We start from the raw sequence: 72089 nt of genomic DNA, 5'->3' as shown, positions 1-72089 counted from the left end.
GGAGCCGAGCTTCAACTTGTCGAACCCATTCTTCAAGTTCTTCAAGGTTAGTGTTCCAAATCACTTTTTCTTGCAGATTTGTGTCTAGATTGTTTCCTTTACTCTCTTGAAGCTTTCTATTTTAAAAATCATTGAGATTTGGGGTTTGGATTTTGAAAAATCTGTTTTGATTAAACCCACTTCTCAATCCTTTGCAACTTCCTATTTTCTTGAAATCCTTGTTGCAAATGGCTTCTAGAGGTAGAAAAATTACTTCCCGTGGTCCTTCTTCTTCCTCCAGATCGACCGCTATCTCTAAACGTCATCTTCTTGTTCCCAATGATGATCCATCATATGTTAGGGACATTAGATCACGTAATATTATTGTTGAGCATCCTGTTGATGTTAATCATATTGCACCTTTTGACATCCTTCCTATACTTGAAGTTGTAGGTTGGGTTAACTTATTGCATTGGGGTGGGCCTGGATAACGGTCCATTGCCCAATCCATGTTTACATGTATTAGTGCTTTCTCATAGGATAATTTAACTTTCCAAATATCTACTAGAGAAGGGCCTTTTGACGTTGATCGTCATTTAATTTCAGCCCTTATGGACATTCCTGTGAATGATGAGGGTATTCCAATTCATAACTTAACTGATAAACCCTCAATGTCTGAAAAACGCATGCTCACTAGAGACTTGTGCAACATGGATGTTCAATGGACTCAAAAAGGGAATGCGCTCCCCGCAAGGTATTTGTTACCCAAATACAGAATTCTCCACAGAATCTTTGTGTCTAATCTGTATCCTCGTTCGGGTAATAAATCTAACTTGACTTCGTTTATGGTTCGTGTTATCCATGCTATTTCCAATGGTACTCAGATTTGTTTGCCATCCTTAATCTGTCATTTCATTCTTCAGTTTCGACTCCATCCTGGTCATAGTGTCATTCCTTTTGCCTATTTTATGACCGTATTGGCTACTCATATGTTAGTCGATATGCCGTTGATGAAGCACCAATCCATCATCCGATTTTCAACAATACTAATATCAATAAGATGAAGTTGGATCTGCTTCCTGAACAAGGTGGTGGTGGTGGTGGTGGTCCTGAAGAAGCTGGTGTTGACATTAATATGGATAACATTTTTGAGGAACTGGATTCTGACTCAGCAAATGATCCAGATTTTGTACCATCTGATGTTGATGCACGTCTGAGTGCATTAGAGGGTAAAGTTGAGAATATAAATGTAAAGTTAGAAAACATGTCTGTTGCTCATGATTTGCAATTCAAGTACATGCGCAAATATCTTAGGAGCTTGAACAAAGGCATGCACCAACTTGATCCCTCTATTCCTGCTCCGTCATCTAGTTCTAGTTCTGAGTAGTTTTTATGAGACTTCTGGTCTGTAATAACTTTATAACTTAGCACTTGGTTGATTTAGAGTTGGATTCTATTTATGTTTTATGCTGAATATTTATTCTATGTGATGCTATCACTCTTTTGCTATACTCATGTTTTATGCTTACCTCCTCATGTTTACTCTCATTTATTCCTTTATTTAGTTCTCCTTTGTCATATTGTGACAAAAAGGGGGAGAATGGTTTGTTCTTAATGTGATTGTGAGAGGAGTAGCAATGGTTATGTTACTCAGGGGGAGTGGGGGAGTCAGGGGGAGTATATGTTTATCTTGTTGAATGAAACTGGTTGAATGTTGAAATTGGTTGAATGTTGAATATTGAATATTGAATATTGATTTGCAGATATTATCCAGTTGTTTTACTTTTGTTTATCTTGGTTATGTGTTTTGTCACTAATTTGACAAAGGGGGAGATTGTAAGTGCTATAGTTTATATCCCTGTCTGTTGTCAAATTTGTGGTGCCAAAATCACTGTTATGTTATATATAACTTGCATAAGTGAAGCTCTCTCAAGGATCAACATTCATGAACAAGCTAAGCTCACAAGACAAGACTCAAGCTGAAGAGTACAAGGCAGTTGGTAAAGAACTCAAGACTCTTTCAAGATTGATCTACATCAAGACTTCAAGACTCATTCTTTAAAGTCACTTGTTCCTAATGTTTTCAATGTCTATACTTCATGATTGAGGTTTGATTGACCATAGGTTGACCTTAGAAGTAGGTCATTTTGGATACATAAACCGAATGTTTATTTTACATGAGTTTGGTCTGTTTTTCGACTAGTCCTAGAACTTCTTCGACTAGTCCTAGACTTGCTTCGACCAGTCTAAGAAATTCCTCGATCAGTCGTGAGTTTGTTACAAATTTTGGATGAAATCTGTTAGGCTTCGACTAGTCCAGGAATCTGTTCGACCAGTCGTAGGAACAGTGTCGACTGTATCTTCGACCAGTCGAACATCTTCGACTCGAATTCCAGCGAAGCTTTCACCTACGACCAGTCGTAGGTGACCTACGACCAGTCGTAGGAGACCTTTGACCAGTTGTAGAACGGTCAGAGCATATCCCGCCGGATTTTTCAAATATCTGTTATTGCTTCGACTAGTCGAACAGCTCCCTAGACCAGTCGAAGACCCGATCTTCTCACTTATAAATAGTACACGAATCTTAGAAGAAATCATCGAATTAATTAATCCATTCAAGCCAATCTTCGTTGAACTTCTAAGAGATAATTCTGTGCTCCATCTAAGCTAAGTGTGCTTATTTAATATTTTCTTTTCTTAGCTTTATTTTAATTGATTTTGTTCCTGCTATTCCAATCTGATTTGATAAGAGGAATTATTATTCCCTTTCTTTGGAATCAAAATCAATTAAGGCAAGCCCTATTAGGTTTAATTTAAAATCTATTAGAATTAGAACCATTGTAATTGAGTACTGGACATTGAACTTGGACATTCAATCATCTACTCTGATTTGGTTCTACTGGGCTGCTACAACGAAGGAGATAATCAGGTATTTTACATTTTATTGTAAATTCCTTTTGTTTTGGTTTCTTTCAAGATTTGCCAGAAAAATCTTGTTGTATTGGTTATCTGAGGAGAGCCAGGAAAACTCAGAAGTGGGGTTTTTTAATTGTGTAAGCCCACATACAAAGACACAATTGTAAAGGTTTTGGGTGAACCTGGGAAAACCTATTTTTAGTGAACGCTAATATCCCCTGTGTGAGGATATTAGGAGTGGAGTAGCATTTTGTGTGGCTGTTGTTTAACAGTTGGTGAACACACAGGCGAACCACTATAAACCCCTGTGTTGTCGTTGATTGATTTATTCTTCTAATCTTTAATTAATTTTTGTGGGATGTATGTCTGGTGGTGAATGTTGTAATCATTTAATTCAAGCATTGTGAGAATGTTGTAATAGTTCAGAATTTATTTTCTGCTGTTTCTTTATCGCTTGATATTCTATTTCTTTTGAAAGTTGTTCCAGCAAAGTTGCCCTGCCATTTTTATGGTGTATGGCTGTCCCTAGAACAATACATTTTTTATTACAATTTATTTCAATTCAGTTTGTATTTATTTTTGTATTCCTCTTCGATTTGAGATTTGATACAAAGATCTTTCTAGAAATAAGGTTGTCCTACCATAAACTCTGGTTTTTGGTGTAAGGTTGTCCTTAGAACAACGTTTGTATCAACCTCTCAAGATCTGAATTTTGAGGTTATTTTAATTTAATGCATTGTGATTTACTTTGGCTATCATATTCTTTTTAAATTCTGCTGTTATAAGTTTTATTTGGCATTGTCCTATTCACCCCGATGGATGGTAGAGATACAAACATATATCACGGTGGACTCCACTCATCTAGGTTGCTGAATGGACGGCGTGGATACAATACGTGCATCATGGTGGGGCCATACCCTGCATGCTAGGTAGGTGGACGGTAGGGATACAACACATGCATCATGGTGAGGCCGGTCACCAAATGAATGGGCGGTCTGGATATCACGCCTGCTGCACCGTCCAGCAACTGAACGGTGCAGATGCAACCATACATCATGGTGCGGTCCACGTAGTGGCCCACTATAACATATATAATATAATATAATATAATATATTATAATATAACATGACATAAAAAAAAGCCATCGTCCAGAGACCCCTGGATGCTCTGGATGGTGCTGATCTAACGCACGAGATCATGGTGGGTCCACACGTGTGGCCCACCTCTCATACATATACACTGTATAATATATTATATTAATATATATATATATATATATGTATATATATATATATATATTATCAATATATATATTATACTTCTTTTTTTTAAAGTTAGTTGGTTAGTACACTCCAGCGTCAGTTCACACTACATTGTTAGCCCCACCCCATTGCTGGCCACCTCTAGCGTCCTTGGACACTGGACGGTATGGATTCAATACAGGCATCAGGGTGGGTACTGCATGCACATGGCCCACCTGTTGGATTGATCTGATATTTATATTTTTCCTTTCCGTCCAGGGCTGGTAACAGGCTGAATGGTGTAGATCTAACACATCCATCAGGTGGGTTCCACAAAGGTGGATGGCATGGATAAGATACATACTTCATGGTGGGCCACACACACACACCATCCATACAAGAGAGAGGAAGAGAGAGAGAGAGAGAAAGAGAGAGAAACGATGAGATAGAGGGACCCCGCCACTATGGGCCCCTCTCTACATTGCATACATCAATGTGGGTCCCACAACAAGTGGGCCTTAGAATTAAAATCAACGGTGAATTACCCACTTATCAGCCTCATTCTTTAGCTCTTTGGACTCCTATGCTCCTTCCCTTCAATTTTGATGGAGGTTGATGGAGATTGGAAGGTTGAGATGGGAGATGAGAGAGTGGGAAAGTGGGCCACTCTTGGATTTGGGAGAGAGAACTTGGACGTTGGGTGTTACTTAGGAGGTTGGAGAGTAAAGAAAGAAATGAGAGAGAGAGAGAGAGAGAGAAATAATGGATGAAAGGGATAGATGGAGTGGTTGTTGTAAGGAGAGGATGGTTAGGGTATGGGTTAGGTTGAAATTTGGGTGAAAGAGGGATGGGTGGAGAGAGAGAGAGTTGACTTTTGGGAAAGGGAAAGGAATGGGTTGCTTGTACTTATGGTATGAAGTGTACTTGATTGATTGATTGATTGATGGGACATGTTGTAGAGATTCTCTCAGAATACGCAACTCGCAGCGTTTCTTTAGAATAAACGCGGGCCCACATCTCCTGACTTGGGTATCGGATCGGTGCCCGAGTTGCAGCGTTGGAACCGCGGTGATGGCGCTGTTGCAGGGGTACAAGTTTTGAGTCGAGTCGACTCTAATATGCAGGACTCGGCTTAAGATCGCGCGCAAACGTCGGATACAGGTCGAGGGTTGCAGGAATTTGACCGGAAGAACCGTGGAAGCCTATGGAACGTATGGACTATGATACGGGCCTTATACGTAGAGTGTAATAGACCCCGGTGATGATCCCAGATATGTACAGTACTGATATGTAAAATTATTGAGAAAGAGTTGTATACTAAGCATTTTACTCATTCATTCATTCATTCACTCTCCACTTGGGCTGTTGGTGCACAACTAATTATTATGTGTACCTTTGCAATGGCTAGGATTTTGGTTGGGGCGCACGACCAACCTGAGATCAAGAATTTACCACATTGAGTCTATCTATCCAAATTTTGGTATGAGACTGGTTTGGATAGAAGTCTCTTGTGATGGACGCCATAGCCTGCGATACTACGTACTGTCATCCCGACTTCGCACTCCAGCTTGGTCATTTCATTCGCACCGCATATTACATTGCATCCTCAGCACATAGCATTTGGTTTGCTATGCTTCTATATTGTATCGCCTAGATGAGGTTGATGGCATTCGTTGACTCGTCGGGATTTGTATATTTCATTGCTTCCTTAATATATGATATTAGCTTATTATGTTTTTACATCGCATAGCCTGGATAAGGCTGTCGGTATTTGTGGACTTATCAGCATGTTTCCACACTACTCTGATATTGTACGATTTATGGATTACTAGTATTTCTGCTTACTTTGATATCTATATGCTTGGCATGTGCATCGCACACACTTACACCACCCTCTAAGCTTTCTATAAGCTTATGCACGATAGATGAGTGCAGGTGACGTTAGGTTACAGTAGCAAAGACCATTTTGCATAAGCCCTATTGGCTCTAAATACTCGAGAGTCTAAACTGTGGTTGCTCTAAATACTCAAGAGCCTAAACTGTGTTTGCTTCAAATACTTAAGAGCCTAAATCCTGGTTGCTTCAAATATTCAAGGGCCTAAACTGTTTATGGCGCCTTAAAAATACTAATTGAACTTTGGGTAGTTCCACCCATTAAGGAGAATACTGCATAGTGCATGCTAACAAGCAAGAATTATATTTTTGCCATGCCATGTTTCCAGTTATGAAAGTATGCAATTGAAGCACGAATTGATAGGAAGAAAAATCTTCATTCATGATCATATGATCGCTCATCATATTACATCTCCAGTTTTAAGAACATGTAATTGAAACATGAGTTCATAAGAAACAAGCATTTATGACTATGTAATGAAATATATAAACAAACCATGCCACTCATATTCAAAATTACTTTAAGACATTGCTAAAATTATATATGTATATATATATATATATATATATATATATATATATATATATATATATATATATATATATATATGTATATATATATATATGAAAATGTTGATACATAGCAAACTGCCTTAATATTACATTTATTCTGAAATGCCCAAAGCAAGCATAAACTTTTGCCGATCTTGTTTAAACTGGACTTGGGTTGTGGCAGTGTTAAGCTTGGCTTTAATGATAAGTTTGGCCTGATCAAGAGCGTTAGTAAGCTCCTGTTCCAAAGAAACAATAGTCGCCTTATCTTTTGATAGTTCCGATTTCTAAAGTTCAGCTATGCTGGTGTTCTCAGCAATATCGGCCTTGATCTTACTCACCTTCAGCTCCTCTGCTTGCTTTTGAGCTTCAAGAGTGGCTATATGCTCATTAATGGATGTTAAAGTTTGTTCGGAAGTCTTCAATTGTTCCTAGAGAGAATTCCTCTCCTGGCCGTATTTGAAAATAATAGCAGAAGTACTAGATATTTTGTCTTTAAGGAGCAGTAATTCCTTTTGGCGATGGAGTACCTCTAGAGCTATAACTATAATGCGAGCCAACTCCAGTTGTCACAAAGAAGCACAAAACTACATCAAGGAATCATGAAGTGCTAAGATATTATTCTTAGCCAGCCTCGCGGAGTTATCCAGAATTGTTAGGGCATCACCAAGGAAAGGCCATTGCTCTTGATCCTGAAACATGCAAGCTACGGCAAAATGGGCATGCTTACCAAGATAAGCTTGTATGGAGGAATCTTCTCTAAAAAGATTCGACACTATGGCTGTTGAATTAGAGACTGAAGAGCCACTTGAGGATGGAACAATTACAAAGAAGATAAATGAAAATAATATTATAAGAAGAGTGAAACAAGAAAGCGCTATTTGCAAGAAAAATGTCATTGGACATGAAAATCTAAAGGTTATACCTGCTACGGGAGTTGAGAATGAAAGAGGTGATGAAATCGAGGCCCTCATCTTGACAGGAATAGATGAAGGGGCAGGCATCTCCATGGCAACAATTGCAATATTGAAAGATGGCACCCTGACTCCGGTGCTTGAGTCAAACGTCATGGGAGTCGCTACCCCAGTAGGTTTTGTTGAGAAATGGATCTCACAAGCCACAATAGTTGGGTAGTAGGAGGTGTGATCGCGGTTTCATTCGTCTGAGCATGATCGGTGCTAATGACCGCTCCCTAGTGGTTTGTGGAAAGATCATCATATCCTGGTCCACCTCCACACTGTGTGGAGAAATTAATGCCTCCACCGCTTTATGCATCACCAGTGTTGAAAATCCTGCTTCACTCGATGAAGAGACTTCCATGATGCCGGGAAGGATCTGAGGGTCAGGCGGTGGAATGTTGATCAGTGGGATGGGTGGTGTATCATGATGAAGAGGCAAATAGTTGGTGTTAAATGACATAAACATGTTGGCCACCAATGAATACCTGAACTCCCCATAAATGATAGGCTCTTCATCCACAGGAATAGTCACTTGGCCAGTTGGAGTGGATATGTTTTGTAGTCTCTTGGTTGGCTGTGACGGCCTCCTCAGTGATCTGGTTCTCCTTGCTAATATCTACCTCTCCCACCTCTTCCAAGTCATCACTCTCAGAAGAGCTGCTCCTCTCAGCAGAACTGCTGCTAGTAGGTGATTCTTCATTCTCACTCCCCTTGGATGAAGTTTCTTTAGAAATTTCTTCCATCGTCACTTGCTTGCTTTTATCTGAGGGACCCGCCTCGCTCACTAGTGCCCGCACTTCCACGGAGATAGAGGAGATACCCTGTTGACTTTGTAGTGCTTGAGGGGAATGGGATTGGGTCTAAGAGTGGGTCATCGAAGATGAAAAGCTCTGACGTGCTGACTTTAGCGGAGGTGATGTGGCAGAAGAAGCGACTCTGTTCTCAGCATCTATCACCACTTCCTACAAAGGTTCCATTGGTGAGCATTGAATCCCCATTATTTCCTTTGGTGTGGCCTGCTTAAGTCTTGGATCCACCTCTTTTTTGGAGTTATACCCTAACATGATATTTCAAGATGGATGGATGAAGTCGCATGGTCATTATGATGGGGGCCACGATGCTATTGGTAGGGGTTATAGGAAAGTTGCATCCATTAGCTTCTCCAATATTTGTTGAGCCATTGAACTGTTGAGATATGGAGCCACATCTGGGGGCCGCTCAACCAGTCGAGTGCCTTGCTCGACCGATTGAGTGGCTGGCTCGACCAGTTGTGGACTGGCTCGATTCCTTTTCAGCGAGTTGGAATTTTGGATTTTCGAGGTGCTCGACCAGTCGTGGGATGTGCTCAACCGGTCGAGGGTGCCGTTCGACTGGTCGAAGACTCCGCACGACCAGTCGAGCTTATGCAGATTTGAGTCCGGATTTGATTCGGACTACAGAAATTTGATTCGGTTTTCGCAGAGGTGCGAAAGGGAAGTTGCTTAAACTATAAATAGGGGTTCCTAGGGCTTTTCTAGGTATGATGGGAAATAATTCTAAGGTGTGGGCAAAGGGTTTTCTCTGTACTTCCAAGGGAGAGGTTAGTATATTGCCTTGTAATCTTTATTTTTCTTCATAGTGGAAGTTTGCATCCATGGTTTTTTACCCTTGTTGGGGTTTTTCCACGTATATCTTATCTTGTGGTTTGTTTGGAATGTTTTGATTCTTTTTCTAGTTTATATTTCTTTCTGTTTATCGTTTGTGGGTGAGACCGGAGATTGGATCTCGGTTCACTGCGTTGTTGGCGTGCTGCACAACAACTGGTATCAGAGCTATTGGTTTAGTTCTATTGGGAGCGATGACGGAAGAAGGGAAGACTAGAATTGAGAAGTTTGATGGTTCAAACTTTGCCTTCTGGAAGATGCAGATGGAGGATTATCTATATCAGAAGGACCTTTATATTCCTCTAGGAGGAAAAGAGAAGAAACCAGAAAAGATGACAGATGATGAATGGTTTTTATTGGATCGGAAGGCTTTAGGAATGATCCGACTCTCTTTGTCTAAGAGCACTGCCTTCAATATATCCAAGATGAAAACTACAAAAGAATTAATGGAAGCCCTAGCCACCATGCATGAAAAACCCTCAGCGTCCAACAAGGTTCATCTTATGAAACAGCTATTCAACATGAAGATGTCAGATGGTGGGAGCATGGCTGAACATCTAAATGATTTCAGTACAGTCACGAACCAGTTGGAATCCGTTGGTATTGTTTTTTAAGACAAGGTCAGGGCGTTATTGATCTTGTCCAGTTTTTCAAACAGTTGGGATGGTTTGGTGATTGCTGTGAGCAATTCTTCAAGGTCAACAAAACTGAAATTTGATGATGTGGCCAGTCTAATTCTTAGTGAAGAATCTAGAAGAAAGGCATCAGGAGTTTCAGGGGATTCATAAAATGCTTTAAACGTTGAAGGAAGAGGAAGATCGCTGAACAAATGAGGCAATAAACACAGACGTTCTAAGTCGAGGAAGAAGTTCAAGGGATTGAAAGACAAAGACGGGTGTTGGCATTGCGGTAAAAAGGGGCACATGAAACGTGGTTGTAGGGCGCTTAAGAAATAAGAAGGAAGCTCTCAAGGCGGGAAAGATTTAGTGAATCTATCTGAGGAGAGTGACACAGAGGCGTTAATTTTGTCTCTTGATGCGAGGAATGAGTCATGGTTATAGACTCGAATGTTCATTTCATGCCACTTCATGTAAGGAAGTTTTGCGTTATTATGTATCAGGTGACTTCGGGAGAGTCTACCTGGGTGATGATGAGCCGTGCAGTATTATTGGAAAGGGAGATGTTCATGTAAATCAGAAAGATGGAATGACTTTGAAATTAAAAGATGTCAGACATGTACCGAGTTTGAAACAGAATTTGATCTCAGTGGGGCAGTTGGCCGATACCGGTTATGTGACGACATTCACCAGTAATTCTTGGAAGATCACAAAAAGTGCCTTGGTGATATCTCGAGGCAAGAAGGATGGTAATTTGTATGTGACTTCAGGATCGTATAGTTCACTTGTAGTCGCATCAACTAGAGTGAATGGGCAGTTATAGCATCAGAGGTTGGGATATATGAGTAAGAAAGGGATGAAAGTGCTATTATCAAAAGGGAAGCTACCAGGGCTGAAGTCTATTGACTTGAAATTCTGTGAGGACTGCGTGTATGGCAAGCAGAAGAGGGTAAGTTTCAAGAAGACGGGAGCACTCCAAAGATGCATCTATTGGAGGTTGTACACACTAATGTGTGGGGACCAGCACAGGTATCATCCCTTGGTGGTTCATGTTATTTTGTTTCCTTTATTGATGATGCTAGTAGAAAACTGTGGATTTATTTCTTAAAGCACAAATCTGATGTATTTGATGTATTTAAGAAGTGGAAAGTAATGGTAGAAAATGAGACAGGTAAAACAGTAAAATGTCTCAGATCTGATAATGGGGGAGAGTACTGTGATAAGAGATTTGAGGAGTATTGTGCAGCAAATGGAATCAAACATCAGAAAATGATTCCAGAGACACCGCAGCAGAATGGTGTGGTTGAGCGCATTAACAGGACCATCCTTGAGCGTGCCAGAAGCTTGAGGTTACATGCAGGGTTGCCCAAGACGTTTTGGCCAGATGCTGTGAATACTATCACATATCTCATCAATAGAAGTCCCTCAGCACCATTGGATGGTGGGCTACCAGAAGAAACGTGGACTGGAAAAGAAGTGAACCTTGCACATCTCAGAGTATTCGGTTGCACTTCATATGTTCACATTGATGTAGAGCACAGAAACAAGCTGGATGCGAAGTCCAGGAGGTGCACGTTTATAGGCTACAGGCAGCATGATTTTGGCTACAGGTTTTAGGATGCAGAAAACAGGAAAATCATCAGAAGCAAAGACATAGTCTTTAGTGAAAAAGTGATGCATAAGGATAGTGTGCAGGAAAATAAGGCTGAGAAAAAAGAATTCATAGAGTTGGAAGAGTTACCGGACACAGGTGTTACAACGCCACAAGATGATCATGCACAGGAGCATTATGAGGCAGAGCCACAGACACCAGTTGTGAGGAGGTTTACTCGGGAGAGGAGACCCACGATCCGATACTCACCCTCCTTACATTATCTACTGCTGACAGATAATGGTGAACCAGAGTGTTTTGAAGAAGCATTACAGTCGGATACATGGGTTAAGTGAGAACAGACCATGGATGATGAGATGGACTCCCTTAAGTCTAATCGTACATGGGAGATAGTCACTCTACCCAAGAGTAAGAAAGCTCTTCATAACAAGTAAGTTTACAGACTGAAGGAGGAGCACGATGGTTCGAAACGATAGAAGGCTAGACTGGTTGTGAAAGGATTTCAACAAAAGGCAGGTATCGATTTCACTAAAATATTTTCACCGGTAGTGAAAATATCTACGATTCGCATGGTCTTGAGTATAGTGGCTATAGAGGACTTACATCTAGAGCAACTAGATGTTAAGACAGTCTTTCTTCATAGGGACCTTGAAGAAGAGATATATATATGCATCAGCCACAAGATACGTGGCATCAGAAAGGAGAACAAAGTGTGCAGACTGAAGAAGAGTCTATATGGCCTTAAGCAGGCCCCGAGGCAGTGGTACAAGAAGTTCGACTGTTTCATGTCAGGAAACGGTTTTAGGAGATATCATACAGACCACTGTTGTTATTTAAAGAAGTTTGATACGTTGTACATCATCCTTCTTCTGTACATTGATGATATGCTTGTGGCTAGTTCAAGCATAAAGGACATCTCAGATCTTAAAAGACAACTGTTTAGAGAATTTGTCATAAAGGATTTAGGAGTGCAAAACAAATCCTAGGCATGAGGATAAAGCATGACAGGAAAAATAAAAAAATTAGTTTTATCAACATAGCCAAGGTACTTGATTGATTTAATATGGGAGGTGCTAAGCAGGTTAGCACTCCATTAGCCAACCACTTCAAGCTATCTAAGGAGCAAGGGTCAAAGATACAGGAGGAACGAGACTACATGGCTAAAGTCTCATATGCGTTAGCTATTGGGAGTCTCATTTATATTATGGTGAGTACGAGGCCAGACATTGCTCAAGCAGTGGCAGTTGTTAGCAGGTTCATGAACAACCCCGGGGACTGATTGATATTTATATTTTTCCTTTCCGTCCAAGCCCGGTAATAGGCTGAATGGTGTAGATCTAACACATCCATCAGGTGGGTCCCACAAAGGTGGATGGCATGGATAAGATACATACTTCATGGTGGGCCACACACACACACCATCCATACAAGAGAGAGGAAGAGAGAGAGAGAGAGAGAAAGAGAGAGAAACGGTGAGATAGAGGGACCCCGCCACTATGGCCCCTCTCTACATTGCATACATCAATGTGGGTCACATAACAAGTGGGCCCTAGAATTAAAATCAACGGTGAATCACCCACTTATCAGCCTCCTTCTTTAGCTCCTTGGACTCCTATGCTCCTTCCCTTTAATTTTAATGGAGGTTGATGGAGATTGGAAGGTTGAGATGGGAGATGAGAGAGTGGGAAAATAGGCCACTCTTGGATTTGGGAGAGAGAGCTTGGACATTGGGTGTTACTTGAGAGGTTTGAGAAATAAGAGAGAGAGAGAGAGAGAGAGAGAGAGAGAAATAATGGATGAAAGGGATGGATGGAGTGGTTGTTATAAGGAGAGGATGGTTAGGGTATGGGCTTGGTTGAAATTTGGGTGAAAGAGGGATGGGTGGAGAGAGAGAGAGAGAGAGAGTTGACTTTTGGAAAAGGAAAAAGAATGGGTTGCTTGTACTTATGGTATGAAGTGTACTTGATTGATTGATTGATTGATGGGACATGTTGTAGAGATTCTCTCAGAATTCGCAACGCGCAGCGTTTCTTTAGAATAAACGCGGGCCCACATCTCCTGGCTTGGGTATCGGATCGGTGCGCGAGTCACAGCGTTGGAACCGCGGTGGTGGTGCTGTTGCAGGGGTACAAGTTTCAAGTCGAGTCAACTCTGATATGCAGGACTCGGCTTAGGATTGCGCGCAAACGTCAGATACAAGTCGAGGGTTGCCGGAATTCGACCGGAAGGACCGTGGAAGCCTATGAAACGTATGGACTATGATACGGGCCTTATACGTAGAGTGTAATAGACCCCGGTGATGATCCCAGAGATGTACAGTATTGATATGTAGAATTATTGAGAAAGAGTTGTATACTCAGCATTTTACTCATTCATTCATTCATTCACTCTCCACTTGGGCTATTAGTGCACAACTAATTATTATGTGTACCTTTACAATGGCCAGGATTTCAGTTGGGGCGCGCGACCAACCTGAGATCAGGATTTTACCACATTGAGTCTATCTATCCAAATTTTGGTGTGAGACTGGTTTGGATAGAAGTCCCTTGTGATGGACGGCATAGCCTGCGATACTACGTACTATCATCCCGACTTCACACTCCAGCTTGGTCATTTCATTCGCACCACATATTACATTTCATCCTCAGCACATAGCATTTGGTTTGCTATGCTTCTATATTGTATAGCCTAGATGAGGTTGACGGCATTCGTGGACTCGTCGGGATTTGTATATTTCATTACTTCCCCAATATATAATATTAGCTTATTATGTTTTTGCATCGCATAGCCTGGATAAGGCTGTCGGTATTTATGGACTTATCAGCATGTTTCCACACTACTCTGATATTGTACAATTTATGGATTACCAGTATTTCTACTTACTTTGATATCTATATGCTTGGCAAGTGCATTGCAGACACTTACACCACCCTCTAAGCTTTCTATAAGCTTATGCACGATAGATGCGTGCAGGTGACGTTAGGTCACAGTATAAAGACCATTTTGCATAAGCCCTATTGGCTTTAAATACTTGAGAGTCTAAACTGTGGTTGCTCTAAATATTCAAGAGCCTAAACTGTGTTTGCTCCAAATACTCAAGAGCCTAAATCCTGGTCGCTTCAAATATTCAAGAGCCTAAACTGTTTATGGCGCCTTAAAAATACTAATCGAACTTTGGGTAGTTCCACCCATTAAGGAGAATACTGCATAGTGCATGCTAACAAGCAAGAATTATATTTTTGCCATGCCATGTTTCCAGTTATGAAAGTATGCAATTGAAGCACGAATTGATAGAAAGAAAAATCTTCATTCATGATCATATGATCGCTCATCATATTACATCTCCGGTTTTAAGAACATGTAATTGAAACATGAGTTCATAAGAAACAAGCATTTATGACTATGTAATGAAATATATAAACAAACCATGCCACTCATATTCAAAATTACTTTAAGACATTGCTAAAATTATATATGTATATATATATATATGAAAATGTTGATACATAGCAAACTGCCTTAATATTACATTTATTCTGAAATGCCCAAAGCAAGCATAAACTTTTACAGATCTTGTTTGAATTGGACTTGGGTTGTGGCAGTGTTAAGCTTGGCTTTAATGATAAGTTTGGCCTGACCAAGAGCGTTAGTAAGCTCCTGTTCCAAAGAAACAATAGTCGCATTATCTTTCGATAGTTCCGATTTCTAAAGTTCGGCTATGCTAGTGTTCTCAGCAATATCGGCCTTGATCTTACTCACCTTCAGCTCCTCTGCTTGCTTTTGAGCTTCAAGAGTGGCTATATGCTCATTAATGGATGTTAAAGTTTGTTCAGAAGTCTTCCATTGTTCCTAGAGAGAATTCCTCTCCCAGCCATATCTGAAAATAATAGCAGAAGTATTGGATATTTTGTCTTTAAGGAGCAGTAATTCCTTTTGGCGATGGAGTACCTCTAGAGCTATAACTATAATGCGAGCCAACTCCAGTTGTCACAAAGAAGCACAAAACTACATCAAGGAATCATGAAATGCTAAGATATTAATCTTAGCCAGCGACACGGAGTTATCCAAAATTGTTAGGGCATCACCAAGGAAAGGCCATTGCTCTTGATCCTGAAACATGCAAGCTACGGCAGAATGGGCATGCTTACTAAGATAAGCTTGTACGGAGGAATCTTCTCTAAAAAGATTCGACACTATGGCTGTTGAATTAGAGACTGAAGAGCCACTTGTGGATGGAACAATTGCAAAGAAGATAAATGAAAATAATATTATAAGGAGAGTGAAACAAGAAAGTGCTATTTGCAAGAAAAATGTCATTGGACATGAAAATCTAAACGTTATACCTGCTACGGGAGTTGAGAAAGAAAGAGGTGATGAAGTTGAGGCCCTCATCTCGACAGGAATAGATGAAGGGGCAGTCATCTCCATGGCAACAATTGCAATATTGAAAGATGGCTCCCTGACTCCGGTGCTTGAGTCAAATGTCATGGGAGTCGCTACCCCATTAGGTTTTGTTGAGAAATGGATCTCACAAGCCACAATAGTTGGGTAGTAGGAGGTGCGATCGCGGTTTCATTCGTCTGAGCGTGATCGATGCCAATGACCGCTCCCTAGTGGTTGGTGGAAAGATTGTCATATCCTGGTCCACCTCCACACTGTGTGGAGAAATCAATGCCTCCACCGCTTTATGCATCACCAGTGTTGAAAATCTTGCTTCCCTCGATGCAGAGACTTCCATGATACCGGGAAGGATCTGAGGGTCAGGCGGTGGAATGTTGATCAGTGGGATGGGTGGTGTATCATGATGAAGAGGCAAATAGTTGGTGTTAAATGACATAAACATGTTGGCCACCAATGAATACCTGAACTCCCCATAATTGATAGGCTCTTCATACACAGGAATAGTCACTTAGCTAGTTGGAGTGGATATGTTTTGTAGTATCTCTTGGTTGGCTGTGATGGCCTCCTCAGTGATCTGGTTCTCCTTGCTAATATCTACCTCTCCCAACTCTTCCAAGTCATCACTCTCAGAAGAGTTGCTCCTCTCAGCAGAACTGCTACTAGTAGGTGATTGTTCATTCTCACTCCCCTTGGATGAAGTTTCTTTAGAAATTTCTTCCATCGTCACTTGCTTGCTTTTATCTGAGGGACCCGCCTCGATCACTAGTGCCCGCACTTCCACGGAGATAGAGGAGATACCCTGTTGACTTTGTAGTGCTTGAGGGGAATGGGATTGGGTCTGAGAGTGGGTCATTGAAGACGAAAAGCTCTGACGTGCTGAATTTAGCGGAGGTGATGCGGCTGAAGAAGTGACTCTGTTCTCAGCATCTATCACCACTTCCTACAAAGGTTGCATTGGTGAGCATTGAATCCCCATTATTTCCTTTGGTGTGGCCTGCCTAAGTCTTGGATCCACCTCTTTTTTGGAGTTATACCCTAACATGATATTTCAAGATGGATGGATGGAGTCGCATGGTCATTATGATGGGCGCCACGATGCTATTGGTAGGGGTTATAAGAAAGTTGCATCCATTAGCTTCTCCAATATTTATTGAGCCATTGAACTGTTGAGATATGGAGCCACATCTAGGGGCCGCTTGACAAGTCGAGTGCCTTGCTCGACCGATCGAGTGGCCCGCTCGACCAGTTGTGGACTGGCTCGACTCCTTTTCAGCGAGTTGGAATTTTGGATTTCTGAGGTGCTCGACTAGTCGTGGGATGTGCTCGACCAGTCGAGGGTGCCATTCGACTGGTCGAAGACTCCGCAGACCAGTCGAGCTTACGAGATTTGAGTCCGAATTTGATTCGAACTACAGAAATTTGAGTCGATTTTCACAGAGGTGCGAAAGGGAAGTTGCTTAAACTATAAATAGGGGTTCCTAGGGATTTTCTAGGTATGATGGAAAATAATTCTAAGGTGTGGGCAAAGAGTTTTCTCTGTACTTCCAAGGAAGAGGTTAGTATATTGTCTTGTAATCTTCATTTTTTTTCATAGTGAAAGTTTGCATCCGTGGTTTTTTACCCTTGTTGGGGTTTTTCCACGTATATCTTATCTTGTGGTTTGTTTAGAATGTTTTGATTCTGTTTCTAGTTTATATTTCTTCTTGTTTATCGTTTGTGAGTGAGATTGGAGATTGGATCTCGGTTCACTGCGTTGTTGGCGTGCTGCACAACAACTGGTATCAGAGCTATTGGTTTAGTTTTATTGGGAGCAATGATGGAAGAAGGGAAGACTAGAATTAGAAGTTTGATGCTTCAAACTTTGCCTTCTGGAAGATGTAGATGGAGGATTATCTATATCAGAAGGACCTTTATATTCTTCTAGGAGGAAAAGAGAAGAAACTAGAAAAGATGACAGATGATGAATGGTTTTTATTGGATCGGAAGGCTTTAGGAACGTTCCGACTCTCTTTGTCTAAGAGTATCGCCTTCAATATATCCACGATGAAAACTACAAAAGAATTAATGGAAGCCCTAGCCACCATGCATGAAAAACCCTCAGCGTCCAACAAGGTTCATCTTATAAAACAGCTATTCAACATGAAGATGTTAGATGGTGGGAGCATGGCTGAACATCCAAACGATTTCAATATAGTCACGAGCCAGTTGGAATCCGTTGGCATTATTTTTTAGGACAAGGTCAGGGCGTTATTGATCTTGTCCAGCTTGTCAAATAGTTGGGATGGTTTGGTGATTGCTGTGAGTAATTCTTTAAGGTCAACAAAACTGAAATTTGATGATGTGGCCAGTCTAATTCTCAGTGAAGAATCTAGAAGAAAGGCATCAGGAGTTTCATGGGATTCTTGAAATGCTTTAAATGTTGAAGGAAGAGGAAGATCGCTGAACAAATGAGGTAATAAACACAGACGTTCTAAGTCGAGGAAGAAGTCCAAGGGATTGAAAGACAAAGATGGGTGTTGGCATTGCAGCAAAAAGGGGCACATGAAACGTAATTATAGGGTGCTCAAGAAATAAGAAGGAAGCTCTCAAGGCGGGAAAGATTAAGTGAATCTATCTGAGGAGAGTGACACAGAGGCATTAATCTTGTCTCTTGATGCGAGGAATGAGTCATGGGTTATAAACTTAGGTGTTCGTTTCATGCCACTTCATGTAAGGAAGTTTTGCGCTATTATGTATCAGGTGACTTCGGGAGAGTCTACCTCGGTGATGATGAGCCGTGCAGTATTATTGGAAAGGGAGACATTCATGTAAATTAGAAAGATGGAACGACTTTGAAATTAAAGGATGTCAGACATATACCGAGTTTGAAACGGAACTTGATCTCAGTGGGGTAGTTGGCCGATACCGGTTATGTGACTACATTCACCAGTAATTCCTGGAAAATCACAAAAGGTGCCTTGGTGATATCTCGAGGCAAGAAGGATGGTAATTTATACGTGACTTCAGGATCATATAGTTCACTCGTAGTCGCATCAACTGGAGTAAATGGGCAGTTATAGCATCAGAGGTTGGGATATATGAGTGAGAAAGGGATGAAAGTACTATTATTAAACGGGAAGCTACTAGGGCTGAAGTCTATTGACTTAAAATTCTGTGAGGACTACATGTATGGTAAGTAGAAGAGTGTAAGTTTCAAGAAGACGGGAGCACTCCAAAGATGCATCTATTGGAGCTTGTACACACTAATGTGTGGGGACCAGTACAGGTATCATCCCTTGGTGGTTCGTGTTATTTTGTTTCCTTTATTGATGATGCTAGTAGAAAACTGTGGATTTATTTCTTAAAGCACAAATCTGATGTGTTTGATGTATTTAAAAAGTGAAAAATAATAGTAGAAAACGAGATAGGTAAAACAGTAAAATGTCTTAGATCTGATAATGGGGGAGAATACTGTGATAAGAGATTTGAGGAGTATTGTGAAGCAAATGGAATCAAACATCAGAAAATGATTCCAGAGACACCACAGTAGAATGGTGTGGCTGAGCGCATTAACAGGACCATTCTTTAGCGTGCTAGGAGCATGAGGTTACATGCAGGGTTACCTAAGACCTTTTGGGTAGTTGCTGTAAATACTGCCGCATATCTCATCAATAGAAGTCCCTCGGAACCATTGGATGGTGGGCTATCAGAAAAAATGTGGACTGGAAAAGAAGTGAACCTTACACATCTCAGAGTATTCGGTTGCACTTCATATGTTCACATTGATGCAGATCACAAGAACAAGCTGGATACGAAGTCTAGGAGGTGCACGTTTATAGGCTACGAGCAATATGATTTTGGCTACAGGTTTTGGGATGCAGAAAATAGGAAAATCATCAGAAGCAAAGACATAGTCTTTAATGAAAAAGTGATACATAAGGACAGTATGTAGGAAAATAAGGCTAAGGAAAAAGAATTCATAGAGTTGGAAGAGTTACCGGACACGGGTGTTATAACGCCACAAGATGATCATGCACAGGAGCATTATGAGGCAGAGCCACAGACACCGGTTGTGAGGAGGTCTACTCGGGAGAGGAGAACCACGATCCGATACTCACCCTCCTTACATTATCTACTGCTGACAGATAATGGTGAACCAGAGTGTTTTAAAGAAGCATTACAATCGGATACATGGGTTAAGTGAGAGCAGACCATGGATGATGAGATGGACTCTCTTAAGTCTAATCGTACGTGGGAGCTAGTCACTCTACCTAAGAGTAAGAAAGCTCTTCATAACAAGTGAGTTTACAGACTGAAGGAGGAGCACAATGGTTCGAAATGGTACAAGGCTAGAATGGTTGTGAAAGGGTTTCAACAAAAGGCCGGTATCGATTTCATTGAAATATTTTCACCGGTAGTGAAAATGTCTACGATTCGCATGGTCTTAAGTATAGTGGCTTTAGAAGACTTACATCTACAACAGCTAGATGTTAAGACAACTTTCCTTCATGGGGACTTTGAAGAAGAGATATATATGCATCAACCGATAGGATACGTGGCATCAGGAAAGGAGAACAAAGTGTGCAGACTGAAGAAGAGTCTATATGGCATTAAGCAGGCCCTGAGGCAGTGGTACAAGAAGTTCGACTATTTCATGTCGGGAAACGGTTTTATGAGATGTCATGCAGACCACTGTTGTTATTTAAAGAATTTTAATACGTTGTACATCATCCTTCTTCTATAGATTGATGATATGCTTGTGGCCGGTTCAAGCATAAAGGACATCTCAGATCTCAAAAGACAACTGTCTACAGAATTTGTCATAAAGGATTTAGGAGTGCAAAACAAATCCTAGGCATGAGGATAAAGCATGACAGGAAAAATAAAAAAATTAGTTTTATCAACATAGCCAAGGTACTTGATTGATTCAATATGGGAGGTGCTAAGTCGATTAGCACTCCATTAGCCAACCACTTCAAGCTATCTAAGGAGCAAGGGTCAAAGACGTAGGAGAAACGGTACTACATGGCTAAAGTCTCATATGCGTCAGCTATTGGGAGTCTCATTTATATTATGGTGAGCACGAGGCCAGACATTACTTAAGCAGTGAGAGTTGTTGCCAAGTTCATGAACAACCCCGGGAAGGAACATTGGGAAGCTGTGAAGTGGATCCTCAGATACCTGGTAGGTACTAAGGATGTAGGGTTGTGTTATGGAGGATTGGAAATCAAGCTACAAGGCTACGTGGATTCAGATTTGGCAGGAGATATCAACAGCAGAAGAAGCACTACAGGTTATGTTTTTTCTCTAGGTAGTGCTGCAGTCAGTTGGGTCTCTTAGTTACAAAAGATAATATCTATTAGTACGATGGAAGCAGAATATGTTGCAGCTATAGAAGTGTGCAAGGAGATAGTGTGGATGTAAGGTTTCATGGAAGAGTTGGGTAAGAAGCAAGCAGATTGCAAGCTGTACAGTGATAGTCAGAGTGTAATACACTTAGCTAAGAATTCAGCCTTTCATTCAAGGACCAAGCATATTGACATCAGATATCACTTCATACGTTCGTTACTGGAATATGGATCAATTACTCTGGAGAAGATTCATACAAGTGAGAATCTTGCGGATATGCTGACCAAGGCGGTCACACAGGAGAAGCTGAAGCTTTATTCAGCTTTGATTGGTCTTCAGGCTTGAAGACGGGGAGGTGGTGCACTCCGGATGTAGAAGACGAAGGTTTATGGCGATATATTTTCAAGTGAAAGATTGTTGAGATATGGAGCCACATCTGGGGGCCACTCGATTGGTCCAGTGGCCTGCTCGACTAGTCGTGGACTGGCTTGACTCTTTTTCAGTGAGTTAGAATTTTGGATTTTTGAGGTGCTCTACCAGTCGTGGGATGTGCTCGACTGGTCAAGGGTGCCGCTGACTGGTCGAAGACTCCACATGACCAGTCGAGCTTATGCAGATTTGAGTCCGAATTTGATTTGGATTACGAAAATTTGAGTCGGTTTTCGCAGAGGTACGAAAGGGAAGTTGCTTAAACTATAAATATGAGTTCCTAGGGCTTTTCTAGGTATGATGGAAAATAATTCTAAGGTGTGGGCGAAGGGTTTTCTCTATATTTCCAAGGGAGAGGTTAATATATTGCCTTATAATCTTCATTTTTCTTCATAATGGAAGTTTGCATCCGTGGTTTTTTACCCTTATTAGGGTTTTTTCATGTATATCTTATCTTGTGGTTTGTTTGGAATGCTTTGATTCTGTTTCTAGTCTATATTTCATCTTGTTTATCGTTTGTGGGTGAGACAGGAGATTGGATCTCGATTCACTGCGTTGTTGCCGTGCTGCGCAATATGAACATGTGCAATACAACTCATGTACATGCCATGTGTTTGTCATCATGGCACATAGGTCTAAGATGTAATCCAATCATTAAAAAGGCACCCATTATATTAAAGCTCTGGCCTAAGAAGTAGGTTAAACCATTGGTCAAGGGGACCATAGTTTGCAAAACAAATGTATAACTCTAAAACACCTGGAGTTTTCTAACCCACTCATCTATTTCCAATATTAGGTTACACCCATTTGTAATTAACAAACCTTCCACAAAGAGAGAGAGAGAGAGAGATCTTCCATTGCTTGTTTGTAATTGGAATAATAACAGTTGGGCTAATTATGCATTCATGGCATGCGGACTTTATTGAGTAGTCGATATACGACGCAGGGTTTCTTTGGCCATTATGGGTTATACCATAGAGCATTTTACTAGGTGATCCTAGGTGATCATGCGTGCATTTGAACTATTATGGGTTTTCCTTTTCGCATGGACTTTTTCGGGTGTCTAGTTCTCCTTGGGCGTATCCTAAAGTATTTTTTCGGGAGGTTAGTTCACCTTAGGTGTCCTCGTTGCATGGCCTTTTCCGGGTGGCTAATTCTCTTTGGGCGTACCTTTGAGTACTTTTCCGGGTGGCTAGTTCTCCTTGGACGACCTTTTTACCAGTTAGATGAGCATCCTCATTTGATGTGCATGCACGCATCCATGAATCTAAATAAGATTACATCATGGATTGTTTCGTATATTTTCTTGTTTAAATTATACTTAACTAATGCGATAGTGTGTAATCTTTAATGGAATTCTCACTAAGCCGGCCACTCATTAATTGAATATATAACCATACAGATGAGTAGGTGATTTAAATGATACTCATATTCAGACTGATGAGGAGCAAAATATGGAGTTTAGGAATGTATGGTCATATCTGCTCAAGAGAAGTTGCAAGATTTTGCGGCTCAAGTCTACCTGCATTTTATTCTATTTCATACATTAAATTGTTTCCTTCATGTATTTATTAGTATTGAGACATTGGTTTGTATAAGACCTATGGGTAGCCACCCGTATATCTTGAATGTATTTTCAGATTTTTTTTTTAATGACTTGTCTCTTTTCCACTGAAATGCTCACTCTGAAAAAGAAAAGAAAATATATATATATATATATGTGAAATTTCAACTATCTTTAAAGGTTAACATTCAGGTTTTCAAAAAACGAGTACTTAACTCCATTACGAAAACTGGGGCGTTATAACATATCATATATGAATTTAGGGTAAGAGAAGCTACTTTAGCTAACCAACTTGCTTTGCCAAGTTTTTCACACCAGATTTGCGAGATTCCATCTGATTGACTGACAAATGTCCATTTTATTTTCGTTTTTACTATAAATAGTAAATTTTAGTTCGATCATAACTTTTGATCCTTTAAGTTGTAGGAGTCGTGCCCGACATGAAAAGGGGCTTAGAAAAATTAGGAGAATAACGTGGTTAGGCCAAATTAGACACTTACCATTTTTGGCCGAAAATCATGAGTCTAGTAGGAATGGTGACCATCTTTAAATAATATGTTTACTATTTATAGTAGGTCATGTTTTTAAAGAGTTTGAGTCTAAAACTTTGTCCTAGGTTTGAGCTCATTATTTAAAGGATTATAAATTCAATTTTTTTTTAATCATCAATCAATTTATTTCAAATTTATTAGAAATTATTTCTATTTTCATCCTTCGTTGATTCAAGGAATCTATGTGCGGAGCCTAGAGAGCTTCGTGGATTCAGAGTAGTTATCCCTTGAGGAAGATGGTCCAGTTCAAACACGTCCAAACCATAGGACCAATCAATGTTGACCCCTGGCATTATGTTGGTGTAAAATTAATTTAATTAAAATATAAATTCTTGAAAAATGAAAGAAAATAACATTACTTTTACTGTTTTAAATCCCTAAATTAAAGACGAGAGAAGCGAAAGATCATTAAGACTGCTAAGGTCTACTATGATTATGTAACATCCCGTGCTTTCCAGTACTTGGGTGCTACCATAGAGATCTAAATTAATTTACACATGTGTGTGAACACACGTAACTTACCTTAAACGTCACCATCCAACGACTCTCATGCAATCCATCTCAACCATTTAGTATAACTTTCATTCGTATAACAAGTCATCCATCCGATTGATTTTTGAAATAATCCATCACGATTTCAGAAACATCAATTTCATGACCTAAACCTAAAGATCCACCATCCATCAAGTATGTGGCATCTCATTTAACAATCCAACACTAAATCATGCGAATCCGATTATTAGATGGTGATGATGACTATTCGGAAGCACCAAACTAGTTTAGGACCCTTAGGACCGTTGTAAGTGAACCCATCCATAGATCAAGTGATCCAACCATTATTATTCAAGATGGACCATCTCATTGTTAAAGAAACCATGGATCCATCACTGCTCAAAAGATCCACAATGCTTCCGTTGATCGATCCAACGATCAATTCCCACAACTCAACCACAGGTTATAAAATTAACCAGCCCAAGTAGTAGCTATGCCCAAAATTTGGACTTATGGCTTAACAAGACGTGATTCAAATCGTTAATGACTCTAATTAAAGGCGGGTCCTACATAAAATACTACTACTAATAAAAATAAATAAATAAGTAAACATCTATGTATACACATATAATAATAATGTACAAATATAAAATAAATAATAATAGTATAATAATGCAAATAATATTATTAAAGACTTTAATAGCAGTAAGGGTATTATTAATACATGAGACAGATGGTCCTGAATGCACAGATGATCCCTAGGTGTCTTTTGACCGCTGATGTTCAAATTGGGGTAAACCTAACCATCAGATCAATGAAGATTAACAAATTAGACAAGATTCAGTCAAAGTATGGCCCACCTAAGTTTTGGATCTGCCTGATTTTTTTGTTAGAGGCCCTGACTAGGACCTCCAAAGCAAGTAAATGGAGTAGATTTTGTCTAGCCTCATTGTCGACCCCACGTTTGAGCAAGCATGTATAAAGAATAGGAGCACCAACGATGCACCCGACCAAAAGAGTTGGTTAATCATGTTTGACCCGACAATTTTCGAAAAGGGAAGGATTCCTTCCACCTTTCTTTTCTATCAGTCGGATTTAAAATGGACGTTGTCCATGTGTTGGTTGGTGGCCTACCATCAGGACCCGTTTGGACGATCTGAACCGTCCATAAGGTATGTCTCTCAAGTTTAACAAAAACCCAACATTTTTGTATGTTGAAACCTACGAACATGCACATAATTTTTGGCAATTAGGCTAGCTTGTAGGTGAAATCGTGTTTCCAGCCTCGTCAAAACTAACCTACTATGATTCATGTGGGCCACCTTTAGCCGATCCTAACCGTTCAGGTTGTAGACCTCTTAAATTCGTCCAAGATAGTGGACCCCACATAAATGTATGCATACGTGCATGCGCTGGAATTCAGCGCAAAGACGCCCCACACAAGTAACATATTCCAAAAACAGAAACTCTCATTCGACAGGCTAGCAATCGGCATCCTTTTTGCATCCGCCCATCTTAGTTGTCCATCTAGTGGAGGATCTCAGCCCTCCATTTAAGGCAGAGCGGTTTAGGGCTCCCTCAATACCAGAGAAAGAAACCAACAGCCGGTTTGGCTCTGCAGCTGGATGCAAAAGTTGTTGCAAGTAAATCAATCCATACCATTGATTTCTCATCCAACAGGCTAGGAGAGCCAGAATTTTCTATAATGAGGAAGCATAAATGCCTCTTTCCCATCCCTTGCAAAGAAACCCTAGAAACTTGTCGTTTTCGTCCAAGCTCGAACCCACTAAGCTAACTTCGTTCAACCTCCGAAAACCTACATCCACAAGCTCCCTGGGGCTAAGCCGGACATTCCATAAATGGTAAAACGAAGGAAGACCCCCCGGTTGCAATCTGTCATTAATGCATACATCTACTTCCCCACCGATCACCCACAAGTGTAGGCTGTTTAGCTGCTGTTACAGCCACAGTTTTTGCATCCTTGATGTTCATCCATCAAGCCCTAAGACCCATGACTAAGCATGAAATGATTAAAGAAAGGGAAAGCAGAAGAGAAGCAGGGAGTTGGGGTGTTGAGTCGAGTTCGACTCAATCATGTAGTGTCACATCTGCTGGTGTTTCTAGGTGTATTCAGTCAAGTTGTCTGAGTTTAGAAATGGCTGGACTCTGCAACAGAGAAGCGGGTATGGAAGAGGAAGATAAAGCAAGGAAGAGAGAGTGCCTCTGCTTATAGTGGGTGCTATACCACACCGACTCTAGCCCAGTCAGTTTGAGTTGCTGCTGAACCTGGACCCACTGACGTGACTCAGTCCAGCCACTAAATCACTATCCCATCCCTGGTCTAGCTTAGAGTATCTCTAGACCTCCAGAAAGAAGGAAAAGAAGAGAGAGAGAGAGAGAGAGAGAGAGAGAGAGAGAGCCAGAGTAGCTGCCATTGTGTTGCACCGAGTCAGCCACCCGACTCACTAGTTGAGCTCTCTGTGCTGCCTACACCCTCCATGGGGAGGAAATGGCAAGGAAGAGGAGAAGGTAGAGAAGGTAGAGAGAAACAAAGAGAGAGAGTGTGTGTGTGTAATGCCCCGTGTTTTTAGGACCCGAGTATATAACCCGTTTTCCAAAAACCCGACTGTTAGCTTATAAAAATTTGAACCTTTTGTCATTAATTAAAGTTAACAGCAACGAAGCTGATTAAACCATGCATTGTATAAAAATATTTTGATCATTATGAAATTCCAAATGTAGCGCCCATACAGGACTTAACAATCCCAAATACAAAGTTCATTGATAACAAAAACCAGAAACCTATCATATAATGGTGGAACTCAATATGGGCCCCAGGGACCCCGCCTAGCTCCCCAGATAACCAATCTGCTCTTGCATCTTATGAACAACATCGGCTCGCTCTACACCTGTATCAACTGTTACGGTTTGATAGCATCAATGTTTATCGCAATGAGGATCACCCTTTAAGATTGCACACTCATCATTCACAATCCAGTATAAATTTCAAGTCATGAGGATGATATATTAAACAGGTCAATTCAAGAGTATACATTCAAAAATTATGTCGATCAACGTAACCTCATCATAAACAAAGTATAATAGCAATTGCAATGCAAGAAAATATGTCCAGATAATCAAATAATCAAACATACGACTTTCTATTACACCCAAAAATCACATTGTACGTGAACTCCGCAAGATGGCTAGAAAATCGATAAGTGAACTTCAGCTCCACCCGGAAATCATGGTACAAGTGAAATCCATAAGGTGAATAGAAAATCAACCTTTAAACCTCTTCTTCACCCAGGAATCATATCGTATGTGAACTCCATAAGATGCCTAAAAAATCGATAAGCAAACTTCAGCTCCACCCGGAAATCATGGCACAACAGAACCCCGCAAATGAAAAGACAATCAATATACAAACTCTAGACCACCCATAAATCAAATCGTATGTGAACACCAAGATGGCTAAAAAATCGATAAGTGAACTTCAGCTCCACTCAGAAATCATGGTACGACTGAACACCGCAAGATGGCTAAGAAACCAACATACAAACATCTACTTCACCCAGAAATTATATCGTACATGAACATCGCAAGATGGCTAGGAAATCGCTAAGCGAACACCCGCTCCACCCAGAAATCATGGTACGACTGAACACCGCAAGATGAAGAGACAAACAACACACAAACTCTAGACCACCTGGAAATCATATCATACGTGAACACCACAAGATGGCTAAGAAATCGCTAAGCGAACACCCGCTCCACCTAGAAATCATGGTACGACTGAATACCATAAGATGGCTAAGAAACAACAGGGTATGCGAATATGACCATCAAGCCACAAAAGGACACCAATGACCCATTAAAGGCACATAGGGCAAATATACGATCCAAGCCACGTAGGGTAATATATGCGGTCTGAGACATGTAAGGCCTATGCGAGATCCATGTCACGTAAGTCAAATGTGGACCGCAAGATGGTGAGTTCATAACAGCTCTCATTCATTACATCACTCAATCACAAATGACAGACATACAGTCAATTAACTATGTATGACTAAAGGTAGCATGTTATCGTCAATCATTTATGCATGTTATAATTTAAGAGAGACGTCTACTATCTAACACAACAATGTAGCCTATTCAATAGTAAGGTAAGTAATTCAATTAGAGGAATCATGCCATCATCTATATCCAGATTGTTGAAATTAAGTGGGAAGCTCAAAGGGTGAGTCCTCACCTTATGTTTGAACTACCTACACCATCGTTAAGAAATGCGTTCTTCCTTGGAATCAATTCCTACCATTAATCGCAAAGTTGTAAAATTAGACCCAAGCTTACACGCTATTTAGGGTTAGGGTCTCAACCTAGGATTTAGATTACCTAGGTTTTAGGGTTTCATTTTAGTTTTAGGATAAATTTTAAGATTCAATTTCTAATGGATGTAATAACGATATTAATAACATTACTAATAGTAATCCTATAATGGCTAATGATGTAAATTGATCGTAATGCTAATAACACTATAGATTTTAAAATGATTATTAATATTAGCAGTATACTTAATATTAGTTAATGAGGCACTAATAGTTATTGTAATGAAATAAATAGTATGCCCTAATCACCAATGATAATACTTAAGGTTGACAAAATAAGTTCTAATATTTAATAATGATATTTTGCATGTAATAACTAACATTAATATAGGTAATTTACTAATGGCTATTCGCATATAGAATTAAAAATCCCAAAGATGATAGTGATGGCAACAATGATATCTATGATCGAAATAATTTAAATATGGAAGGAGAAGGTGGACTCACCTAGGTTGACTTGGTTCGAGTCGACTCGGCTCAACACAACTAGCAACCATCCCCTTCATGCTCTCTCTCTTTTTCTCTCTCTTTCTTCTTCTCCTTTTCCTCTTCTTTCTTCCTTGCTGGGATGTCCAACTATGAGTCTGGATAGACCTCGACTCGACTTGGCTGGACTCGGTTCCAGTCGAGCCAACTCACCACCAACAATTCCACTCTCTTCTTTCCTCCTTCCTTTTTTCTATTCTTTCTTTTACTCCCTCACACCCACATTTTGCTGGAATGTCCAGCTAGGCTTGGACAATGTTCATGTCCGACTCGGCCCAATCAAACTCAGCAGCCCCGAGCTCTCTCTTCCCTCTCTCCTTCCTCCCTTTCTCTTCGTCCTTACATTTTCTCTCTTTTTCTTCTTTGCACTGTCCAGTAAAACCCGGACTCAACCAGCATCTGAGTCCCGCTGACTCACTTGGTCGGGTCGTAGACGCAACAGGCACCGACCCAACCCTTTCCTTCTCCTCTTCTCTCTATCCCTTTCTTCTTCCTTTCCCCTTCTCTTACTGCTGCAAGAACCCGGGCCCATTGCTGGCCTGGACTGGACCCATCTCAGTCCAAAATCGGCCCGTGGCGTGTTATAGCAAGCAGCGCAGCTCCAGCCCGAGTCCAAACTCCCACTCTCTCTTCTCTCTTCTTTCTTTCCTCTATTTCCTCCATGTATCTCTCTGCTTACTGTCTTTTAGTTGTTACAGATCCAACGGAACCATTTGGATGGTTGGATTCGTCCCAACTTGAACCGAACTCAGCACGGTTTGGCCGAGGGAGACGATCGGCTTCCATGGCAGACTCCCACACATTGCCTCTTTCTTCAATCCAACCATATGGGACGGTTTCTAGGGGTGAAATAGAGCTAGGTGAATGGTCAGAATGAAGCTTGGACGCTGTTTGGTTGGTGGGGTAGAACTTGGAAGGAGACGGCTGATTTTCTCTTTGAGTTACGGCAGCGAGGGTTGGAGTATCTGCTCTCTTACTATATCAAACCCCATCTTGAAGCCCTAGGCCTCTCAAAGTCATTGGATGGGGAGTGGATGGCCGAGATTGAAACAGAATGGCCATAGCCTCCAAATACAGCGAGCAAAAGCCGAAACCAGTCTTGGTTTTAGTTTCCTACGGGTGGAAAACCTCTCCCACATGGAGAGCTATTGGATGGCTGAGATTTGGCCAAGATTTGAGGATAAGGGCGGACGCAGATTGCCGAGTTGGAAGAAAAAAATAGGGCTTTCTATTTTTGTAAAGGGAAGAAACACAATCGGCTCATTTTCACTAGCGTTTATGCTCGCAGGTGTGTGAGGAATCACGTGAAACTAGATAGGGTTTGCACGGGTTTGGGTCCTCTACAAGATGGACAGATCGGATCGATTCATCAGGGAACATTGGTGGGCCACGATCCACTGAGAGCCATCCCTGTTCGGCCGCCTGACGAAAATTTGAAAAGGGAAAGGAGGGAAATCCTTTCCTATTACGGGTGGGCATGGGTCAGCGCTCATCTAACCATGCCAGTGGCTTGGTGCTTCATAGGTACACGCACACGGTGTACACACGCTTCTCATGTGGGGTCCACTATGATGGATCTAGTGAATCCACTTCGTTCATCTGTTTTGTCAACCCAAAATAGGGCCCGGTCCAACGAAGGAGGTGGATCCATGGCTTTGGTAGGCCATATCGTCTAAATTGTGGCCCTTAAGTGCCAATTATAATCAATCCGATGATGATCCGTGGTCTAATCTCGCCATCAGGGCCATTCATCCAATTGGTGAGTCAATCAGGCCCACTACCCAATTATAGTGGTATCATTTTACACATAAGTATATGTGTTTATTGTATTATTTTATATTTAAGCATAATTACTAACATATTACATATTTTATATTAATAACCATTTATTAATTAATAAAATATTATAGATAAATATCATCAACAACATTTTGGGTGTATTATAGGTAGTTAACATACTATTCTGACATATTTATTATAATAACTATTAGTGACTAATATCTTAGATTAAAATATATTTACATATTTGTTTAGTACCATACATTAGTAGTTATAGGTAATTATTTATTTACAATCACTAACATTTACCAGGCGTTTTTGTGATTATACATGCACATATAGTATAGTATAATTAATATTAAGTAATATATATTTTATATATATACTACAATAGTATAAAGTTAAAAATGTAAATATACATCAACTATATAATGATGTGTGGGCGTAATTCATGTAACGTACGAATAATTATAACATTACCTGTATTATAGTACATTTACATCACATTAAAATGAATTATTAGGGTATCAACTTAAGGTAAGCCACCCATCTGACTTGAGGTGGATCCATAGCTCTAGATCTGATGATCACACCTATAATTAGATTCCCCTACATATCAGTTGGACACCATCTCGACAGTAGGATTTAGGCCAGAGTGTGAATGTTCACATAAATCGGGGTTATATTTATACTAAGTCAGGTTCTGTGGTAACACCCGAGTACAGAAAAGTACAGGGTGTTACAATATACCCCCCTTAAAGAGAATTTCATCCCCGAAATTCAATACTTCTATCTTAAATGGGAATGAGGATAATGTTCTCTACCATGTATCTTAGCATTCCCCACCTTCCTTGTGATGTATGTTTATATGCTCAAGGGTTCATGACTAACTGATAAGATTGGGGTTGTTACACACACACACAGAGAGAGAGAGAGAGAGAGAGAGAGAGAGAGAGTGAGAGAGAGAGAGAGCTAGGGTAGCTGCCATTATGTTGCACCGAGTCAACCACTCGACTAGTTGGTTGAGCTCTCTGTGTTGCCTAACACCCTCCATGGGGAGGAGATGGCAAGGAAGAGAAGGTAGAGAGAAACTGTAACACCCCGTACTTTTCAGTACTCGGGTGCTACTATAGAGATCTAAATCAACTTGCATGTGTGTGGGAACACATGTGACTCACCTTATGCATCATCATCCAAATGGTCCTCAATATATCCATCTCAACCATCTAGTGCAATCTCATTCAAATATTAAGTCATCTGACCATTGACTCTTAGGACGGACCATCATGCCATACCTAAGTTGGATTGTAACTCACCAGAAATGAAACCAAACTCATGGGTCCACAATATCTAACTTGAAGGCCTACTACCTGATTATTACACTTGGAGCATCAGATCATTAATTCAACCATAGGCCTTCATCTAGGCAACCATAGGACCCTTAGGACTGTTGGAAGAAATCACTATCCTTAGATCAAGTGATCCATCCATCAAATGGACCATCGCACCCTAGAGGAATGGTGTCAAACCTCGAAGGCCTTAATTATGGAAAATTTGATCACGACGAAGCTTCACCTAATGATCTATTAGAACAATTGAACCTTACATGATCATTTTCAAGACCTAACTCAGCAAATCCATTGTTCATTGGACCCACGACTCAATGTAAGATGATTTAATACTTATTTACATGACTTAGCTGCCACACTGTGAAAGGAATTGTTAAAACCCATATATATTAGCTTAGGGACAACTAAAGTATCAGTGATTAGATCGAAAAATGACTCAACCATTAATTGTCGGTAACTGTTAGCGAAACACTGAGATTTGTGTGGTGTGGCCCACTTTGAGGCAAAGTAACCCTAATATTAGGCTATCTGGCTAAATGATGCATAATGAGTAGCCCACATCTTACATATAGGAATGATAATAATAATAATAAATAAATGAATAAAAAGGTAAATAAATAACAACGTGAATAAGTAATAACAATGATGATAATAATAATAAATCATGGGACAGATAGTCCTAATAACCTATAGATCGGGACCCACAACAGAGAATACATACACATGTGAAAATAATAATAATAATAATAATAATAATAATAATAATAATAATAATAAGAGAAATAAACAATGATAATAAGGAATAATAATAGTGATAAAATGAATATTAATATCAGAATTAGGATTAGTGATATACTATGAAGGTCTTGAACGTACACCATTTAGACCCTTTTAACCGTTGACATTCAATTTCGAGAAGGTCCGACCATTAGATCGGTGGGAAACCACCATTAGGACCAGAGATTGACTCGTATGGCCCACCTAAGCCTTGGTCAACCTGGTCTTTGGTCAGAGGCATTAAGTGGGCCCTTCAAAGTAAATGGACGGAGTCGATCTCTTGCAAACACCACGATGGACCCCACACAGAGGTGCGTGTGCACCTCAGCTAACGTGCAGGACGTGCATCGTATCAGCAGGAGCGGTCAAAGCTCCCTTGATCGAAAATTTCTATAAACAGAGAGATTTCTCTCTCTCTCTCTCTTCATTTGCACCAGCTGACGGACAATGTCCGTTTGAGACATGACATGGCCCACCATCCCAGATCAGATGGGTGATTCAAACCATCCATTTTATTCAGGGCAGTGGGCTGACCAAAACCCAACTATTACATCAAGTTTTCTAGTACGTATGGACTCACGATTCTCGACGCAAGGAGAGCCTACAAACACACCCTTTTTGAAAATGGAAACTGTTTCTCCTTACCAGCTTGGCAATCTGCATGCTCTCTCTCCTTTCCAATCCCAGCTGTCCGTATCAGGAAAATCCTAGCCCTTCAAGCTAGGTTTTCTCTTCATAAAGAAAAGGAGAGAAGGAATCAGTCGTTTCCTTCTAGCTTTGAACCCACCACCCAAACGAATGTGGTACTTCGAAACCTCTCCTCTACAAGCTCCATGGCATACACACGAACCGTCTAACACTGATAAGATGGAAGAAAGAGGCAATGGGAGAGGTTCTGCCATTAACGGTAGGCACCTTCTATCTCCGAAACCACCCGCAAAACCTCCTTAGAGCTTCACTTCGACCATTCCCCAAGCTTCCATAGGCATGTTTGCACCACCCAGGAGCTTCGTTTTAGAGAAAAGCTCACCCGACGAAAATCCACCATTTCCGTCCGTGGTTTCTTCCTTATTCAAGCCACCCCGAGTTTGGTCTGGGTCGGACCTGTTTGGTTGAGCCCAAACTTCGAGAAAGTCTAGGAAGAAGAGCGAGGGAAGGAAATCGAAGGAAGAAAGGAAAAAAAGAAGCGGACAGCCGCTGCCATTGCACCACACCCGGATTTGGTCCGAGTTCAGGACGAGTCTAGGCCAAGTCCATCGAATGGGGTTCCTTTTTCTTAGTTTGGGGTTGTGTCTAGGTTGGGTCCAGATGCTCTTGGACTGTCATGAAGGGAAGAAGAAGAAGAAGAAGAATGAGAGAGAGAGAGAAGCAGGGTGGTGCAGCTACTATTGCCGCACCAAGTTGAGTTGAGGTGTAGTCCAATCGGGTGAGTCTTGTTCAAGTCCAGATGTTGCTAGACTAGGGTTGTGAGAAGAAAAAGAAAGTGAGAGAGATAGGAGGAAAAAAGATAGAGAGAAGAAGAAGGAAATGTGAAAAAGAGAGGGAGAGAGAGGAAGGGAGAGTTTTGGCTTGAGTTATGGGCTGACTCGCTGAGTCAGCTGGGTCAAGTTGACCATGGGGCTAGCTTGGGTCTAGCTGAAGTTCTATAAAAAATGGAGAAAAGAAGAACAAGGGAAGAAGAAGGAAAGGAAGTTGAGAAGAGAGGAGAAGGAGAAGGTTATTTGGCCAGACTGAATTAACTCGGCTGGAACAGAGTCCAACTGAGTTCGGGTCACGCTCAATAGACTGCATCTTAAGGTGAGCCCACATTTGCTTTCCATATTGAAATTATTTCGATTATAGATATCATTGTTACCATTACAATCATCATTAGGATTGTTAACATTATATATGAATGACCATTAGTAGATTACCTATATTAATATTAGTCATTACATACAAAAAAAATCATCATTATTAAATATTAGAGTTTTATTTTGTCAACCTTAAATATTATCATTGATGATTAGAGCATCCTATTTATTTCATTACAATAACTATTAGTACCTCATTAGCAAACATTAAGTATATTGTTAATATTAATGATCATTTTGAAATTGTTAGTATTATTAGCATTACGATTGACGAAACATCATTAGCCATTGATGGATAATTTATGTTAGAACTAGTTATCATAAATGAAATTACAATTAGCAAATAGTGTACTTACTGTTCTTAAATATTATCATAATAGTAGAGCATACTATTAACTATCATCATGATGATTACTATTAACATGTTATGCTAATATTAGTTATTATAAATGAAACTACCATTAGTGATAGTAGCATGGTGTCCATCACTTGAAAATATTATCTTTAATAATAGGTTATACTATTTTATTACAATTGTAATACTAATTATTACCATGGTCACAAATAATAGTTATATCATTAACGTTAAATTGTAACTAACCATATTATTATTACATTGTATTTAAGCTGCACATACATCATAAGTTCTACTCCTAGAACTAAATCCTAGGATAAAAACCCTAAGTCCTACATCAAAACCCTAAAAACCTAAGTAATCCAAACCCTAGGTTAAGACCCTAACCCCAAATAGTGTATAAGCTTGGATCTAATTGTATAACTTTACGATTGATAGTAGGAATTGATTCCGAGAGAACACACATTTCTTAGCGAGGGTGCAGGCGGTTCAAACATAAGCTGATGATTTCTTCCCCTTGAGCTTTTCATTTTCCCATTAGCTTAAGTGATAGTTTTTATTTTAATTTCAATTGATAATTGAAATCTTCATTTTATAATCACATGTGTTAATTGTTGGAATTGAATTACTATATTTCATACTTAATGCTTATCCTGCATATTTATTTCATATTGATGAACTATTTATGGATTGCTTATGGGACTTAAACTGGTACATTAGTGGAAAACCTCCACCTATAAATGTACATTCATGCTTAGGATGTAACTCGACTGGTTATGATCTTAATGGACATTCGACTTGGTGGTTATTCAGTGGTGGTTTAAATTGATGATTGATGTGGGCTTACCATCTAGGGTTGTTGTGTCCAAATGATTTTTAAAGATGGTCTTTTATCACATGGTTTCGATATTGGCCTTAGGTAGCTTAGTTTTGGTATTCACCTTACGTGACTTTGTTTTGGTATTTACCCTAGATGGGTTCGACATTTTATTTGTGCAACCATGCGATGGTAAGGCCCATATACTGAAATATAATTGGCCACCTGTCGACGGGTTTCCATCAACATCCTAATGTAGTAGCCTCATGAGCCGGGGATGGTGGTATGAAACCTATGCCCGAGCTGTCGGCCTACGCTGGGTGACGAGCCCCCCGTAGTAACCATTAAGTTACTTAAATTCACTAATTGAAATTAAAATAATAATGGTTTGGCTAATCATGCATTCATAGCATATTGGTGATGATGAGTGGCTAATTCTAAATACTGTAGCACGTGCCCTTAGGTTCATTGGGGTATCGTTTCGCTAGCTCCCAGACCACCGACTATCGACCTATTTTGATGACTTGGCACCATGCTGTATGAGATATGCTACGTTGGTGACCAGTCTTTTACATGGGTGACGAGCCCAAGTCCGACTGGATGAGCATTCTCAGGTTGATGATTGCATGGGTGACGAACCCAAGTCCGACTGGATAAGCATCCCTTGGTCGATGTGCATTCACGCATCCATGCATTTAAAAAGACCGCATCATGTATTGTTTTGGTTGCCTTGTTGTTTCTAATTATGCTTAGCTAAGGCGGCGGTGTGTAATTTTGAGAAAAATTTACACTGAGTTGGTCACTCATCCATCAAATATATAACCGTACAGGTAGCATAGGTGGCTTAAGTGATTTTTAGGTTCAGACTGATGAGGAGCTGGGTACAACTACTAGGGCCACACGACTGTATTGTTACGAGAAGCTGCGCGGTCTTGCAGCTCAAATTTACATGCATCCTATCATTTCTCATGTATTAAATTATGTAAAATTTGTATTTATTAATTTTAGAGACATTGTTTTGTACAAGGCATTTGGGCAGCCTCTTGGATATCCTAAGTAAAATTACAAATTTTTCTTTATGTTGATTTGTCCATTCTACGTTAAACTGCTAACTTTGAAAGAATATATATATATATATATATATATATATATATATATATATATGTATATATATGTGTGTGTGTATGGAAGTCGGCTCTTTATAAGTTAACACTCAAGTTTTTGGAAAACGAGTCATATACTCAGGTCTGAAAACACGGGGCATTATAGAAACAGAGAGAGAGAGAGAGAGAGAGAAGTAAAGAAGGAAGAAGAAAAGAAAGGGCAGGGGACCGTCCTAGCCAAACCGAGTTAACTTGGCTGGAAACAAGTCCAGATGGGTCGAGTCAGGCTTGGGACTGGTCCAAGCATGGCTGGAGTTCCAATAAAGGGAGAGGAGGAGTGAGAGAAAAGAAAGAGAAAGGAACAAAGAAGAGAGGAAAAAGAGTGAGTGAGTGGGTGCGTTGCCGCACTAGCACGACTCGACCGAGTCAAGGAGTTGAGTCGGGACCGAGTCAGGGTCAGTTTGGTCCAGCACGCTTTGGCAGTCCAGGCCTTCTCATGGGATCGGACTAGTCCTGCAAACCAGTCAACGCAGGTATGCCAACTTCCAATTTTTATACATTTGGATTGTCAAAATCAAATTGTCATTATTTTACTATTGTTAGAAATTATTATTAGACGCTATTAATTCTACTACTTGATTGTTACTATTAGATATTAAAATTTATCATTATTAATGTTATTCTTATTTTGTCATTAGTAGATTATTGATTATAAGATTAGTGTTGTTGGTGTTAACTGACAATTATTACTTATAATTACTTCATTCTTAATATTATTATAAATTAATTTTATGAATTAGATTTCAAACTCTAAACCCAAGCTTAAAATTAGGTTAGTGGATAAAACCCTAAATCTAAGTGACCTAAACCATAGGTTATGATCCTAACCGTAGAAAGCATATAAAACTTGAATCTAACCATATAATTTTATAATTCATGGTAAGATTTAATTCTAAGGGCACACGCACTCCCTAAGAACATTAGTAAGCGATTTGACTCGTAAGGTGATGATTTCTTCCCCTTGAGCTTTCCATTTTTCCATTAGCTTAAGTGATAGTTTTTATTTTAATTTCGGTTGATAATCGATATCTTTATCTTATAACTACATGTGCTAGTTGTTGGAATTGAATGCTAGATTACATGCTCAATATTTATCCTGCATATTTTCTCATGCTTGTGGATTACTTGTGGATTGCTTATGGAACTTAAACTAGTACATCAATCAGTGAGAAACCCCACTTATAAATGTACATCCATACTTGGGATGTAACTTGACTAATTGTGTTTATAATAGGCCCTCGATCTAGTGGTTACTTTGAATGATGTGGATATTGAAGTGTGCCTACCATCTATGGGTTATTGTGTCTGCGTGGCTTTTGAAGATGGTCTTTTTATCGCATCGATTTGATATTTGCCTTATGCGGCTTCGATTTGATATTTTCCCTATATGATTTCGATTTATTATTTGCCCTATGTGGATTCGACTTAGTATTTGCCCTATGTGGCTTCGATGATTTATTTCTACATAACCATGTGATGGTAAGTTCCATATGTTGAACTATGATTGACCACTAGTCGATGTATTTCCATTAAACATCCTAAGGTGGTAATCTCATGAGCCGGGGATGGTGGTCATAGGACACTGTGTCCGAGCTGTCAGCCTACGCTGAGTATAAACACCCTATAGTGACCTTTAAGCTTTATTAAACTGGCTGGTTGTAAATGGAATAATAACGAATAAGCCAATTATGCATTCATAGCATACAGGCGATGATGGCTAATTCTGGATTCTGTAGCACGTGCCTATAAGATTTAGTTGTGGTATCATTTTGCTAGCTCCCAAACCACTAACTATCAGCCCACTTTCAATGAGCTTAGCACTATGCACGTATGATATACTTTCGCTGGTGACCGGCCATATGCATGAGTTTTGTTCAAAAGCCAACTGGATGAGCATCCTTGGTTAATGTGCATTCACGCATCCATACATTCAATAAGACTGCATTGTGTATTGTTTCGAATACCTTTTTGTTTATAAGTATGCTTATCTAATGCGGCGGTGTATAATCTTGAGGGGAATTCACTCTGAGTTGACCACTCATTCATCGAATATATAACCGTACAGGTAGTACAGGTGACTTAAAAGATATTCATATCTAGATTGATAAAGAGCAGAGTACAATTATCAGAGATGCATGGTTGTATCTGCTAAGAGAAGTTGCATGATCTTACGGCTCAAGTTTATATGCATTTTATTATTTCTCATGTATTAAATTATGTAACTCTTGTATTTGTTAAGCGTAGAGACATTGATTTATATAAGTTATTATGGGCAATCGCTCATATATTTGAATATATATGAAGATTCCATTTATTCTTGATTTGTTCCTTTTCCGCCTAAATGCTCACTTTGAAAAGAAGAATACATACATACACACACGTAGAATTTGTATCTTTAGAGGTTAACAATCGGGTTTTTAGAAAAGAAGTCATATACTTGGGTTCCGAAAACATAGGGCGTTATAGATTATGGTATCCTCAAAGTCGGGTGTCAAAAGGCTAGGTTAGGACTAGGGCAGACTTTGTCGAAGCTCAGCTAGCATTGCTCAAAATAAGCTCAGGCATGAGCATGTCTTGTTGCGAAAAAATGTTTGCACGTGATTAGCATCGATGTGGCCAAAATACAAAGGAAAATGACTAAATAAAAGTCAAAAGGATTAAATCAAAACAAGATATAAGAGTCTTGCATAAGGATTTATGTAGTTCAACAATATGTCTACTCTATATAACAATAATACGAAGCTTTCTTTGTCTTAAAAATAAGAGAAGCAAAATACAAGACTTCTCTCCTCACCAACATCACAAAAAATACTTAGAAAATAAATATCAAAAAATAGAATTAAATACCTTAATTTCTTTTATATCCCTCCTTAATATAGATTGTTGGAGTGAACTGGTGACAAGTAACACAAATTAGGCTTCCCTATACATGACCGTACATACGAATGAAAAGAACAGAGGCAAAGACAGACTCAAGTTGAAAGGAGAGATATCTCCTTATAGGAGGCTAATTAGAAGAGCAAAAAAGGAGAGGTTTCCTTATTGGAGACATCATCTGCTAGTAAAGTACCACCACCACGATATACTTGTTGATGGGGTTTTTCTCCTCAAGTCAGAGGAGATGTGGTGCGGTTTGGATGCTGCAAACAGTGGAATCATCGCACTGCTCGACCAGTTGAGTGAACAGTGCTCGATCAGTCGAAGGTCGCTTGACCAGTCGAGGGTTACTCGACTCAAAGTCCAGCGAGCTCAGTGAACAGTGCTCGACCAGTCGAGGGCCGGCTCAACCAGTCGAGTGAATAGTGCTCGACCAGTCGAGGGCCGGCTCAACCAGTTGAGTGAACAGTGCTCGACCAGTCGAGCTTACGCAGATTTAAGTGCGAATCTTGTGCAAACTATGGAAATTGGAGGCGGTTTCGCAAGAGGTGCGGAAAGGAGTTTCCTCAACTATAAATAGGGGTGCCTAGGGCTGTTCTAGGCAATGCAAGAGGGTTTCTTAAGCTTTGTAAAGGTTTGTTAAAGGGTTTCGGGCTATTAAAGGTGTGAGAGAGAGAGAAAGAAAGAGAGGAAGCTTGTGGAAGGGAGATTATGCTCTTAGAGGTGATCTACTATATCTCAGCGCTTCCACGTCTTTGTAATCGGTGAGAATTCTCCGTTTTTCTTTTATTCTCTTATTATTTATCCACTCCTACGTGAGTAAAGAAGGTTGTAACGTTCTACTTCATAGTAGATTGTTGATCTGGGTGAGGTCTTGTGGTTTTTACCTCTTTGAGGGTTTTTCACGTAAAAATCTCTTGTGTCGTGTGGTTTGTGCTTTGATTTATTTCATTGCTTTATTATCTCATAATTCTGGTTTAGTTTGGGAGGCTAGATCCTAAGGTTTTGTGCAAGCCGCCCAACAAAGTAGTATCAGAGCTAAAGTTCATTGAATGGAGTGAGATCGGTTTTGAATTATGGAAGGTGGTTCATCAAGGATGATCAGCCTCAATGGTTCTAACTGGACCATATGAAAGGCTAAGATGGAGGACTTACTTTATTGCAAGGACTTATATTCTCCAATTTTAGGCATATTAGCAAAATCCAAGGATATGTCTGATGATAATTGGAAGAAGTTGGACCGGAAGGCGGTGGGGTTTATTAGACAATGACTGGATGATTCTGTATTTCACCATGTGTCTATGGAGACTTCGGCCGTTAACCTATGGCTGAAATTGGAAGGGCTGTATGAGAGGAAGACAACCGGTAATAAAATCTTCATGATAAGATGACTTGTGAATTTCAAGTTCACAGATGGTGGTTCTGTGGCTGAGCACATGAATGAGGTCAACAATATAGTGAACCAGCTCTTTGCTATGAAGATGGTCGTGGATGATGAATTGCAAGCTTTGCTATTGCTTAGTTCATTGCCTGACAGTTGGAAGACATTGGTGGTGTCTCTAAGTAACTCCGCACCAGACGGAAAGGTATCCATGGATCAGGTAACCAGTTGTCTCTTTAATGAGGAGACAAGGAGGAAGTCTCAGGGGTCTACTTAGCAAGAGACCCTTGTGACATAGGAACGAGGGAGAGGAAAGAACAAGAAGAACGAGAAGGCCTGAAATAAATCAAGAGGCAAGTTGAGTACTAGAAAAGATGTTGAATGCTGGAATTGTGATAAGAAGAGCCACTATAATCATAAATGTCGTAAGAATAAGAACGACAAGAAAGGAAAAGGAAAGGAGAAGGAAGATGAATTAGATTCCACTGCGATTGCTTCACATGACGATGTTTTAGTTATTCTTTTAGTAGATCATGATGTTTGTCTCACGGCTACGAGTCAGGACACTGACTGGGTGATTAACTCAGGTGCCTCTTTTCATGCGACTCAATGTAAGGACTTTTTCACAAGCTACAAGTCAGGTGACTATAGGACTATAAAGATGGAAATTTCTGGCATATCGAAGATCGTAGGGGTCGGTAATATTTGTGTGAAAACCAATATGAGCTGCACATTGGTTCTCAGGGATGTGAGGCACATTCTAGACCTTCGCTTCAACTTGATGTCAACAGGAAGGTTGGATGATGATGGCTATGAAAGCCGGTTTACTGGTTGGCGCTGGAAGCTCATCAAGGGTTCATTAATGGTAGCCAAAGGAAAAAAGTGTTGCACCCTTTACAAAGCAAGTGTCAGTGTGTGCAAGGGTGGGTTAAACGCAGCGGAAGATTCAGCTATTGACATGTGGCACAAGCGTCTAGGCCACATGAGTGAAAAAGGGCTTCAGCTACTAGCGAGGAAGCGGCTCCTTTCAGACGTGACATGTATACCTCTCAAAACCTGTATTGATTGTTTATCAGGGAAACAACATAGAGCTTCATTGTTAAATCTACTTCTCATATTAATAAGTGCATGTATTAGATTTGGTTTATTCTGATGTTTGTGGTCCTATGAGGATAAAAACCTTGGGTGGGGCATTGTATCTTATCACTTCTATAGATGATGCATCTAGAAGGTTTTGGGTTTATGCTTTGAAATCCAAGGACGAGGTCTTTGGTGTGTTTAAATTATTTCATGCTATGGTCAAGAGAGACAGGTAGATCATTAAAGTGCATCCATATTGACAATGGTGGTAAATACATTGGCAACTTTCATGAGTACTGTAAGTCCCTGGGTATACGGCATGAACAAACAGTTCCCAAGACCCCCTAGTATAATGGTGTAGCTGAGCGAATGAATCTCACAATTGTTGAGAGAATTAGATGCATGTCATCTCATGCGAAGTTGCCCAAGACGTTCTGGGGAGAAGCAATGCACACAACAGTGCATCTGATAAATAGGTCTCCATCAGCCCCATTGAATGGAAAAGTACCTGAGAAGATGTAGACTGGATAGGATCCATCGTACAGTCATCTCAGGATGTTTGGATGCAAGGCATCCGTTCACGTACCAAAGGACGAGAGGTCCAAGCTCGACATGAAGATCAGGCAATGTGTGTTCTTGGGGTATGGTGATGAAAAATTTGGTTACAGATTATGGGATCCGACCGAGAAGAAGCTCGTCAGGAGCAGAGATGTGGTTTTCTTTGAAGATCAGTGTATAGAAGACGTTGGTAAGCCAGAGAAGAACCAGCCTAGTTCAGGTGAGCTAGAGGACGAGGGAGTTTCTACAAAAGATGGATCAGGGGAGCAACCCCCACTTGATCCACCTATTGAGCCACAGGTGAGGAGGTCATCTAGGGACAAACAACCATCTAAGAGGTACTCGCCACATAAGTACATTATGCTGACTGATGGGGAAGAGCCAGAAGATTATTTTGAGGCCCTAGTTGATGAGCATAAGGGGGAGTGGTTGAGAGCTATGTAAGAGGAGATGAGATCTTTGCATAAGAACCATACCTATGATATGGTGAAGTAGATACTGCGGTATCTAAGAGGCTCATCCAGGTTGAACCTATGCTATGGTGATGGAAAACCTATATTAGAGGGCTACACAGATGCAGATATGCCAGGCGACATAAACTTTAGGAAGTCTACATTGGGTTCATGTTCAAGTTTACAGGGGGAGCGGTTTCTTGGCAGAGCAAGCTATAGAAGGTTTAGCATTGTCGACGACAGAGGCCGAGTACATTGCAGTCACAGAGGCATGTAAAGAAATGCTTTGGATGAAGAGGTTTCTACAGGAACTTAACCTGAAGCAGAAGCAGCACGTGGTCAATTGCGATAGTCAAAGTGCTATACACTTGAGCAAGAATCCAAGTCATCACTCCAAGTCAAAGCACATAGAGATTCGGTATCACTGGATCAGGGATACTTTGGAACAGAAGGTGTTACAGCTTGAGAAGGTCCACACGAACGATAATGGGTCAGACATGATGACCAAGGCTTTGCTCAAGGGCAAGTTTGAGGTTTGTAGAAACCAGACTGGCTTGAAGAAGGTGAATTCCTCCTGAGTCGGGAAGGGAGAGATTTGATGGGGTTTTCCTCCTCAGGTCAGAGGAGATGTGGTGCGGTTCGGATGCTACAAATAGTGGAATCATCGCACTACTCGACCGGTCGTGGGTGGTGCTGGACTGGTCGAGTGGGGCTCGACTCAAAGTCCAGCGACCATCTGATGATTTTTCTCTGGGGTGCTCGACTAGTCGAGGGAGGTGCTCGACCGGTCGAGTGGGCCGCTCGACCGGTCGAGGACTCGGCTCGACCAGTCGAGCTTACGCAGATTTGAGTCCGGATCTTGTGCGGACTGCAGAAATCTGAGGCCTTTCGCAACAGGATGCAGAAGGGAGTTTCCTAAACTATAAATAGGGGTGCCTAGGGCTTTTCTAGGTAATGCAAGAGGGTTTTCTAAAGCTTTGCAAGGGTTTGCTAAAGGGTTTAGGGCTATCAAAGGTGTGAGAGAGAGAGAGAGAGAAAGAGAGAGAGGAAGCTTGTGGAAGGAAGGTTATGCTCGTAAAGGTTATCTACTATATCTCAGCGCTTTCACGTCCTCGTAATCGGTAAGATATCTCCGTTTTTCTTCTATTCTCTTATTGTTTATCTACTCCTGCGTGAGTGAAGAAGATTGTAACGTTCTACTTCATAGTGGATTGTTGATCTGGACGAGGTCCCATAGTTTTTACCTCTTTGAGGGTTTTCCACGTAAAAATCTCTTGTGTCATGTGGTTTGTGCTTTAATTTACTCGATTGCTTTATTATCCCATAATTCTGGTTTGTTTTGAGAGGTTAAATCCTAAGGTTTTGTATAAGGCCCCCAACACTTGTGACAAGCCAAAATACAGGAATCCAAATCTGGCCTGAAATTTTGTACTAGTGTGAGCCTGAGGAATGATCTATTGGAATGGAGAGAGAGAGAGAGAGAGAGAGAGAGAGAGAGAGAGAGAGAGAGAGAGAGAGAGAGAGAGAGATGGTGTTGGTTAGAGAAGTGGTAAATGAGGTTTTTTATGGTGTTGGTTAGAGAAGTGGTAAATGAGGTTTTTTTTATATATTATGTATATTACAAATTTGCCATTGTGGACACCAATTGCTAGGCTTTGTCGTGTAGGCTATTGTACACAGTCTACACAGTCTAAACTTAGCCTAATTGAGAAACGAGCTTGTATGGAGCCCAAGCCCAGCCTAACGGGCCAACCCACCCCATTGATAGCCCTTCTTCCGAGTGCCAATGAAGACTTGCTGGGTGTCAGGTAGCACTATAATTGGGCCAAGCTAGTTTGTCAAGCTTTCCAGCGGGTTAGGTTTGGGAAGGGTTAGCCCATTAACCTTATTAAACCTGACCTGACCTGACCTGACCCAACTCAACCCAACCTATTTAAGGTTCCAAGGGCATTTTCGTATGATTGCCTAAGTTACAACCTAAATCTTGCTCCAAGGAGGGTGGCCGGACTTGTGCTCGAGTTAGACTCGGACCTTGGCCATGCATGAGAGGCTAAAGCATGGCCCACTAGGTCAACCTAGTAGGTCGAAGCTTGGCCCAGAGCTGGGCCAGACAGCCCATTGCCACCAGAGCTAATCGGATCTGATTGCTACTCAGTACTAGGGCTGAAAGTTGAGCGGGTTCAACCCGACCGATCTGACATTGGGTTGGGCTCGAGCAGGATGTATTGGGTCCAGTCTTAGGCTTGGGCTATACAAACGCCAACCCGATAAAACTTGGGTCGGGCTCGGGTTGAGGTCTCGGGTTGTCCGACCCAACCCAAACCCGATCGATACATAAGTTACTTATAAATTATAATCGAATGTGTATTGTCTATATTGAAGATATAGGAAATTGTAGTGCCATCAGGTCTCAATGGTCCACGACATTTTTGATGACTCAAGCTAACAAGATACACCGAATTTCTCTCTTCCAAATAGATTCCATGCTACACAACATGACTCCTAAAGGATTAGTTGTTCTATATTTTAGCTTATCTATTTAGAAAAAAAAAGTTCTTCACGATAAATAACTATATATATAATTAATAAAATCATAGATAAAAAAAATAGACGAAGATAATAGACTAACATAATAACGAAAATGTTAGCATGTATCCACCATACCAATCTGACTGAGCCTGCTTGGGTTGGGCTTGGGTTGAGAATTCCCAACCCGAGGTTGGGTTGGGTTAGAGTTGAGGTATAGGAACCTTGGGTTGGGCTAGCGTTGAGCACTAACCTGTCCCAAGCCACCGGACTTTCAGCCCTACTCAGTGCGGACCTCAAAGGACCCGGTGGATCCAAACAGTTAACTCGGGAACGGGTACTCAATGACCCGACCCACTGACATCCCTATAATCCCATATTGTGGTCCAATTAAGATTTGGATTTATGATATGGACAGTGAAAATGAAGTTTTTCAACTGAGAGACGGATCGGATGTCACACAGGCATCATCATGGGGCCCACACTGCTCGGGAAATGCACGCCCTTCCTACAGCAGGTGTTGCATCGGATTCGGGTCCGGCTAGCAAACCCTACATACAATGACAGGCCGTTGTTTGAGAGCATCAGTACCGTAAACAGGGATTGGCGGTGGTGATGTTGGGAGGGAAGAGCCCAGGCGTCGCCATTCTCTGGCTGTGGGCAATCGGAACCGCTGCAGGTGAGTAGGCGTACTGTCCACCCTTCTCCCCCTACCATGTTAACGTACGCCTCTGCATCTTTTTCCAAACCCTAACGAGTAATGACCACATACAACGCTTGCATTTGAACTTCTTTCTTTCCCGCCAACGCAGCACATATTCAGCACATCCCATCCGTGAAAAAGGTGGGCCATGCCATGATGCTCACGTGGTGCGAAAACCAGGGCGATCCACTCATCGAGCGGGGCCCAACATTAGAATCAATGATCATCATGGTGTGGCCCACCTCTTGCACGGATCGGATGTTCTACACATTCGGCGCGTTGTCGGGAAGGAGATGTCTGTACGTGAAAGCTCACATACAACTGCTGTATGTGATGGTTTCACATTCCTCTTTTGCATTTCTCATTTTGCTTATTTTTCATTTTTTCCTGATTTTATTTTTTTAAAAAAAATTTCTGCTGGCCGCCAGTTCTTGTTGCCAATGTGGCGACGACTCGAATGAGAGACATGGAAAAGCTGATCAAAGAGGAAGAAGCGAGGAGTCAATCTGAACTGTTGAGTCCTTCTGGACGAGGAGTGGAAACAGTTCTGGAAGAGGAGTAATGAATCTCATAGGTAGATTTTTCTGAATTCCCCAAAAATCGCTCTCTCCTAACAATCCAGGAAAGAATATTGTATCTAGTATTTCAGAATGAATCCTCCTTCCTCTGTAATTTTGCTTAAGTGAGTTATTTGATACTCTGGCAGAATGTGATGTTTGATATACATGCACTCAGAAATGGGGTGTGCTCCAGTGGTACTGGTACCATCATTAGCTACTTTGCTACTGGACAGATGTGGGGCCCACATGACGTGTGAATAAAATCCAACTCATACATCAGATGCTGCATTGCATTGTACGCGCAGGATCTAAAATCAGGCTGATCCTTAATCAGGTGGATCACATTAGAGGGAACAAGTTGAGAGGGAATGCCCACCCTTGATTTGGGTGAATGGCCCATTGTGTTTGTATATGAATCCGGACCATTCAGACCCTTCTTCACCTGGTCGGGATTAAGGTGCATGCTGAAAATCAAGCTGTTTCTATATTCAGGTGATCCCCTCTGTAAATCAGGGATGGGCATCCCCTCTCACATTTTTCCATGTTGTTGCTCTCTTAAGTATTGGATCAGGATGATTTCCGGCACCTGGAGGTAATATGAGGTGATGCATCTGATGGACGGATTGGATGGTCTTCATACATCACACAGGTCCCACTTCTTCACAGTACCACCGTAAGCTTATCATGGTACCGATTCCACTCGAGCGCGCCTACTTGGAAATTTTACACATGGCATGGCATGGCATATATGAATTCTAAATTAAACCATCAGATTGTGGTATCTACTGCATATAGGTCTTCATATCCCTAAATCAGGTTGGTTGGACAATTAATCATCGGTTCGTGGGAATTTATTTATTTTGCTGAATTTTGACGATTCGATATTTTTCATATTAACTGTTCACTAAATGTCCAACAATTGGCTAGTTAGATAATAAAATCAATGCAATTTTTGGTTTGTGATCCATCTAAATAGGGGTTCACAAATTCAACAGTTTAATTTGAGTTACTTGTATGCCATGCCCTTGTTAGTGCTTGCATATCTGCCAGAGTATTCTTCTTTTTTTTTTTCTCATTTACATAACATTTGTTTGAGTGGGTGATTAAATGGGGAAATTGGGATAAACTGAGTACCTGATTAAAGTGTGTGCACATATATCTTTCTTCTAAGTGGACCAATGTAGAAAATTGCATTTATCTGAAACTGGCCTTGCTGATCACAAACATTCAGGTTAGCCCTGCTATATATATGTTGCACCTTCCAGTACTTGTGAAAAATTGGAAGAATTCTGTCTGAATTATGGATCTGTTTAATGAAGGAGAACTGTCTCTAGTGTTCTATAAAACCGGATCTCGAACCATGAATTCTTCCAAACAGAGTTCTTATTTATTTGAACCATGGCATTATAACCATGTGTTAAGTACTAATATATATATAGTTTTTTTAATACCACCATCTCAACTGCCTGCTCATACTTGGGTCAACGTTGTCTGGAAGGTTTTTAAGCTTAAACAGTTCAAATCGAATTGATAGGGATCTGGTTCAGGTCCGATTGCCTGGTCCCGTTTCGAAAACGTTGATTTCAACCGTCTCGTTGAACTCTAAAGCCAAGGGCAACCCTTCCAGATAATTCCACTAGTTGGTTTTTTGGGTGTGGTCAATCCATCATGGGTCCCCCTTACGAGCAGTTTTGATAATTTGTGCCGCATCCCGTGTGTACAATCTGCAAGTCAGGGCAGTCCTAGGTCCTTCTGTTTTCCTTTTTTAAATTGTAACTCGTATGTTTAGTGGAAGTAGTTCGAAAGCGAAAGTTTTGCAACCATGTAGAAGTCCCTGACTATTCATTGACGAGTCTAGAGAAGGGCCAGATGCTTTACTGTATTGGAGCTTTGGAAGAAGGCTAAAAAAATTAGCACAACTAACAAAGTGTTTTTGATGCGACTATAGTAGGAATAGCCATAGAGTCCCAGACCAACACATTCCTCAAACTGTGATGTTTTTCATTACCTTGGGTCTATATCAGGAGATTGGTTATGATGTTTCCAATAGAAATAGATCTGCTTTGATGATGTGGAGATTTGCCTTTATGGTGCAGACTGCAGTGTGACCACTACTTGCCAATGGAATTGGCTGTTAGTCAGTGACTTACTTTCAACTTGTAGATGATATACACAAACATGATTCTTCTCATGTAGCTGACGTTTTCTGGCCTTTTGGTGAACTTGGGAAACAAGTGCTATGGTGGGCGTGGGGACTAGCGTGAAATTGGGAAACAAGTGCTATGGTGGGCATGGGGACTAGCAAGTTGGTCAATGTTCCGGTGGAGTGGATGGGTCGGTGTAAAAAGTTAAGAGGATTCCATCATTGAAAGGATGACCTGTCAAAGAGAAAAAACTGGAGGCTTGAGGAAGAACCAAAGCCTTTATGGAGGAATGCGTTATTGATGTCTGGAGGCTTGAGGAAAAACCAAAGCCTTTATGGAGGAATGCGTTGTTGATGAAGTACAATGAAGCTGATTGAAGTTGGTTCATGATATTTCCGTTGAGGCGAGTTGGGTTGGATGTTTGGAAAGCGATAAGGTGGTAGACTATCAAGGGAGCCAAATGCATCTCTTGCTTGCAAAGTGGGTTATGAGTTTTTGGAAAGATACTTGTTTAATCAAATCCGAGAAGCCTTCCACTTTGTCTGTTGATGATATCTATCTTAGTCGGAAAGATAGATTGGGATGCAGGGCAAGATCCTTATCCAAATGAGGATTCTGTCTTGGAATGTGAAGGGCTTGGGCTCTAGGGATAAAAGGGTCCAAGTCCAGGATGTTTGCAAAATGGCCAAGGTGCAGATTCTTTCTTTCCAAGAAACTAAAGTTGCTTCTTTTGAAATTTATTTATTTATTTATTTTTTATTTTTTATTTTTTTTAAAATTTTGCTGGATTTTGTTTAGGATTCAAAGGGAAGTAGTGGGTTGGGGGATCATGGTAGCTTGGGATGCATCTCTTTAGAAGAGATGTGAGCATTGTGTTGGGAAGTTCTCTTTGCCGATGTTTCTGGAAGGGGCGGCTGATGGTTTTCAATGGCTGTTCACGTCAATTTATGACCCAAATGTTGCCGCAGGCAGGGAGCTGTTCTGGGAAGAACTTAATCAAGTTAGGGTATGGCTAGCATGAGAATTCCTTTGGGGGAGGGTTTCCAAAAGTATGTTTGAGTTTTCCAGTTGGGTGGAAAGTTAGGAACTGGTGGATCTTCCTTTGGGAGGGGGCAGATACACTTGGTCCAATGGACAGTATCATCCCATCTGTACTTGAGTCGATATATTTCTGGTGTTTGCTTCTTGGGTGGACAAATTTCCCTTGGTGTCCCAGCGAACTTTCCCTCATCCGGTATCGGATCATTGCCTGATCTTGCTGGATGTTATTAAAGAAAATTGGGAGCCGAAGCCATTTAGATTTGAACTATCTTGGCTCAAAGTGGAAGGCTTCTCAGATTTGATTAAACAATGGTGGGATACTTTCAGGGTGGAAGGATTTGCAGGTTTCAGGCTGAGTAAAATATTAAAGCAACTAAAAGGTAAGTTGGTTTGTTGGAAGGAGGTGCTAGGATTAAGAAATATGGAAACCGAGGTGATGTTGGAGAAATACAAGAGTTGGACTTGAGAGCAGAGGAGGTTGGCTTGTTGGAAGATGAGAGAAGTCTCCACAGTCATATTGCTTTGGATTATGCTAATCGCCTCAAGGAGGAAATTAAATGGAGGCAGCAGTCTAGGGCAACTTGGTTAAAGGAAGGGGACAAAAACACTAAGTTCTTCCACAACATGGTGAGCGCCTGAGCTAGATGTAACAGGGTGTCATCTGTGGTGGTGGGGGACAAAAGGTTCGATGAAAAGGAAGAAATTTGCAATGCGGTCTTCGGTTTTTATGAAAGCTTGCTAGCGGATGAAGGCTGGGATAGACCCTCGCTTGATAATTTGCATTTCAAATCTATTTTGGGAGATGGCGGTTTCACTTGACAAACCATTCTCAAAGCGGAAGTTAAGAAAGTGGTGGATGTTTTGGGGGGTGATAAAGCACTGGGTCCAGACGGCTCCTCTTCGCTTTCTTTCAATTTTTTTGGGATATTGTCAAGAGTAGGGTTGTTCACAAGTCGAGTTAGCTCGAATAACTCACTCGACTCGGCTCGGATTGACTCAGCTTGAATGGCCGACTCGGGCTGAGTCAACCTAATTTTTTGCAGCTCGAGTTGAGTTCGAGCCGAGTTCGACCATGGGGCATTTTAACTTGACTCGACTCAACTCGAAACTCGAACTCGAGCTCGACTCGGCTCGATTAATAATAGGTTGATTTGGAAGGTTCGGACAGATGAAGGGCCAGAACTGAGAATTCACAAGAATATCTTGAATAAATCAATGAAAACCTTCGAGTTTTGTTTGGCAGTAAATGTAATCCCAGGAACTCAAGATGTTGACCTGCTACGGTGGTTATTCCACAACTGCAAACGAATCGAGGCAGAAGATGTTCTTATTAAAATGCTCTGGTATAACACTGCTGGTCTCTTTGGGATAGTAACATGCTGAAATGGTTTATTCAACATGCAAATCGAAATCGGAAGAGCTAATCACAGTGATTTATAAGTGGGAGGAATGGTCGATCTTTGGTTTGGTAGAACACTAGTGCCAAATCTGGTACATACTACTCAAATTCTGGATGGATGATATTATTAGAGAGATCGGAGCGTGCATAGGGTCAGTGGTGGGAATTGGCAGTCGAACGGATAATAGCAAAGAGCTAAGATTTGCAAGAAGCGGAATTAGAAAGAAAAAGTTGTCATAATATCCAATTTTGATAGGTCTAAAGATTGGATCAACTAAGCTAAAAGTTGCAGTGGTTTCGGAGTAGAGTGAGATGCAGAAATTTGTTGGAGAAGAAGGCCTTGGTTCGTTGATGGAGATGCTCGGGAGAATGAGGAAGAAGATGTCTCGGTCCAGTACTCTGGCGGACTACGAGATTAGGAGGAGAGGAGCTGTAGGGACCCAATTTGATGGTAGCAGGAAGGTAACATATGAAAAAACTCGAGCTCGACTTGAGGTAAACTCGACTCAAGTTGAACCACTAGCTCGACTCGAACTCGACTCGATAGCTTTGGCAAACAAGCCAAGCTTCAATGTTGAGCTCGAAGCCGAGCTCGAGCTCAAACTCGAGTACAACATTGACAAGCCGAGCCGAGCTTGGCCCACCTTGACTCGGCTCAATGCCCACCTCTAGTTAGGAGGGATGTAATGGACTTTATGGGAGAGTTCTATTCAAGGGGGAGGTTATCCATTGAGCTATGGGCTTCCTTTATAGCTCTAATCCCAAATATTTTGGGTACCGAAACGTTAAAGACTATCACCCCATCAGCCTTATCGGAAGTATTTATAAAATTCTTGCCAAGGTGATAGCCATAAGATTCAAAGGGGTGTTGCAAGGGATTATTTTGCAAAACCAAGGGGCTTTCATAGTAGGAAGACAGATTATTGACAATGCACTCATTGTCCATGAGTGCATTGATGCTAGATACAAGCAGAGGTTGGAGGGTGTGATTTGCAAGTTGGATCTAGAAAAGGTATATAATCACGCGTTGATTGGAATTTTCTAGATTGCATGTTAGGAATGATTGGTTATGGAGATAAATGGAGAAATGGATGGAGTGCACAAAATCACCCAGGTTCTCTATTCTTGTTAATGGATCGCCCAAAGGCTTCTTCCAAAGCTTGAGAGGGTTGACTTGAGACGGGGATCCTCTCTCCCCGCTCCTCTTTGTAGTGGTAGTTGAGGCTTTGAGCAGGATGTTGGATCGCAGTCAACAGATTGGGTTATTCTCTGGTTTATCGGTTAATAAGTTCAGCCCCCCGGTATCTCATGTTCAGTTTGTGGATGATATGTTACTTTTCTGTGAGGCAAATGAAAATATGGTGGAGAACCTAAGATTGATTATTATGTGCTTTGAAATCATGTTGGGGCTAAAAGTTAATGCTTCTAAAAGTGCGATGCTTGCTGTTCATGTGACCAAGGAGCATGCGAGACTTGCCTCTATTTTCGGCTGCAAGACAGGAATTCCCATCCATGTATCTTGGCCTCCCCCTATTTGTGGGGAAACCGGCTAAACACTTACGGGACGCAGTGATAGAAATGGTGGAAGGTATGCTTGCGAAATGGCAAGGCAGGTATTTATCTCTCTGGGGACGCATAACCATGATCAAGGTGGCCTTGTCAAGCCTCCCGATATATTTCATAAAACTGTCAGGGAAGCTGCACGATTTGTTTCGCGGCCTACAACTCTACTGAGTTGAGGCAAAAGAATAAGTTGTAGTAGAAGAATTCCTGAAAGAAGTCTGCAAACGGTATGTTCATGTTCGGTTGATGTGCAATACCCCTGTGATTCCTCCAAGACATTTCCTCTACTCCTTTGAGATGGAACACCTCATTTCTTATTCGTTTGAGCATAGTTTAAAAACCCCAAAACTTGACTCGACTTGATGTTCTTCCATCTTAGGTCAACTTGAAGACTCAACTGGATTCGACTCGGTCTTTAAGAATTGTAAATTAAAAAATATAAAGAATATTATATGTATTTTGAATAGTTTGTCTGCATAATGTTATAATTATAAAATGAATAAACAAACAACCACCTACTTCATAGCTTGCTGGCTGAATGTCTGCTTACTCTTAGAAGTCATGGGTTCGATTCTTCTTTCCTCTTTAATTTTAATTAAAAGGCTGTTTCACAAGGTGAGTGACACAGCCTGACTCACCATGACTCGCATCAAGTTGACTCATTCTATCTATCAGAATTGAGTTTCGTAATTTAGCTCAGTCAAGTTTACTTGTCCGAGTTTTGAGTTGACTCAGTGAGTTTTTTAGAACTATGCTTTAGAGTCTCTAAATCTAACCTACTAATTTTCTGCTGCTTGTATGCCCTATGGATGTATTGGAAATGATAGCTGGAGGCTGATGTAAAGCTAAACCAAATTGCTTCTGCCCCACGAACAAAGGGCTTTAGTAGGTTGTAAGAGATCTGAATCTGCTTGTTGAATAGATATCCTGAGCAGTATTGTCATGTGAGATCGCATTCAGCGTATGTGATCGCATATTGGCCATGGTACATTTGCCTATAAAAAGGCCTCCAAACCTCCTCCATTTGCAATATTCTCAGCTCAAAACTCTCATTCTCTCTTCTTCTCTTACATTTCTTAATTTCAAGTGGTCTCTCTCTCTCTCTCTCTCTCTCTCTCTCTCTCTCTCTCTCTATATATATATATATATATATATATATATATATATATATATATATATATATATATATATATATATATATTCCCTCTCTTTTCTTTTTTTTTTCTTTTTTTTTTTAATTTTTTTTTTTTTTTAAATTTTAACGCACGCACGCATACCTCACACACTCACACTTCAGTGGAATTTCACCACCTATGGATACTCGAACCCTTGATCGGGTGTTGAAACTCCTGAGAGTCTACCACCGGAGCAAGACTCTCTCTTGGAAGTTGGAAGATAAAGATTCAAGCACTCTCAAGTTTCAAAGAAGATAGCTTGTTGATTTTGTTGTTACTTCTTACATAAGAAAGTTCCCTTAATTTCTTATATATTTTTTACATTTTTTTTTTGAACTTTCCCTATTATTTTATTTTATTTTATTTTTAAATAAAAAAATATGAGGTCACATGCATATGCGATTTGACAACGTTGGTCCTGAGACCAACATCCGATGGCTAGAATATCTCTCGTCCATGTTTTCTTCCCATGAGTGTCAGCTGTAGATTGGAGTATGTTTTTAATAATTAAATAAAAAGATAGATTTAAACCAGGAAGTTGGCTTGCTGGTAGATGCTACTGTATTGCATGTTGGAGGTTCTGAGTTCAAATCTCAACATCTATCTTCACATTTTTATTTAATAAAAACGCTGTCCAGCAATGAGTGACCGACTCAGCAAGTCTTGCTTAGTGAGAACCAAGACACTCTCTTTAGCAAGTTCCTCAGTGACTCTGCTCAATTTCTCACCAAGTTGTTTTCTACCTATTTTGATGTTTCTGATTTCTTTTCTTTTTCTTTTTTAATTATTTCTATAAACATTTCCTGCATTTTATCTCTAAAGCAATGAAGCAGCATTGAACTCAGACTGAGTGTGAGGATTTTGGATCAATCCAAGTCTTGTTGGTTGGGCTGCAAGGATCTGTCTGGCTTAGCCCAAAAAAGATGGGCGCAGGCCTGATTTTTGGGTGCTATAAATAAGATGGGATGTGATGGGAACGGAATGGGCCAGGCTGAGGTGGCACTTTTACCCGTGTTTTGAAAAACCCGAAAGGGATGTCCTCCCATTTTTATGGGCGATCTGATCTGGCTGCCGCTGCCGGTTAGCCGGGTCAACCCATGGCATGACCATGATGTTATAGTTAAATAATTGGGAAAGAATAGGGACTGATGGTTCTGATCCAAACTGCCTGGTTCAGACAGTTCGACGGTTGGACAGGAAAACCCATGTCATCCAGTAAGACCCCAGGTTTTTTTTTTTTTTAAATTTTTGTTAGTACACCCCACTGTCAGTTGACACTTCACTGTTAGCCACCCCCGCTAGGGATCGATACCAAGACCTCAGTGTTGAAACGAGGTATTTTTCACTCAGTCTACTACATGAGCTATGGATCAGGGTGTAAGACTCCAGGGTTGACGAGCTTAAGCTAAAGCTGAAATTACACATTTTTTTCATCAGGTTTCTAGCGCATGTAAACACAATCCACTTTGCTACAAGTGAAAGAGTTGCATGGTCCACTGAACTGTACAACGGTAGACATGGCGAGATGATCAAGGCTGTTCATCTCATTGGGTGGGCCACGTTACAATGATCACGCCAGTATCTTGCTAGAATTTTTGGGGTCGAATGTGAACCATTGGAAATTTCATGGGTGCAAAAATCACACTAATGGAATGATCCAATCCATCCTTGAGTTGGTTTCCTTTTTGTAGATATCCTTTTTCCAAACCATAGACGGAATGGTTTGGGTTGCCTGAAAAAAAAAGTAATTCTTCATAATGATAAGTAATCCATGATGGTCCCCAACTAATGAATGGTTCTTGATTGGGCCTATTTTTGTATAAACAATCTTGGCCGACCATGTTTAAGGCTAGTGATCAAATGGTTGTGATTGTAAGTCAGTCCGATGTTTCGCGGTAGCTCTTGAAATGTGTGTTGCACCTAACGGACAGTCTAGATCAATCGATTTTTCACTGGGTCATTTCTTGTACATAATTAGAATTCAATAAAATGAGATGAAATCATTTTTCAGTGGCAACCAAACAGACACTTGGCAATCTGAATTAGCATTCGGAATTGCGCGGGTCAGCCTGGAATACATTCTCCTTTGTAATTTACAGAAGAAAGAAATTACAACCAAGGCCCAACTCAAACATATAATTGATTGGAAACATAACCAAGTTCCTTGGCTCCAGGCGATCAGAAATTGGGATTTTAACTGCAAAATTCCTCAGGTATTCAGATTTTACCTAATAGTGCCTTGAGAAACTAAAATTTCATGACGGTGTTTTTGGTGGAGAGAAATTAAGCAAATGTCTTTGTTTTCTTTAAATGAAGAGAATCGGGAATTGTGATGCCCATGTAGTATGTGTCTGATAGCCAACCCGTCCAAAAGACGCATCCCATGATGATTACTAGACAAACCAAAAATCTGGCAAATCCAAACCGTAAGGTGGACCAAACCATCAAAAATAATACACACCACTCAAAAACATCCAGATTCAAGTGCGGCCCATATCATTATTCAGTTGGCTGAGTTTTTGGTTCATATGAATGCCATCGCCCGGTGCATATGTTGGACAGGTTAGATGTTATACACATGCCACATGGGCTCCACACTTCTCAAACTTTACTAAGACATTTAGTTATTTCCTCCCTTTCAAAGCATCTCCTTGAAGTTCCCTGTCCAGGCATTATTTGATAAAATGTGAATTCATGAGAAATTTTATGGTAAAAATATACCTCCGAAATTTGCTTTATCAGTAGTGTTGTAATCCACACACAAAAAAAAAGTCCTTGTGGTAGTTACTCATATTGTCACAGGCGACTAGCATTACCTTTTATTATTACTATTATTTATTTTTTAACACACTCACACATACACCTACACCACATGGGCACTTGATCCCATGATCTTAGTCTTGAAACAGAGTTTCTCCGCCACTGAGCCATGGAGCCGGACCTGCAACGGGCACGACTTGGAGAGCGGATTCTTTGTGCACGATTATACCGAACGCTTCATTCATGTCCATGTTCTCTTTAACCAAACCCGCAGGCAATTCCCAATTGAATGAGTACAGAAGATTTGCAAGTGTGAGCTCGATCGTCACCGTCCCAAACAACATCCCTGGACAACTTCTCCGGCCTGCTCCGAATGGTACGAGCTTGAAATCCTGCCCTTTGTAATCGATTGAACTGCCCATGAACCTCTCTGGGAAGAACTCTTCTGGGTTTTCCCATGACATTGGGTCTCTCCCAATTGCAAATGCGTTGATGTAGAACCTGGTCTTTGGGGCAACTTCGTATCCTCCAATCGAACATTGTCTCATGCTTTCCCGCGGGATCAGCAATGGAGCTGGCGGGTGCAATCGTAGAGTCTCCTTTATAATTGACTTGAGGTATTGAAGCTGGTGAAGATCCTTCTCATCCACCTTTCCTTTCCGTCCAACTATCGTCCTGACTTCGTCTTGGGCTTTTGCCATCGTTTTTGGGTTCCGAAGAAGCTCCGCCATTGCCCAAACCACAGAAGTCGAGCTTGTGTCTGTTCCACCGATTAAGATATTCTGCATCATAAAATGCAGAGTATTTCAGTTTCCTACTTAGTTGTAGTTGTCATGGTTCAAAACTCGGCAGCAACTTGGACTGACCCATCCAGTATTGAGTCGAGTCATGACTCATCAGAGTCACGGGTGAGGAATCTGGGTGACTCACCAGAACTAGTCTGAGTTGACTCGGATGGGTTTGCATTTGGGTCGTTCGATTCAATACAAAGCTTTTTTGTTATACTTAATATTAGACGGTTCAAGACCCAAGTGTAATGGTTGCAAATTACAAAATGGAACTGAAGAAAGAGGTTGGATCTCCTGCAAACATCTGTAGAATAAGCTTCTTCTACAACTCCTATTCACTTGCATGAAAAAGTTATTAAATTGCGGGGAGCTTATTCACCTCCCTGAAAATGTTATTCAACTATTTGTGTGGTGACCAGAGTCTTGCATGTATGCCATCCAACATGTGAATGAATTGGGTCTGACGCTGGGGAGGACGTGTTGATGTAAGAGTACCGTCTTCCTCAGGGGATAACTATTCCCAATCCACGGAATTTCTTTGGACTCATAAAGATACCTCAAATCCACAAGGAAAATAAGAAAATAGAATAATTTCTAGAAATTCTTAAAACGAGCTTACAACATTCTTAAATAATGAGATGAAACGTTGGAAGAAGTTTTAGAACTCCTAGAAATTGTGACTTACTAGAAATAGTAAACTTATTATTTGTAGACAGTCATGATTCCTACTAGACATCATGGTTTTCGGCCAAAAATAGTGTCCTATTTGGCTGAACCATGCTATTCTTCTAATTATTCTAAGCACTTCTAATGTTGGACGCAACTCCAAAAGCCCAACCAATGAAGAGTTATAATCAAACTAAAACTTATTATAAATAGTAAAAACGGAAATAAAATGGAAATTCGACCGTCGATCTGATGGAATCTCGCAAAATCTAGGTGCGTAACCTGGCGTAGCGAGGTTGGGTGGCGAAAGTAGCTCGTCCTACCCCAAAGTCATATATGGCACGTCGGATTACTCATTTTGGTTTGTGAAATACGCCTGTTTTAAGGTTCTAACGGTCCGGATCACTTCCACCTCCGATCGGGCCTTTTCTGGTCCATCTTGGCCATGAAATTGTACGTGACCCGCTCTACATCAGTCCCCTCTACTTCAAAAGAAATCATCCCGCTTTGGTTCGTGATACTTGATCAGGTCCACAACATTGAAAGTGTGCGAAATCTCCATGTCATTCGGAAGATCAACAATGTAAGTGTTGTCATTAATCTTTCGGAGGATTGGTACCGGTTCAATATTCTTGTTCTTCAATTTTTTGTACGTCCTGGTCAGAAATATTTCCTTTAGTAGATGGACCAGAACTTGGTCGCCTACCTCGAATAACTTTTGTTGCCGATAATTGTCAGCTTGCTCCTTATACTTGTTGTTCGAGGCATGTAACTTGGCTTGCACCTTCATATAAATGCCCATGATTTTGTTCGCCATATGATTTGCTACAACGCTCATGCCTGGGAGCTTAGGCAAAGAGATCAGGTCAAGTGTGTGGCGAGACACTGACCATAAATAATCTGGAACGGGGACTTCTCTATCGAGTGGTTCACCATGTTGTTGAATGCAAACTCCGCTTGAGAAAGGTCAAATCCTACTGCTTCGATTTTTCACTTGAAATACATCAAAGGAGGTTCTCTAACGTGCGATTCACAAATTCAGTTTGCCTATTAGTTTATAGGTGGTAGGCACTGTTGAACTGAAGTCGTGTACCGAACCGATTCCACAAAGTCCGCCAGAAGTGGCTAATGAACTTTGTATTGCGATCAGAAGTAATAGTCTTGGGAACCTCGTATAGTCGTACAACCTCTTTGAAGAATAGATTCGCCATGTGTGTTGCATTAAAGGTCTTCTTATATAGGATTAAATGTGCCATCTTCGAGAAATGATCTACCACCATGAATGCTGAATTCATGCTACGCTGTGTTTGTGGGAGACCCAACACGAAGTTTATAGATAGGCCCTCCCAAGGGCCGTCAGGTACATGTAATGGGGTGTAGAGACCCGTATTTTGAGACTTCCCCTTGGAGACTGGCAAACATGATAATACTGCACCGCGCTACCCACGTCACGTACTAACTGCGGCTAATAGTACCATTCTTCAACAAGAGCAAGTGTCTTGTCTCGTTCGAGGTGTCCACTAAGGCCACCTCCATGTATCTCTTAGATGATTTGCTCTCTCAGTGAACTTTTGGGGATGCACAGTTGATTCTCTTTGAAAAGGAACCCGTCTTGTATATATAGGCCAATGGGGTGACCTTCTTGGTATCTAATCACATGTCTTTGAAGTCGTCATCGGCGGCATACATGTCTTTGGGGCGCTCGAACCTGACAACCTCACTGCTCATGGTGACTAACAAAGTTGCATGGCAGCTAAGTCCATCAGATACCTTGTTCTGTTGCCCAGACTTATGTTTCAACACAAACATGAATTTCTGCAAGAATGAAATCCACCTAACATGCACACGATTCACGTTAGTTCGGAAATTAATGAATTTGAGAGTTTGATGGTCTGTATAAAGAATGAACTCCCTTTGAATTAGGTAATGTCACCAATGTCGCAGTGCTTGGACCATTGCGTACAATTCAAACTCATAGGTTGACCACTTTTTACGTGCATCACTAAGCTTTTCACTGTAGAAGGCTATCAGCTTACCTTCTGGAGACATGACTCTCATAATTCCAACAAATGAAGCATCACATTCGACTTTAAATAGTTTGTCGAAGTTGGGAAGTACAAGAACTGGAGTTGTGGACAACCCGTGTTTAATTTTAGCAAAGCTTCTGTCGGCTTCGTTAGTCCACGTAAGTTGCCCATTTTTCATGCAGTCTATAATTGGTGACATAATTGTGTTAAAATTCTTCACGAACCGATGATAGAATGTCGCCAATCCATTAAAATTTCGTACCTCATGGATGTTTGTTGGAACTGGCCTTCCTTAATAGTTCTCAGTTTTTCATCGTCCACTCGGATTCCCGTGGACGTCATAACAAAGCCCAAATATAACAGGCTATCAATCAAAAATATGCATTTTTTTTTTTTTAAAAAATATTGAGATACAACTTATTTTCGGTGAGCACTTAAAAGACTTTCTTGAGGTGTTCCATATAGCTTTCTTTGTCTTGACTGTATATCAGAATATCATCGAAGTAAACTACAACGAACCGCCCAATGAATGGCTTCGGAACTTGGTTCATTAACCACATATGAACGTATTAGGCGCGTTTGAAAAACTAAAGGACATGACCATCCATTTAAACAACCCTTTCTTGGTCTTAAAAGTCGTCTTCCACTCATCACCCGACCGTATTTGAATCTGATGGTAGCCGTTCTTTAAATCCAATTTAGATAATAATTTTACGCCCTTAAGAATGTTCAACATATCATCCAGTCGTGGTATGAGAAATCTGTACTTTATGGTAATTTTGTTGATAGCCCGACTGTCGACACACATGCGCCAACTCCCATCTTTCTCTGATACCAAAGTGATGCCGGGGAGGATGTGTTGAGGTCGAGCACCGTCTTCCTCAAGGGATAACTATTCTGAATCCATGGAACTTCTCTGGACTCCTCATATAGATACCTTGAATCCATGAGGAAAATAAGAAAATAGAATAATTTCTAGAAATTTGTAATAAATTGATCGATGATTAAAATGAGCTTACAACCTTCTTAAATAATGACATGAAACTTAGGAAGAAGTTTCGGAATTAAACTACAACTAAAACTCCTAGAAATCGTAACTTACTATAAATAGTAACTTACTATTTACAAACGATCATGATTCCTAGTAGACATTATGGTCTTTGGCCAAAAATAGTAAGTGTCCTATTTGGCTCAACCATGCTATTTTCCTAATTATTCTAAGAACTTTTCATGTTGGACACAACTCCTAAAGCCTAACGGATGAAGAGTTATAATCAAACTAAAACTTACTATAAATAGTAAAAACAAAAATACAACGAAATATAATGGAATCTCGTAGATTCGGCATGTGCAACCCATCTTAGTAGGGTTGGGTAGCTAAAGTAGCTCGTCTTACCCGAAAATCATATATGGCAAGTTGGATAACTCATTTTGGTTTGCAACATACGCAGTTTTAAGGTTTTGACTGTCCTGATCACTCACTCTACATCATTGTCCCACTATCATAATAATGGGATGCCTTAAAATTCAGAATCAGGTTTAACACATGTTTGGCAGGCTACGTTGTAGAAATCAATGTACATCTGCCCTAATACTTACAAATTCAGATGGTGGTTTTGGATCGGCCTGATTTTCGGTGCGTTCTACTTTGATGGTGGGGCGACCTTTCTGGATGGGTTGGATTCAATACACAAACCACAGTGGCCCCTCAAAAGTAGAGTTGTAGGAGAAGCTTATTCTACAAGGTTGGAAAAGATATTGCATCAACTCTGAAAACTACTGTCGTATTATTTCTCTATTTGAACTCACGTTAGCATTTATAATAAAATCATTGGATTAGATCTAATCGCTAAATGCTAAAATACACTTAATTTATTAATTTCTCATTTAAAATCGATAGAAATTAAAGCATTAAAAAGTTAAAAGGAAAAGGTTAATAAATAATTCAGACAATGAAAAAAAAAAAAAAGAGGAAAGGAAATAGCTTATGGTAAGGTTGAGCTTTGTGGGTCCCACCATGATGTGTGTCTGTAAAATCAGCCGTATCTAGAACTCAGGAGGACCACACCTTTTGGATAGTTGCCAAATTATGTCTAAAACATCTGAAATCATGTGGTGGGGATCATGCATGTGAGTTCTGGAATGGAAACGGACTGCGTACTGAGTAAACTGTGGGCCCACTGATATATTATTTTATCCACTTCGTCCATCTATTTTACCAGATAATTTTAGGTATTGAGCACAAAAATAAAGCATATCCAAAGCTCAAGCGGACCACACCACAGAAAAGTGTGAATCGAATGTCTACGGTTGAAAAATTCTAAGGGGGCAACAGAAGTTTTGTATGAAGCTGATATTTGTTTTCCCTTCATCCATGTTTGTGTGATCTTATGAACAGGTTGGATGACTAATAAACATCATTGGGGAAGTTTCAACAGTGGAAATCATTATTCCCACTGTTTCCTATGGTCCTCTTGAGCTTTGGATATGCTTCAATTTTGGTTTCAACTGCAAAAATGTGCTGGAAAAGTGGATGGACGGAGTGGAGAAACCACATATATCCATCGTGGGCCCAACAGAGTTTACTCAGTACCATAAAAGCATACTGAGTAACTCAGTACACATTCCGATTTCTTCTAGAATGGCTTGCAATTTGGTGGGACCCCTCAAGATGGGCTCTACAAACAATAAAAAAGGTTTTTATGAGTACGCATCCATTCTCAACTGTTACCTGTGAGTCTGTGACGTGGCCCACTCGCCGGGATTTGAACTCTAGCTAAAATAGGGGTCCTTGCTCTTACGCCGGTGGTAGACTCTCGGGAGTTTCAACACCTGGTTGAGAGTTCGAGTACCCATGGGTGGTGAAATCCCACTACGGCGTGAATGTGTGGTGGTGTGTGTGCGTGTTAAAAAAAAAAAAAAAAAAAAAACTCGAGCTATAACAAGGAGCGTTTTATCTTATAGACGGAAACGGATTGGCTACTCCCCCTGACACCAACCCCGTGGCTGGTGGTTGGTGCTCTGTGGGCCCCGTTATGTTGTATGTGTTTCATCCATTTTTACAGATCATTTTATGCTTGATCCCAAAAATGAGTGGTATATAAATCTCAGGTCGACCACACCACATGAAAACAATAGTGATTGGATATCCACCGTTAAAATCCTCCTAAGGCCTACTGTACTGTTTATTTGACATCCAATCTGTTGATTAGGTCATACAGGCCCAGATGAAGGGAAAAAACAAAAATCAGCTTGATCCAAAACTTTTATGGCCCCAAAATGTTTTTTAATGGTCAACGCTCATTCAACACTGTTTCGTGTAATGTGGTGCACTTAAGATTTAGATATATCTCATTTTTCATTTCATTCCGTAAAATGATCTGTAAAAATATATGGACGGCATGGATGAAACACATACATCATGGTGGGGCCATGGAGCACCGACCACCAGCCATTGGCCGGTGTCAAGGGGAGTAGCCAATCCATTTCCCTTATAGACCGGCTGGTTGTCTGACACACATCACATCATGGTGGGGCTCACATGGTCATTGCATCTAATTTAAAATATCGTTTCTATACATAGCATTGGTCCCTCGTTCAGTGATGCATTGCTGCGACGACCCATGTTTTCAAGGTTTCCCATAACCACACAGCTAGGGACGCGGGTTAGTGCCATTGAAGTGACGTCACCAAGTTCTGTGCGCCCCACCATGATGCATGTGTTATATCCATACCGTCCATCCATTCGGAGAGATGATTTTAGGACATGATCCAAAGAATGAGGCCCGCACATCCAAAGCTCACGTTGACCCACCATAGAAAACAGTAGGGATAAAACCTTCCTACGGCCTACCATGATGTTTATTTGAGATGCAACCTGTTCATAGGTTCACACAGTAGTGGAAGGATGGAAAACACAAATATCAGCTTGATCAAAAACTTCTGTAGTCCCCAAGAAGTTTTTAATGGTATGCGTTCAATCCCCACTGTTTTATGTGGTGGGTCCACGTGAGCTTTGGATCTGCCTCATTCTTTGTATCATGCCTTAAAATGATCTCTCCACATGGATGAACAATACAGATACGAGGCATGCATCACGGTGGCCCACAGAACTTGCTGACAGTCACTTGAGTAGCCGGATAGCTACCCAAGCGGTTAGTAGCTAATCCGCTTCCCGTAGGTGGTGTTGGGCCTACTTTTTCTAATGTTATAATAGTCAGCCTACCTTTTCTAATGTTATAGTCTAGTGTGTTGGACACAACTCCTAGAGCTGAAGAGTTACAATTAAACTAAAACTTAATTAAAAATGGTAAAAACGAAAATAAAGAATTTCGACTGTCGGTCTGATAGAATTTTGCAAATTCGGTGTGGAAAACCTGGCAAAGTGGGTTGGGTGGCTAAAGTAGCTCGTCCTACCCCAAAATCATATATGTCACATCCAATTACTCATTCCGGCTTGCGAGATTCATCCAGTTAAAGTTCTGACAGTCTGGATAACCTTCGTCTCCAATTGGGCCTTTTCTGGTCCATCTTGGCCATGAAATTATCCACGGCCTGCTCCACATCACTTAACATGAGCCCTGAGTTACCAAATGATTGTTACTGTGGGACCCATGAAGCATTTGTTGCATATCTTTTTAGAATCGAATTTTATACCAGTTAAGGTCTTAAAATAGAGAAGAGAAGTGAAAACGGGTTATGTAATAAAATTTGAAAGATGAAGATAGGATAAGCAATGAAATGTGAAAGATGAAAATACCTATGCCTTCGACTAAATGCAAGGGTAAAATTGTCCAAATATTTCTTGCTTTGTATATAGTATGAAGTGGATTGGTGCCCCTGCATATGTTTAAAAAATAAAGTAGAAAAGAATGAAGTGAGTGTCAAACCATGAGGATTCCCTTCATCTGATCTTTGGTGAGACTGCTCTCCTTCTGGACTTGAAGCAAGACGTGGACGAAGTCTTCCCGATCGAGTTTCGCCCCATCACAACGTAAATGTTCATCGATAACTCGTTCATAGAAAGCATCCAGCTTCAAGAAACATCGTTCCAGCCGCCCACGCAGTCCAATCAGGACATCCATCCACCCCATCAACGGCAAGAAATCCTCGATGAAGAAACCACCCAACATAGCCCCAGCTTCTCTGATGGCCCTGTGAAATTCCATCTGCTCGTGCTTGCTTCCTCCTTCAAAACTCTTCCCAAAAGCGGCCTTACAAATTATGTTGTTGGTGAGAGAAACAAGCATCTCACTCAGATTGATAGAACGACAACAAGAAGAAGAACGGGCAATCGATCTCATCATCTCGGCGACCTCTTCCTCCCGAATGTATGCAAAGGACTGCACCCGCTTGGTGCTGAAGAGTTCGACGATGCAGATCTTCTTCATCTCTCTCCAATATTCGCCGTAAGGAACAAAGGCCACGTCCGAGTAGCTGTAGCTGAGCTTCTTGAAGGAAACTAAGGGAGGCCTGGTACAAAGATCAAGATCATTGGATTTCATCACCTCCCTCGCCATGGCGGCTGATGAGACAATGAGGGTTGGGACATGGCCCAGCTGGAGATATATGAGCGGGCCATACATCTTCGATAGTAGCCATAGATCGCGGTGCGGCAACTTACGAAGCTGGTGCAAGTTGCCGATTACGGGGAGCTTGCGTGGGCCTGGAGGGAGCTTGGCCGGCCTCGCCCTTCTCTTCTGGTATTTGGTGAAGAGGAGAGGCAAGAGCGGAAGGATGGGAACTATCACCAGAAGGAGAAGAAGCCATGAGAAGGTGGAGGAATTGGAATCCATTGGTTTGAAGGAGATGGTATTTGGGAGAGACTAGGTGTCCTTCAAATAGCCTGACTACTGCTTGGGTTTTTGTGGAGACGTGTAGGGAGAGATGAAACACCTAAGACAGTCTCTTTGAAATCCCAAACAGATTCCCAATGCTGCCCAAATAGTGATCTCAGCATTTCTGTTTTTAACCGTAAGCGGGGTTTTTTTTTTGGGAATGTTGAATAGCTTGGAACTAAAAAGAATATCTTAGAAATCTTGATTTGTACTGTTGGGAATGTTGAAAGTGGTTGTTTAGTAGCTTTCAAAGCTTATTACTAAGGTAAAATGTGTCAATAGATGTCTTGAATCTATAATTCAATGGTATGTCAATGACAGGTTTAATGTCATCGAAGTCGGCTCGATGTCATCGAGATTTTCTGAAATAATTCGATTTGGTTGCTGGACGCTTTAGTGCCCTTCACGATGCCATTGAAGATCGTTCGATGTCATCGAAGGTTGTTCGATGCCATCGAAGGCCTGGTTGATGTTATCGGTAATATTTGGATTTTCATGTTTGGTCACTGGAACATGTTGGTATTTTTTCGATGCCATTGAAGTGGCTTCGATGTCATCAAAGGTTAAGTTTCGATGACATCGAAGTGTGTTCGATGTCATCGAATGACTCCATGCGGATTTTCGTATTGTTTCCAATTTTGATTGGAATTCTCCTGGAGGCTATATATTTGAGTGTAATTGGGATTGAGAGGTATCTAAGGCTTTCTAATTCGTTTCTAGGGTTTTAAGGGCTTGTAAAGGGATATTCGAGGCTTGTTCGAATCGGGTATTCTCTCTATCTCTTGTAATTTCTACTTTCATAGTGCTTTCTATCACTCTGTGACGTGGTTTTTCTCGTGAAAGGGTTTTTTCTACGTTAAATTTAGAGTGTTTACATTGTGCTTGCTTGGTGTGATTGAATTACTTTACTTGATTTATCTTTGAGTGCTTCTGTGGTTCCCCAACAACTGGTATCAAAGCTATCGTTAGGGTGTAGGCTTGAATCTGAAAGTGAGTATCAATGGCTGCCAATCTTAAGTTTGATATTGAGAAATATTCTGGAAAAAATAATTTTGAATTATGTAAGGTCAAGATGACTAGCCTATTGATTCCATAAGGATTGGATAAAGTCCTTGAGAAGTGACCAAAATTTATGAATGATGATGAATGGAAGAAACTGGATAAGAAAGCCAAATCCTCAATCTAATTGTACTTAACGGATGAGGTTCTTTATAATGTCTTAAGGGAGAAAACCGCAACAAATTTATGGGCGAAGATGACATATATGCGAAGAAGTCGCTTGAAAATCGCTTACACTTGAAGCTACAATTGTTCCACTTCAAGATAGCAGAGAGAGGAGATGTTGAAGCCCACATTAATAATTTTAACAAGATAATTTGTAAATTGCTGGATGTGGAGATAGTGGTCGATGAAGAAGATTAGGCATGTATCTTGTTGAATTTAGTCCCTACTTCGTATGAGTCTTTTAAAGACACCGTATGCGCGGGTAACACAACCCTTAGTGTTGACACCGTTATCTCAGATCTTCAGGGAAAGGCAAAGAGAAAGAAAAATGGTAGCATGGGAGCATCCACTGATGCATTATTTATGAGGGGTCAGAATTCAGATCGAGACACAGGATCCTATTGATCGAGGACCAAATCCAAGGGCAAGTGCAAGAGTAAGTTAAAGTGCTGGAATTGTGGGATGTCAGGGCACATGAAGAAGGATTGCACAAATCCTAAAGCAAAGAAAGAGAACTCAGAGGCTTTTTGTAAAGAGACCAACATGCCACGTCTAATGAAGAAACAAATGGAAGTGATGTGTTGTTGGTGTCTATGATCGGACACTTATACGATGATCATAGGGACGAGTGGATCTTGGATAATGGGGCTTCATATCACATGACTCCTTATTGGAGTTGGTTTGCCAGTTATAGGGAATGCGATATTGGACATGTATCAATGGGCAATGACAATGCCTGTAATGTTGTAGATGTTGGTACTATCCACATCAAGATTTTTGATGGTATGTAGCATACCTTAATTGAAGTAATACACGTTCATAATATAAAGAAAAGTTTGATATCTCTTGGTGCACTCGAGGTGACTGGGTGCAAGTTCACCGATTTCAATGGTATCCTTAATGTTTTTAAAGGAGTGCTCGTAGTTATGAGAGCATAGAGGCATGATAACCTTCACAAGTTGATCGGAAGTACTTCAACAGGTAGAGCTGCAGCTGCGGTAGCAAATTCCACATATGCACAGAGGCTTTTAAAGAAGGTATTTGGTTGAGAGGCATGATAAATCAGTTGGGGCTTCAGCAGGAAATCGTGTTAATTAATTGTGACAACGAGAGCTCTATTAATTTGGCTAAAAACTCTATTTATTATTCACGTACTAAACACAATGATGTTCGTTACCATTTTATTTGACAGGAGCGTGAGGAAGGAAGCATGACTCTAGAGAAGATTTATACCAATGTGAATCCGACAGAAATGCTAACCAAGGTGGTTCATATAGAAAAGTTCAAGTTCTGTGCAACTTCTCAGGGCTTGACGAAGGCGTTAAAGGAGGACGGAGTGTGCACGAGAAGTAATGATAGAGTTATGATGAAAGGCATGATAAGAGACAAAAAAAAAGCTATGAAGGATGATGATTGAAGACATGGTGGAGATTGTTGATAGATGTCTTAAATATGTAATTCAATAGTCAGTCGATGATAGGTTCAATACCATCAACTAGGCTCCGATGTTATCGAAGTCGGCTGAATACCATCGAGATTTTTCAGAATAAATTGATTTGGTTGTTGGGCACTTTAGTGCCCTTTACAATGCCATTGAAGACTGTTCGATGTCATCGAAGGCCTGGTTGATGTCATCGCTAATATTAAGATTTTCATGTTTGGTCGTTGAAACATTTTGGTATTTTTTTTATGCCATTGAAGTGGCTTCGATGTCATCGAAGGTTAAGTTTCAATGACATCGAAGTGTGTTCAATGTCATCGAAGGATTCCGCGCAGATTTTTGCAGATTTACAAATTTAAAGGATTTGTTTTCGATTGACTGGGATTCTCCTTGAGGTTATATATTTGGGTGTAATTGGGATTGGGAGGTATCCAAGGCTTTCTAATTTATTCCTAGGGTTTTAAGGGCTTGTAAAGGGAGATTTGAGGCTTGTTCGAATTGGGTATTCACTCCATCTCTTGCAATTTCTACTTTATAGTACTTTCAGTAGCTTTGTGCCATGGTTTTTTCCCATAAAGGGTTTTTCCACGTTAAATTCAGAGTGTTTGCGTTGTGCTTGCTTGGTGTGATTGGATTACTTGAGTTGACTCATCTCTGTGTGCTTTTGTGGTCCCCTAACAAAATGTGCTAACTAGTGTATAAATTTATAGTCATTTTGAAAGCAACATTAACAGCTGAAAAACATGAATGCTCTTCCACAAGACTTTACTGACTCACTTTGTGAAGCTCAGCTCATTGCTAGATTTCCATGGATATCTAATTCTTTCTTGTTTTTAAGGAATAAGCAAAAAAAAAAAAAAGAAAAAAGAAGTTCCATGTTTGAACTTAAAAAATGTGGATATCTACTTCTTTTGAAAAAAAAAAACCGGCAAGTGAGATCAAGCCTGTCAACGGGTCGGGTCTATTAATACACATACCTAGGTTAACTAGGTTCTTGTCTTGTTGAATCCTAGTTTAGTTCTTGGAGACCCGGACCCAAAATCCAATTAGATTGAGAGCTGATTAGGTGAGACCCCAACCTCACCCAAGACGGTGCCACCCTTTTCGTGGGGCCCACCTAGATGTATCTATTTTGTATCCACACCATCCATCCTTTTTTTCAAAGTATTTTAGTGTATGATCCCAAAATGAAGCTAATCCAATTATCAGGTGGACCATACCATAGAAAATAGTGGTGATTGACTATTAATGAACCTCAAAAGTTTTAGATCAAGCTGATATTTGTTTTTCGCTTCTTCTAAGCTTACGTGACCTTGTTAATGTATTGGATGGCAAATAAACACTATGGAAACATTAATGTCCTCTCTGCGAAGCTTTTAATGGTAGGGCTTCTTCGTTTTTTAGATCACACCATAAAATGATTTGGAAAAATATGGATGGATAGCATTAATATAGGGTAGATACATCAAGGTGGGCCCTACGATTAAGGGCTGCACCATCTTTGGTGAGGATGGGCTCTCACCTAATCCGCTCTCAATCAGGTTCGGGTTAAATAAGATCATTTACATGGTTAGGCTCACCTCTTCGATGAATTAGATTGCATACGCATGTGACACTTTGATATGTGCTTGGTACCTAAAGGGGCTCTTGTAAGTGCATAGGGCTTAAGAAATCTCGTTTCTTTTGCTAGAATTGCTGAAATTTGTTTTAAAAATAAATAATTTTTTAGAAAAATTTGTTTTACCTTTAAAATAGTTTTTGGAAAAAAAGAAGAAGAAAAATGTGTTTTTTCTTTAGTCCCACATTAGATAGAGTGAGAAAAAAGTTGTGGTTTATAAGTGGTTGAGTGAGTAGTATTCTTACTTGGAGAAATAGAGGATGAGATGCTCGGTTTGCTTCGCACTAGAACACACACATGTGCACTCGAGTGTGAACATGGGTGAGGGCGTGGGCAATGTGTCAGTAGTGGCACTAGATGGCGCACTTTGCACTTTGTATGTGCACATCGTATCACAAAGTGGAATCCGATTTGATCTTTCCAAACATTTTCCATTTAAGAAATTACTAAGTAGCTCGAATATTATTTGAGCCACTGAGTTCGACTACTCATCAAATTTGCCAGACAACAAACAACGTTAACTGAGTTCCTAAGCAGATCCCTTCATGATTGTTGCACATAGGATCTTAGAGAGAAGCTTTGTCTTATCTTGGAAGTAATTCGCCTGTAACCCATTAGCAATCGAGAAGGGGGTGAATCAAGCTTTAAGGACAACATATTTATACATGATTCAACCTGGTATTAAATTTAAATAATTTTATTTCTAGTTTTCCAAAATATTTTTTCCAACATTCTTAAAGCTTGATTATGGATATCGAAAGTATTGCATCAGTAAAACTAATGAACCAAGATCTGATAAGACTAGACCAATTTGACGGTACAAACTTCACCAGGTGGTAAGACAAGTTGAAGTTTTTTCTCATTACCTTGAAAATATTTTATATTCTAGACTCCAATCTCTAGCCTTTACCATAAGAGTGCGGTTTGAACTATTGATTTACGTAATTGGAAGTAACCAATTAGGTTTACGACGAAACCTAGAGATCGATCACTGATCCAATTTGAGTACCTCTAAGGGATAGACCTCAATAGAAAACTGAAGAGTAACGGCAGCAAGTGATTGAGTTTAGTAGTTCCTCATATAAAATTATTGACTCTAGAGATACGGTAATATGGAGAAGACA

General features: G+C 40.6%; 1 protein-coding gene and 1 long non-coding RNA gene across 2 annotated transcripts; one reads left to right on the top strand and one right to left on the bottom strand.

Moving 5' to 3' along the window:
• The first annotated feature begins 46306 nt into the window (after positions 1-46306).
• LOC131235138 (uncharacterized) lies at positions 46307-47394 on the top strand. The gene is made up of 2 exons (XR_009165958.1): positions 46307-46698; positions 47151-47394. It is a non-coding gene; the product is annotated as an uncharacterized LOC131235138 (long non-coding RNA).
• Positions 47395-57498: 10104 nt separating this feature from the next.
• On the bottom strand, positions 57499-66694 carry LOC131234613 (cytochrome P450 71A1-like). The gene is made up of 2 exons (XM_058231545.1): positions 65735-66694; positions 57499-58146 (listed from the first exon to the last, which is right to left on the bottom strand). Exons 1-2 carry the CDS (start codon positions 66638-66640, stop codon positions 57499-57501), a joined length of 1554 nt encoding a protein of 517 aa, XP_058087528.1. The 5' UTR covers positions 66641-66694.
• Between the last annotated feature and the right edge of the window lie 5395 nt (positions 66695-72089).

This window comes from Magnolia sinica, chromosome 19 (assembly GCF_029962835.1).
Source record: "Magnolia sinica isolate HGM2019 chromosome 19, MsV1, whole genome shotgun sequence".
NCBI classification, from domain to species: domain Eukaryota; kingdom Viridiplantae; phylum Streptophyta; class Magnoliopsida; order Magnoliales; family Magnoliaceae; genus Magnolia; species Magnolia sinica.
Note: the sequence above shows the minus strand (reverse complement) of the source record. Positions and strands in the feature narration are given on the sequence as shown.

What these genes read in the sequence shown, in the direction of transcription:
- LOC131234613 (XM_058231545.1), bottom strand. Translation starts at nt 66,640, where the DNA reads ATGGATTCCAATTCCTCCACCTTCTCATGGCTTCTTCTCCTTCTGGTG. An exon ending in AGATGAAGGGAATCCTCATG is followed by an intron (nt 58,147 to 65,734) that starts GTTTGACACTCA and finishes TTTATGATGCAG; the next exon opens with AATATCTTAATCGGTGGAAC.